Below are 71497 nucleotides of genomic sequence, written 5' to 3' on the forward strand. Positions count from 1 at the left end.
GTGTGTGTGTGTGTGTGTGTGTGTGTGTGTGTGTGTGTGTGTGTGTGTGTGTGTGTGTGTGTATGTGTATGATTGTATGTATGCATGTAGTGTGTTGCGTAAGCATTCATGCTTGTTATTGGGGTGCCCTGACCTCCTGCCTGCTTGCTGGCTCTTTGGGAGTTGGGGTGGTAGCACCAGCTTGTGGAGGCAGGCAGAGAGGGAGTGTGGGAGAATAAGCAGTAATATAGTAGGAAGAGGAGGGGATCAGTTGCCAGGCACCTCTGGGCTGAGTGAGCTAAACAGAACCATGTGACATACCCTGCAGGCTGCCACCTGGGAATTGCAGGTCACAGACCCAGATCCCTGCTGCTCTACCCAACTTCAAAGAAGGTGCTGCCTTTCCCTGGGGGTTCTGCAGGAACCTTCCATGTCACTGGTCTCTGGGATCTTGGCTTCATTTTGATTTGGGAATTTCTGTGCAAGGAAAGGTGGCTTTGAGCCAGGGAATTAGGGATTGTTTTTGTTGAATCTAAGCTGAGCAGGGGCAGAGGTTGGGTCTGGAATGTACAAGAGTGGCCAGGGCATCCACCTGTCCAGATGAAGGAGACTGTCTCTGAAGTATCCAGTTTTTGTTCCAGGGTGATGGTGAAGAAGACTGGTGTGGAGATTAGGGTGCCCTTTCACTTTTACAGAACAGCTATTGCCCACGATGGCTCAATTTCCCGTCTTCATGGGTTCATGAGAACACTTGCAGGTTCCGTTTCTTATTATTTCAGTGAAAAGGAAGGATTGATTTGGTCAAGCCAGTTTGGGGGATCTGGACCAAAGAAAGCCAGAGAAGCCTTTCTCTCAGGACTTAGAAGAACCTTTAGTGTACTCATGACTCTTTAAGAGAGAGGGAGTTAGAAAATTTGTTTTTGCAACATTTTTGTTCTACTCTGTGTTTCTCTCTCTTTAGAAGCATCTCACAAGATGTAAGTTTTTAGGGACCTGCTTTTAGGAAATTCAGTTATTTTCACAAATATTTATTGAGCATCTACTGTGGACCAGTGATTGCTTTAGACACCTGGGAGACATCAGTGATGAGTTTGGACCAAGATCCCTGAGAAGCTAATATGCTAGCAGAAATGATGAACTGATTTTTATGGAACATCTATTGGGTGTCAACTATCCTTTGACCCTGATGTGGATAGGCCTTTTTATTCATTTAATTATTTATTTATTTGTGGTACTGGGGTTTGAATTCAAAGTAGTAGTGCATTTGCTAGGCAGGCACTCTGCCACTTGACCATGCCACTAGTCTTATATCCTCCCTCCCTCCCTCCCTCCCTCCCTCCCTCCCTCCCTCCCTCCCTCCCTCCCTCCCTCCCTCCCTCCCTCCCTCCCTCCCTCCCTCCCTCCCTTCCTTCCCCTTCCTCTCTGCCTCCCTCTTTAAATGCTGGTACTGGAGCTTGAGCTTAGGGCTTGCCTGAATGCTGTCCCTTAGCTTTTTTGCTGCTACTCTATCACCTGAGCCACACCTTTGCTTCCAGCTTTCTGGTAGTTAATTGGAGATAAGAGGCTCATAGACTTCCCTGCCCAGGGTTGGCTTCTAAGTATGATCCTTTGATCTTAGCCTCTTGCGTAGCAATGAGTATAGATGTGAGCCATGGATGCCTAGCAACCATTTTAAAGATCACGTAGCTGAGGCTGTAAAGAGTACAGTATGTATCCACTTTGGCTGAGTTGTCCTTTTTGGACAATGCCCTCAGGTTGCAAGAAAAGCTGGCTAGATAAGAACTACCCAGAGGAGGAGACATTGGGGTCAGCGGTGGGGATGCTACAGCTTTGCTCAGCCCCTGTGTTCTTTATGAAGGTGTAAGTGGAGACATTTCCCTGACTCAAGCAGGGAAAGATGTGTTTCTCCAGACCTGCTGGTTTGTTCTTATGTGGTGAGCACCATGAGTCTTGTGGCAGATTGTGTTTCTTCTTGGCTTTGGGGACTGGGCACCTGAGAGCTAGATTTGTGGCCCATCTTGACACTCTACAGGAAGAGACCATATGGTGTGCATTTCTAGGTGCTAATCTTACCCCTGGCTTTACTACTTCCCCTACCCTAATTTTCTCTTGGCTTGGTTTCCTTGACTGCTTATTTTATCCCTTTGTGTTGTTTGGATTTTTCTAAGCCACCATAAACACTTGGTGGAGTACAACTGAGTATAACTAAGATTGAGAAATAATCGTAAGATGACATGTGTGAGATTCCTGCAGTTGGTTTGCCGGGGAGCCAGGTTGCAAGCCCAGCTCTCAGGTTCTGGGCTCCACCCTCTTTCCACCACATTCAGTACTTTTTTTGGATTAGGATCCCGCCAGGTTCCGTTGCCTCAGGAGCCAGTTCTGTTTGGCTTTTGCAGCCCTCGTTTTTTTTTTCTGGGTTCCAGAGGAAGCTGGTCTGGCTGGCTTGGAGTTCTCCAGCGGTTTGAATGAATCTGAATGTCACACACCTGGCTTGAGAAAGGTTCTGGGCTGTGGCTTCCTACTTGGTGAGGGCTGCTCAGCCTTGGCCAGGAGAAAAATGGTTTCTCTAATTACTGCTTGCAGGGGACCAGTTTCCAAGGAGCGAGCAGACAAGATGAGCATTGTATGCTGTTCACAGCCACTTCCCCCTCCCTATCCTCGTGGCGGCCATGGTAGAAAAGGGGAAGAGCAGGTGGGATTAGTGAAGAGAACCTGCAGTGGTCCTGTGACTTCTACCAGGTGATGGGTGAGCCTATACCCCAACATCAAGTCTGTGCATCTAGGCAGCCTCTGTGAGAGCCCAGGGAGGCACCTGTGGAAGAAGAGGTGGCAGGGGAGTGGGCAAAGCTTAGCGTTTGGAAGTTGGCGAACACGGGGCTTGGGTCTTGGCCACAACCATGTGACTATGGGGGTAAAGTCACGTTTTTGAGCCTCAGTAGCCTCCTGCCCTGCCAGCATGCCAGGATGGTCGTGAGGGTGAAGTACTGGTGTGTCCTGCTGTGCCTGCCTTGTGCGTGAGGATAATGATGCCATTGTCATGGTAAACATTTCAGGAATATTGGCTTGTGTTTTCAGACAGTACAAACAGGAAGGAGAGAAAAATAACAGATGGTCTCTTCTCATCTTTATATACATTAATGAATGCACAAAACAAGCAGATGTGTAGAGACTGTGTATTATTTTCTCCTTCTTTGTAGAGACAGAGGCTTGAGAAAGGTTAAGTTATTAACTCAAGGTCATAGAGATGTTTTGTAGTAGAGTCAAGTCTTGATTCCAGGAAGCTGCTGACCCTACCCTGCTCTCACCGCCTGTTGTCCTTACCTGTGTGCGTCATGCTGCGGACACAGAAAGCACCGTTGCAGAGCTGCCCAGGGCCTGCCAGCCACCGGCTGCCTGGTGGGCAGATTAACAAGGGACTACTGTCCCACTGGTGCGACATACTGGTTTCATGTGTCACAAAGTATTTTACGAAGTTGCCGGCAGTGACAGTAGGCTTAGTCCATCCAGGGATGAGGCGGTCAGAAAGCAGAATGGTGAACCACCATGGTTAACTCCTGAGATTTTAAAAGTGCTTTCTAAACACTAAAGCACTTTGGAAATCTAAAATTTGTCTTTTACTGCTAAGAACCAAAAAAAAGGAAAGAATGAAACTTGGTGGATCTGCCTGGCAGATTACATGGGAGTGTGAAGGTGATTGTTTTCTCATTATAAGAACAGTTTGGCTTATTTATGTAAAACAATGAAGCAAAACAGAGAAAAGCATACAATTTGTTTATGTAAAACGGGGAAAAGCATACAATTGAACATAAAAATCATCCATAATCCTACTAAGTAGTGATACCATTTAATGTATGAAAAAATACCCTTTGAATTTTCCTCTGGCTGTGTAGCCCAAGCTGGTTTGGAACTCTTGCCTCAGCAAGTATTGGGATTCCAGGCCTGTGCTACTATGCTTATGCTGGATTCTTTGTTGTTGTTGGTCATGGGGCTTGATCTCAGGGCCTGGGTGCTGCCCTTGAGTTCTTTTTGCTCAATGCTAGCGCTCCATCACTTTGAGCCACAGCTCCACTTCTGGTTTCTGGTGGTTAATTGGAGATAAGAGTCTCACAGACTTTCTTACCTGGGCTGGCTTTGAACTGTAATCCTCAGATCTCAGCCTCCTGAATAGCTAGGATTATAGGGGTGAGACCTCAGCACCCACCTTCCCTTTAGTCTTTTTCTTTTTTTTAAACCATTCCTAGGGCTTGAACTCAGGGCCTAGGTACTGTCTCTGAGCTTCTTTTGCTCAAGGGTAGCACTATACCACTAAAGCCACAGCACCATTTCTGGCTTTTTCTGTTTATGTGAAGAGTTGAACCCTGAGCTTCATACATGCTAGGTAAACACTCTACCACTAAGCCACATTCCCAGGCTCCCCCCCCCTCCCGCCACTCCTGCCCCCGTTTTTTTTTTATGCAAGGGAGGGGTTTTTAACCCTTTACATTCTGGAACCTGTTTAAAATTTTTCTTTATTTCAACTAATTTGTTAAGAGTTCATTTTGCTGTGTCTTGGCATAGTGACAGATACAAGTCATATGCCCAGGGATGTTGCTGGTAAAGCTGGGAAAACTTGCAGGCTCTACTGGGGCTGGACCAACAACAACATCATGAAGTCCCTGGGACAAGAGGTTGGGGTTTCCAAAGTCTGAGATGGGATGGATCTTTCCCCTTACTACGTACAAGCAATAGTAATACTTAAAAAAAAGACATTATCATGAAAGCAGCTGAATAGAAATATAAACGCAGTGCTCTTGGAGGGTAGAAACCTGGGTGAGAAACAGGTTAAGCGAGAACACAATCCATTGTGAGTGCCGGTGGGGGATGGGCACCAAAGCAAATCCCTTATTCTGGACCTGGCAGAATGTGCCTGGCTCCTGGCTAGCTTGGGGAGCTTTGGATTGGAAGGAGTTGATAGCTCCATTTTCCTCCTGCTTCTTTCTTTCTCGGGTAGAAATGGACCACAGTCTTCATGTTTGTGGCCACTGGCAGCTTCACCAGGAGGAGGATTTGATATTTGGGAGGGTAGAGCGGAGGCCTGCATTCCTTTGCTCTGCTTCTCCATGCTGGCCTAGAGTGGGTAGGGAGGAGTGTGCGTGTGTGTGTGTGTGTGTGTGTGTGTGTGTGTGTGTGTCTGTGTGTGTGTGTGGTGAGTGGCTAGTCTGAGATCAGTGGAGTAAGGTCATGGGTTCTTCTGGGCTGCTGGGAGTTTAATGGCTACTTCCCAAACTCTGGTCTCTCATTCTGCCTTTAGGACACTGTTTAGGTACCCAGAGGTGGAGAGGGCCGGGAGGATAATAGAGCAATAAGAGAAAGATTCTCTGTGGAAGTAAATGTTCTACCTGCCTGATTCTCTCTCTCTCTCAATCACTCTCATGAGCCAGGGACAAGCTTGTCCTGGCCTGAGACTTCCTTTCTCTGGGCCTGAGAGAAGTTAATTGTGCGAGAGTGAAGTGACAGGCCTCAGGAAAAGGCCCTCTAGTCGCTGTTATTTCTGCTCAGCAAACGCACTTGCCCAAGTTAAGAAAGTAAAATACAGTGACCCAGGTTAAGGGGTAAAACAATGTTGTGATGGATGCCTTGTTGGGAACATTTAGAGGTTTTTTTTCCCTTTCTCCTATGGTATTGAATCATATCAGGTTTTCCCTCCTAGTTGTTTCTGAGTACTTTGAGGGAAGTTCATTTGCTTTTAGAATCACCATGGTAGCAAGCCCTGTCATACTGCCGACATTGGAGATTAAAGCTGCTCTGTAGAATTAGCGCCCATAGTGTGTACATACTGATAGGCTTGGGTGGGACTTGGGCGTGCGGCTGAGCACAGAAGAGGAACCATAAATTTTGCAGGAAAGATTTGTTTTGGTACCTTGTTATATTTGCTTTGTGTTACATATTGTTTAAAAGTAGATCTTTTTCTTTTTTTTTTTGTGGTCACAGGAAAAGGAACTGTGTATTTGAGATAAGGAGTAAAATAAAGTGAAACAGTTGGGTTTTGTCATGTGGCTATCAGAGTGGCATTAGTCCTGAGCTCACCCTGTTTCTGTACTGTTCCAATATTTATACAAAAATGAGAAAATACAAAGTATGGGCCTGTCCTGGTTAGATTTGACTTGATACTGGTGTTCTTTTTTTCCCCCTTTGTTTCACACAAAGTTTGGTGAAATTTCAGGAGATTTTAGCCAGTGACGGTCCAAAGACAATAAATACTGAATTGTGGAGAGGTCTCCACCCCTGGTTCTTACTTAGTGACTGTTAAGTGGTAGCCAAATGTCAGAGCCCGTTATGCAAATGTGGGACAGGACAGATTTGAGTCAGTGACTTCGGTTTATGGGTGAAAAGCCATGGATTTTGGTGGTGGGCATTGGTGTGGGGAATAGGGATGGATGTTCTTTGTTCCTTGCTAGTCTGGAGATGCTCTTGCCCCTGCATCACCTCACTTAGGGTTGGCCCTTTTTCCTTCTTAAGCCATTTGGAGTTTTCTGGACTTTGAGAACCCTAGTGCATCTCAACAGGATCTGGAAAGTCTTTAACGGATCTGGAAAGTCTTTAACGGCCTGGTTGAGTCTGGATTCAGAGCAAACACCTGGGCTGCATTCCATCATGGTTCAGTTCCTGAGGTGGGAGCAGCTGAGTGGTCAGGCACTGGTTTTAGAACACTCTGAAGAGGCTGAGATCTGAGGATTGTGGCTCGAAGCTAGCTTGCTCAGTAAAGTCCACGAGACCTTTGAATGTTCAATTAACTATCAAAAAACTGGAAATGGACCTGTGGCTCAAATGGGATAGTGCTTAGGTCCTGAGTTAAACACTAGTACCCTTCCCCCAAAACAAAACAATACAAAAACTCCCCCAAATAAAAACAAACTCTGAAACCAAAGTTCAGGTCAGCCCCAGTTGCCAGCTTCTAGCTCAGAGTTTCTTGAATTACCATTGACTCAGTCTGTGCCAGTGCTGGGCACTCCTTCCTGGAGTCGACTTTCACATGAGCAAAGAACAGCCTGTGGGCAAGTGAATTAAATGCCAAAAAAGCAGGAGATTGGATCACTCACCTAGGATCATCTGACTTATTTTGAGGAGCCAGTGCCAGAATTGAGTAGAGAAAGATCTTCAGAAATAGACAGACCCTCAAAGGGGAAAGAGGGGGAGGCTGGCCCTAGCCTAGGGCTGTTAGCAAGTGTCAAGGATCTGCTCCTGGGTTCTTTCTAGTAGCTGTCATGGAAGTTTGATGTTTGGGGCATTGGGAGTGACAATCAGGGTCATACCAGAAACATTAGGTATTTCCAAAGGACAGCTGCATTGGGACTGAGTTGCAAAATGTAGACCATGTGTAGATGCACGTGCATTGTGTTTCCATACCCCAGGCGTGCAATACCCAAAGGGGAAAGCAGACCAAAGGCTTTCCTGTGGGTCTTTACCTTCAGCCTCTCACTGCAGTCTCCTGTGGCTTGATTTTCGTTTTGATAGACTGTTTTGTTTTTCTAGGGAAACTCCCAGTATATTTCATTTATTGAGTGGTTAATGACACAGCATGCTCTTTTCTGCCTAAAGGCAGCAAACAATTCCTTTTGTGAAATGGCTCAAAAACTTTAGGTATAGATCTAGGCTGCCTGGATTTAAACACTTGCTCTCCTACCCGCTCTGGGTGACACGAACAGAGCTACTTCATCTTGCTGTGCTGCAGTTTCCTACTCTGTACAGTGGGGAGAATAATAGGATGCATGTCTTAAGATTGTTGTGGAAACTAGACATGAAGATCTTGAGTAGAAGACTGATGGCGAGTTGTGCACACAGCCAGGTTTTTAAAAAATTACTATTATTTTGTGTGTGGTATATGGTATGTATGCGTGTGATGGCACTGGAGCTTTAACTAAGAGCCTGGGTGCTGTCCCTGCTTTTTGTTCAAGGCTAGCCCTCTACCATTTGAACTACAGATCTACTTCTAGCTTTTTGGTGCTTAATTGGAGTTTGGAGTCTCATGGACTTTCCTGCCTGGGCTGGTTTGGAACCTTGATCCCCAGATCTCAGCCTCCTGAGTAGCTAGGAATACAGACGTGAGCCACTGGTGGCTCTATCTATCTATCTATCTATCTATCTATCTATCTATCTATCTATCTATGCCAGTCCTGGGGCTTGGACTCAGGCTGAGCACTGTCCCTGGCTTGTTTTTGCTCAAGGCTAGCACTCTGCCACTTTGAGCCACAGCGCCACTTCTGGCCATTTTCTATATATGTGGTGCTGAGGAATTGAACCCAGGGCTTCATGCATACAGGGCGAACACTCTTGCCACTAGGCCATATTCCCAGCCCGCCACTGGTGGTTTTTTTTTTTTTTTTTTTTGGCCAGTCCTGGGCCTTGGACTCAGGGCCTGAGCACTGTCCCTGGCTTCTTCCCGCTCAAGGCTAGCACTCTGCCACTTGAGCCACAGCGCCGCTTCTGGCCGTTTTCTGTATATGTGGTGCTGGGGAATCGAACCTAGGGCCTCGTGTATCCGAGGCAGGCACTCTTGCCACTAGGCTATATCCCCAGCCGCCACTGGTGGTTTTATACATGTTGGTTATGGAAGACAATTGTGTGGGGTGGGGGAAAGGCACTGGGCAGGTGAAACTAGAATCTTGCTGTGGCTAGTTGCTTTTCTTGAGTTCTGATTTCATGCTTGTGAAATGAAGATGCATGATCTGAACAGTACTTTTCTTAGATTCAAAGTAAGGAGCAGAGGTAGAAGACAGCCCCAAGATCAAGTGACAGTGTTTGAGACCTCTGTGCCTACTTTGGCCAGAATAGTTTGTATGTATTTCATTTATGGATTTTGCTTGGAGAGAGTGCTTGCATGTGTGTGCACATGTATGTGTGTGTGAGATGATAAAGCAGAGTGTGGATGGGACTGGATGAGATGACTGAAGACTTCCCAGATGTATGAGGAAGAGGAGCAGTCAAGGGGAGTTTCCTGGTGACAGGCCTGAGAAAAGGGATTTGAAGACTTAGGTCATACAGTGAGGGACTCAGCTTAATGTAGGACGGGAGAGAGTAGTGAGGAAATGCTGGTAGTGATTTGTGTGAATGATAAGAACTGAGCCCTTATTAGAGAAAGATGAAGGTGTGTGTCAAAAGGTATTAGATTCCTCATTTGGATAAAGTGATAAATCTTTGGAGGAGAAATTAAGAGTAAGAAACCATGGAGGCAAATGAGCGTGGAAACCCATTTGTGGCAGGTTCTCTCCACTTGAACAGAACAGCGGGTGCCTGTGCCAGATCTTGGTGGAGAGAGTGCCTGCCAGTAGTTAATTCTCTGCTTCCTCCTCTGGCTTTTCTTTCCCTCTCTTTTCCATTCTGATAATCGCTAGGAATTTCCCTGATACTGATGCCCATTCATTCATTTGCATTATCACTCTGACATGAGGATCTGACTTGCCAAGTAGGAAAACCATTCACAGGCTAAAATCTACAGCTTTTTGAGTCAGACTTTTCCCTGGGTTTTAGAACTTTACCCTTATTAAAGTGGAATTTAAAGTCTCTTACCCCTTTTTTTTTTCCAACTGTAGTTTTATAACCCACACATAGTTTCTTTTTTTAGTTACAAGAACTGATTATTTGTACTCTTTTAGGCCACCTCTCCTATCCAAAAGTCCTTATTTAAACCCTAGCGCTAGCAGTTCATCCTGCAGGCCCCCCCATCTGCTCTGCTGTGGTCATAGCCTACGATTAGAGGCTTCATCCATCTTTTTATCTCTAGGGTTCATTGTTTTGCTCACTGCTTGCTCACTGAAGACAGATAGCTCACTTACACTCCTTTTTACCCTTACCAAGCTTTCCTCTCTCTGTGACCACACTGATTCAGTCAGTCCTCGGATCTATCACAAATGGCTGGTATTGTTTGTGTATTGTCTAGCTACCTTGTTCTGAAACCCTGTGCCTGTTGCCTTATTTACTAGCTGAAGAGTGTTGAGCATTTGGCCATGCCGTGTGTGTGGATTGCTAAGTTTCACGCTTGAGCTGTGCTGTCATTTCCTGTATTCTCTGTCACATCTAAGCCAGAACTGCCTGTGGTTTTCCCAGGTACAGTGGACTTGGCAAAGGCAGGAATCCTGTCTCCATTTTTTGAGGCCTGCTTGGAAGGCCTAACACACAGCAGGTAACAGGCTGAGCTGAGTGCTCAGAGTCCTGTGGTATGAGAAGGGGAAAGTAAGGTTGTATTAAGTGACTTTTAGGCTTGTTGCCCAGTTCCCTGGAGGGACCTTCGGATTTCTTTCAGCAGTGCCATCTGGCATGGCCTCAAGGGTGTATACAGGAAGAAATATGGTGCTGGGATGTTGGTGGGCCGTGGGATCTGAGTGAGGGTTATAGCTCCTAGAACTGGAAGGATCAGTATTCCTAATGGACTCATAAATCTAAGCTAACTGCAGCAGTTTTTTTTTTTTTTTTTGCAAACTCTGAGGCCTTTCAAAATGTGGTTGATATCTTTATTTTCTTGGTTGGTCCTGGGGTTTGAACTCAGAGCTTGAGCACTGTCCCTGAGTTTTTGTGCTCAAGACTAGCAATCTACCACTTGAGCCACAGCTTCTCTTCTGGCTTTTTTTTCCTTCTTTTTTTTTTTTTTTTTTTTTTTTGGTGTTGGTTAATTGGAGATTACAGTCTCAGGGACTTTCCTGCCTAGGCTAGCTTTAAATTGTGATCCTTTGATTTCAGCCTCCTAAGTAGCTAGGACTTACAGGCACCTGGGCTAAGGTTGATATCTTTTTTTTTTTTTTTTTTTTTTTTTGCCATTCCTGGTCCTTGAATTCAGGGTCTGAGCACTGTCTCTGGCTTCTTTTTGCTCAAGGCTAGCACTCTGCCACTTGAGCCACAGCACCACTTCTGGCCATTTTCTATATATGTGGTGCTGAGGAATCGAATCCAGGGCTTTATGTATATGAGGCAAGCACTCTTGCCACTGGGCCATATTCCCAGCCCAGGTTGATATCTTTTGAAAGATGATAATTGGCTAGTAGACATTTATTCTTAGTCTTGGAGATGAAAAAGACTAACTGGAGATTGTGTTTGCAGTCAGTTTATATTATTTTGTATGCCACTTTATTTATGAAACTGGAAAATCTTAAGTCTTTAATGCAACATGACCACATTAAAAACCGAAACCCAACAATAACCAGTTCAACTACAAAATCATCCCTCTGGCTTCTGAGCAAGGGATGGCCCTAGGAGTATAGAGAACACACACACACACACACACACACACACACACACACACACACACACACGGTCAGATTATCTGGGTGTGAGTCACATCCAGATGGTCAGATACCCTTGCTACAGTGATGGTGGCATGACACGGCTTTGAGGGGGCATTGATGACAAAGGCCCAGTTGCCCACTAGAATGCCTTGTCTGCTTTCCCTTCCTTATGCCTCCAGGGGTTCCCTCTGCTCCTTACACAAGTCTGAATTTTCCTGCCTGGCATACTAGGCCTTCTGTGCTGTGTACTCAGGATGCAGTATGAGAACTGCCTTGGTTTCACTGTGTGGATTTGACCTACAGCTCCAGTGTTTTCTCCCCCTAAATTCCTGCAGACACCCCAGGCTGCAGATGCTCAGACTGGTGGGTGTCTGAGACACAACCACAGTCTCTTTCCTCCTGGGTTTTAGTCATACGGTCCCATTTTCTGGGAATAGGCACCCCTCAGCTTATGGAAATCCTTCTCGCTGTGCCTTCGAAAGGTTCTGCACAGACACATTGTCCCCAAAGTTGAACGCCTCCTCACTCAGTAAATTTGGAGTCAGTCATGCCTTCCTGTCAGCTTCCATAGAATTGTCCCTGTATCTGCAGCACAGTCCTGCACTCAGTGCTTCCTAGGTCTGTGGTCTTCATGGGTGATGAGGTCACCACAGAAGGTACACACGTCAGAACTCAGCACTTTGTGTGTGTGTGCCTTGAGGTTTGTCTCAGGTAACAGTAATCAAGGTTTCCTGAGTTAGACCCTTCATGTTGGGGTGTGGAGAACTGACTCTCAAGGGAGAGCTTTAGGGTACTGGTGGCTCACACCTGTAATCCAAGCTCCCCAGGAGGCTGAGATCTAAAAATTCCAAGCCAACCCAGGCAGGAAAGTCTGAAACTCTCATCTCCAGTTAACCACCAAAAAGCTGGAAGTGGAGGTGTAGCTGAAATGGGAGAGCACCAGCCTTGAGTGAAAAAACTAAAGGACAGTGCCCATCCTTCAGTTCAAGCCCCAATACAGCTTACAGAGGAAGGATAAAAAGGAGTAGTAAGGTCTGCTATGTACATAGCAAAAAGACCAAGAGGGAGAACTAATACTTCCTTAGCCTATGACAGTGTCCAGTACTTCATTTTTTCCTACTGCATTGAGCCTCCTGTGTGTCTGACCTGAGTACTAGTTGTTTAGATCTGCCCTGCAAGAAATTGAAGTTAGAGGTAGAATCAGACATACCTAAGTCCACCCTTGTCCCAGGTAGAGAGTTCCCCCATGTCTGTCTCTTGTTCACCATGACAGGTGTTCTGTGGTTCCCGGAGGTGGTTAGAGTGTAGGCACAGCCTAGGGTTGTGTGCAGGTAGAGGCCCACCCACTAGGAGAGGGTGAAGTTGTCATGAGAACCTTGAGTCTGGAGTATGGAGAACAGGATTCTAGTGACACATCTGTTTCTCCCCTCTGGTGACTGTGGGTGAGACTGTTAGCTCAAGGGTTTATTTCCTCACAGTGTTCCTGGTTTCAGTGATTGTTGAGTCCTTTTGTGTCCTGATACCAGTGACTTTGGGTCAAGGGTCACTATTGTCAGCCTGTAAACCCACCTGCTACTCCCTATTTCCTACCATGAGGGATGCATTGATCATTGGGTTAAATTGTAAGGGTTACAGTGGGATGATTTTTGGAGCAAAGACTTTTTTTGGGGGGGGGGGTGCAGGTACCAGTCATGGGGCTTGAACTCAGGGCTTGAGTGCTGTCTCTGAGCTTTTTTTGCGCAATGCTTGTTCTACAACTTGAATCATAGCTCCACTCCTGGATTTTTGGTGGTTAAATGGTGCAGCTTTTTCTGAGTAGTTTATTGGAGATAAGAGTCTCACAGAATTTCCTGCCCTTGCTGGCTTCTAACTCCAATCCTCACAGTCTCCTCCTCCTGAATAGCTAAGATTATAGGCACAAACCACTGGCCTACCCAGTGTTTTTTTTGTTTTGTTGTATTTTAAATGAATGACAGTATGATGGGGAGACAACAGGAAGATGACAGTGTGAACAAGGCATGGAAATCACAGGGCCACAGACTTTCCTGCCAGGGCTAGCTTTGAACCATGATCCTGAAATCTCAGCTGCCTGAGTTGCTAGGATTATAGGTGTGCACCACCTGGCAGGTACACTTTTTTTTTTAAGGATTTTTTGAGAATTTGAAACAGAGATCCATGATGGTGATGTCAGCTGAGCCAACACAACACAGTCGGGCAAATTGTTGAAACATGGGCTTTGTGTTTCAGTTGGAAGGAACAGGATACTATTTCCCTCCTGACACTTTCCAGAGAGTTTTGCCCATTGGGTCTTCAGTGGATCTTCTTTATTTTTCTCCTTTTCTTTCTTTCATTTATTTTTCTGTTTATGTGGTACTGAGGAATCAAACCAGGGCTTCATGCATGCTAGGCAAGCAATGTACCACTAAGCTACATTTCTAGGCCCGTGGATCTATTTTAGTAAGAGAGCAAACATTGGAGATACCATTTCAGTGTTTTTCAGATTTGTTTGAGGTCTTGTGTTTTGATGTCTGAAGGTTGGACAGCCTACAAATGAGGGTTGTACATATGGTTATGAGAGAAGTCCCTTGAGCAGTAAAAAGCCAAAGGTACTGTTTCTTTGTTGACCAGTAGCACTTGTGATTGGTCATCGTGTAGCTGGGGTTGAGACATAGAGGCAGAGATGGAAGAGTCATCACAAAAGGCTTGTGGCTCAGGAGAGGCGTGTGAAATGGACTTATCTGGGAAGGAGAAAGGAACTCATATATCCCCAAAGTTGGCATATTGTTGCCTGTCTCCAATTTATAGAGAATAGGTGCTCAGTCTTGGTTGCTGCTCTTCTTCCTTCTTTCTTTCTTCTTTCAATTCCCCCTCCCCGCTTCTGCTTCATTTTTGATGTCAGTCCTGGGCCTTGAGCTCAGGGCTTGGGTACTGCTCCTGAGCTTTTTTGCTCAAGGCTTACAAGAGTCTTGTGGCCTTTCTATCTAGTCTGGCTTTGAACCACAATCCTCAAATCTCAGTTTCCTAAGTAGCTAGGGTGATAAGCCAGTGGCACCCAGCATGGTTTGCTTTTTTGGGGGGTGGGGAACTACCTCCCCAAACAAACAAACAAAAACAAAAATGGGCTGAAGAATGGTGAAGGTCCTGGTGTGGCCCTGTGACTTCCATGCGACTTCCATGCCTTGTTCACACTGTCATCTTCCTGTTGTCTCCCCATCATACTGTCATTCATTTAAAATACAACAAAACAAAAAACACTGGGTAAGCCAGTGGTTTGTGCCTATAATCTTAGCTATTCAGGAGGAGGAGACTGTGAGGATTGGAGTTAGAAGCCAGCAAGGGCAGGAAATTCTGTGAGACTCTTATCTCCAATAAACTACTCAGAAAAAGCTGCAAGTGGCTCTGTGACTTAAGTGGTAGAGTGCCGGCCTTCAACCAAAGAAGCTCAGCAATACCACCCAGCACCCTGACTTCAAGCCTCAGGACCAGCAAAAACAAACAAACTAGAAAGCTGAACTTTTAATGCGAAATATCTTGTTAAAGGAGGCTTAGATTTTTTTTTAAACACATTTTATGAACAGTGGGATTGTAAGATGAGGTGGCTTATGCTTAATGCTTGTAATTCTAGCTATTCAGGAGGCTGAGATCTGAGATCGCAGTTCAAAGTCAGCCCCTGGCAGAAAAGTCCAAGAGATTCTTACCTCCAGTAACTAACAGGAAGTAGAGATGTGGTTCAAGTCGTAGAGCACTAGCCTTGAGTGAAGAAAGCTCAGGAATAGGGCCCAGGCCCTGAGTTCAAGCCCCAGGCTGAGTACAAAATAAATGAGCATCTTTTGGGGGGAACCAGATGTATCTGCAAGCCTCATTCAACTATAGGCCCCCAATTCTTGTTTCTTAGTTCAGGTTGGTAGTGAAGGAGGTTAAAGCTAGAAGTCAGGACCCTGCAGTTGGACAGTGGTTTGAATTAAATTATGGGTGTATGATTTCAAACCTCTTTCTGGGAGTATGTGCTGTAGGCACAGGTTGTCCCTGGGCTTGTGTGGTAGCTTTGAGCACAGCGTTGGCAGTGGCCAGGCCTTTTGCAGAAAGTGGCAGATTCGCTCTGTGTGTGTGTGTGTGTGTGTGTGTGTGTGTGTGTGTGTGTGTGTGTGTGTATGTATATGTGTGTGTGTGTGTGTGTGTGTGTGTGTGTGTGTGTGTGTGTACTGTGTTGTGGGGGAGGTAGACAGGGTCCTGCTTGCCAGTCTCCCTGAACATCCCACTCTGCCTGGAACATGTGGTTCATCTCCTTGTACAGCTAGGTTCACTGTGATCTACTGACAACCTCATTGTAGAAGTATGTTGTATTGTATATTGGTTCAGATATTTTTCTGAGCCAGGGAAAACAATGATTAAAATATTTTATAATTGTTATCAGTTATTTTTTATTTTTAGTGCTGGCACTGGTGCTTGAACTCAGGGCCTTATGTTCTTGCTTTTCTGCATGAGGTTGGTGCTCTACCACTTGTGCCACAGCTGCATTTTGGCTTTTTTTGTGTGTGCATGTGTCGGTTTTAGGGCTTAACCTCAGAGCCTGGGCACAGTCCCTGAGCTCTTTTGCTGAAGGCTAACACTCTACCACTTGGAGCCACAGTTTCACTTCCAGCTTTTGAGTGCTTTTATAGGAGATAAGAGTCTCACAGGGACTTTTCTGCCCAGGCTGGCTTCAAACTGCGGTCCTCAGATCTCAGCCTCCTGAGTAGCTAGGATTACGTGAGTCATTGGTACCTGGTTGTTTTCAAGGAAGAAAAAAAGTTAAACGAAAAACAAATGCACAATCTATAGTTTTATAAAGTTCAGATTATACAGAAAGAAGGGAAAAGGGGGAAAATTTCTCTTTCTTCTCCTGTAACAAGAAGGATGTCTTCTAGTTATATGATCCCAGATGAATCCTTGAATTTCTTCAAACCCAAGTTTTCCTGTATATTAAGGGTCTCATTAAAAAACCCAACCGATATTATAGTTATTTTTTTCTTTAATATAATTAAGTGACTTGATAAGATATTCCCCATATCCTAGGAACACTTAAGAAGTACTCTTTGGACCTTCTCTTCCTGCTTTTTTCAGTATCTGTAGGATTTCTTCAGTGATTTCCTGTGTGACTGCCACAGAAGTACTGAGGTTCGATATGGGGGCTTTGGGGAACTGAAGGCTGTTGCGGGCCAGCAGCATGTGTGTGGTGTGTGTAGGTTTTGAGCTGCGTCACAGAATAAACAGTAAAAAGAAATCTTGCTCTGCTCCTTTCCCTTCCATGTGGGAGCTTAAAAATGCTTTCTACTCCCTCCCACCAGATTCATGAAGGCCCTGCCTGGGCCTCCCAGTAAGACCAGGAGACATTTTTCTTTTAATTAGAAAAGGACATAGAATCTTGGTTATACATTCTTTGGAGCTAGTGATAGAAATGATAGTATGCAAAATTCTGGACATTCATATGTAAAGCAGATTAATTTGTAGGAATGTAGAATTTTTATTGGGACAGATGTTTTGCTTTTTATGAAGTTGGCTAGAAGTAAGGCAGGGTTGTGCTGGTGTTTCGCTTTTGCTGTGTGTTTGTGTTAGGAAGGATTAGCTTTAGCTGTGCCTCGCAAGATATCCAATATCAACAGTCATTTAGCAGACATTTAAGTGATTCAAAGTTTTATGTTTCTCTCACATACCAATAATCTGGAGGCAGTAGTTCAGGACCATTAAGAGGCCTGCTCCTTCCAATATTGTACTTGTGGCTTCTGTCATCTCTCAGCCTTAGCTGGTGTCCACAACTCCAGCTCTCTCATCTGAGCTATGTGTGGGCAGAAGGAGGAAGGCACAGGTCAGAAAGGAGGCTGCCCTGCTGTGCCAGCTCTTCCTCCAGCTTTGCCCTAAGGCCCACAGAACCTTCGGCTTGTGCCTCACTGGTCCTAACATAGTCATGTGTACACCCCTAGCTGCAAGGGAGCCTGGGAAATGTAGCCATTAGTCCTGGGTGAAATGTATAAAATTAAAAGCAAGGGTCTTTCTACTAAAGGAGGAAGAAGAGAGTGGAGATGGTGAATATTGGCAGCAAAGCTATGTTTGCAAAGTGCTAGAATAGGTTGTAGAAATCTGTAAAACAAAATTTTTGGGTGGTACCAAGGTTTGGACTCAGGGCTTCAAGATTATTAGGCAACTACTCTACCACTGAAACCATGTCTCTAGCCCTTTTGGATTTTGGCTTTTTTTTGGTTGTGGGGCTTGAACTCAGGGCCTGGGTGCTATCCCTAAGCTCTTTTGCTCAAGGGTAACTACCTGTATTACTTTGAGCCACAAAGCCACTTCTGGTTTTCTGGTGGTTCATTGAAGAATCTCACTGACTTTCCTGCCTGGGCTGGCTTTGAACCCTGATCCTCAGATCTCAGCCTCCTGAATAGGTAGGATTATAGGTGAGAGCCACCAGTGCCTGATGCCCTTTTGCTTTAGTTTATTTTTCCGATAGTCTTTAACTCTGCCTAGGACTATGTTCCTCCTAACACCAGCTCCTGAGTAGCTTAGATTCCAGATGTGTGCCACTATGTCCAGTTTGTTCTTGTTTATCTTTTGGCAGTACTGTGTTTGAACTCAGGGTCTTGCAGGGTATTGTGCTTGCTAGATGAATGTTCTACTGCTGAGCCACACCTTCAGCCCTGTTTTTTTTTTTCTGGTTATTACTACTACTACTACTACTACTACTAATTTTTGGTTGGTTGTGGGGATTGAACTCAGGGCCTGGGCACTGTCCCTGAGCCTCTTTGTACTCAAGGCTAGCGCTTTACCACTTCTGGTTTTTTAGTGATTAATTGCAGACAAGAGGCTTCGGACTGCCATCCTCAAATCCCAGAGGCATAAGCCACCCATGCCTGGCTTTTCTGGTTATTTCAAGGTGGAGTCTCCCTGCCTGCCTGGCAACATACATGGGCTGTGATCTACCTATTTTAGGGTTCCTCTAGTTGCTGGGATGACAGGCTCATGCTATAGTTCCTAGCTTCTGTTGAGATAGAGTCTTGTGGATTTTTCTGCTCAGGCTACCCTCTAGGGATGGGCCACCACACTGTACCCAAATTTGTAAATTGACATCCCAGAACCATTCTTCAGTTCCCCTGGGGGTGGGTTTGGGGACATTGTGTCTTTTGCCTACAAATAACTCAACGTTGTACATTTCAAGGGTTATTTGGCTTTTGTACAGTTCGCTTAACTCACGCTACATTAGCACGGTGTTAGAGGCAGTGTCCTTGTCATGCCAGTACAGTGATGTGGGTGTGAGCAGAGACCAGATTGATATCCAGTGTCCATCAGGGCTCAGTTAGTGACTGCTGCTGTACTGTGTCCAGCTGCTAGGATCAGCCCAGACAGCGGAGGTGACTCCGCCTCTCAGTGTCTGTTACAGCTTCCATCAATTTAGTTCCTTTTCTTTTTGCACTCCTGGGCATGGAACCCAGAGCTTGATGCTCTCTTGGCAAGTGCTGTACTTCTAAGCTACGTTCCTGGCCCTTGTCTTTGCACTCCTCTTCTCTGGACTTTGATGTATCATTGTCTGGGTACCTGAATGTCTGTAGATGTCCCTCAGCTGGGCAACAAACACTCTTCCCCCTTACATTTATTTATTTATTCATTCATTCAGGGTACTGGTACTAGGGCTTGGATTCAGAGCTTGAGCTCTTCTCGGGTTTTCTTGCTTATAGCTGGTGCTCTACCACATGAGCCCTGTCTCTAGCCCAGCATTTTACTGGCTAGTTGAAGATAGAATCTCCAGTTCTGCCTGAACTGGCTTCAAACTACAGTCCTCAGATATCAGGCCTTTCGAATAGCTAGGATTACTGGTGTAAGTCACTGGTACCTGACAATAAAAAGCACTTCTTAAAGCCTGAATCTTTTAAAGTTAGGCTTTGGGTATAATTTTGCTTTTTGACCCTCTCTTTGTCTGCTTTGGCCTCAAAGTAATTAACCCGTGAGATGATTTATTCATCACACACAATTTATTCCCCCAGTCACTGCTTATGTGACATAACCAAAGCAGACCAAGAACCCCCTCAAATAGAGCTTACCTTTGATGAGGGAAGTTGATAGATGGATGGATGGATGGATGGACAGACAACAACCAGGAGAGTTCAGAACCAGGAGAGACTTTGAAAAGTTACTAGAGTAAAGGGATATAGCATGGAATGGGTAGAGTGAGTACCATTTTACACGTGTGGTCAAGGAGATCCTCTGTGCAGGGGTGTAAGAGGCAGCAGGTGCAAAGACCCCGAGGCAAGTGACTTGTGTGTGGAAGATCAAGGAGCAGCCTTCTGGGGGACTGAATGAGTCTGAGGGTGATGTTGAATGATTAAACTTGAGATGCCGATTGGACACTTCCATGAAATCATCGAGCAGCCTGTAGGAATGAGGAGCCTGGCGTTTTAGGGAAGACATTGAGGCTGGAACTACAGATTTGAGAAGCATCGGCTGGCAACAGGAGGAACTCACTATGCAGGTTTAGGCAGGTGGCACTGCCAGGTAGTGTCTGGCCTTAGGGTTCTGCTCATTCACCTTGCTGGCCTCAGCTCTGAACCTGGCTGGAGTGACCGTAGGCGAGTCACTGAGCTCTTCCACTTGGGGCAATGGGATGGAATAACTACCTAGGTGAGGAAATCCCTTGGAATGCGGGGACAAGGAGCAGTGTTGAGAAGTTATTGGGCAAGTGCTGTCTGTGCTCAAAATCAGGCCCTGATAGGGGCAGCGGGCAGTACCGCTGTTGGCTGCCCCTCAAAGATCCTGCAGCTTTTGAAGAAGGAATAGAGGGAATGGTTGCATCTGCAGCGAGGAAGAGACAAGACATCTAGAACTACACACCTGCAGGTCTTCGGGTGATGACAGGCATATGACAGTGTCTAAGCTGTGAGAGCACGGAGTGTTTAGTGGATGTTTTGTCTGCTTGCTGGAAGGCTTCCCTTCAACGCATAGCTGGGTGTGTGAGGAGCGGGGATGTGTGAAGACTTCTAGTCTGAACCCCACAGGGCTAATGCTGCTAACAGTTGCACAAAAGAAAGTTACCTGCACATGTGGCCCAAATTTCCCTTTTCTGTTCTCCAGCTTGCCCTGTTTTGCTGTGCACGTCAGCTCTGGCCTCCTCAGCAGCCATCCTCTTAGGATGGCCTGGGAAGAGGACAGGCTCAGTCCAGAAGAAATTGGCTGCCCAGGCATAGACTTGAGCTAGAAAAAGAACAAATGCTAATTAATTCAGCATTTCCCATTAACTGAGGCCCCACCTCCCTCCTTCTCTCTCCCTGGCCCCCAACCTTCTGTCTTAAGGGAGGACTTAAGGTTTTCTTGAGAATTTAGGCCTTGAGCTCATGTTACAGAATTCTATATTTCCTTGGATTTCCATAAGAGATTAATAAACAATGGCTATGAAAGTGTAGGTATCAGTAACTGTTGATCTGATTGCATTGAGGGATTGTTCCGTTCCCTAGACCCCTTCCTGATCCATCTAATTTTAATGTATATAGCAAATCACCGCAATAGTTCCTAGCTCACATGCTTGTGCATGTGTGAGCACGTACACACACCACGCACGTGCTCACATACATACACCCCCTCCTGTACAAATGCTTTGTGTATTTTTTAGAAGACATATTTTCATTACCTCTAAGTAGTTTTACAATGCATCTTGAGTAATGCCACACCTTGCATTGTTCTCCTCCATCTTTTCCAACCCTAACCCATAACCTCAGGTGCTTTGTATGTTTGAAGCCATTTAATTCTCATCATAGCCATAGGAGGTAGAAACTATTGTTTTGCCTGTTTGGCAGATTGAGGAAACAGGTACAAAATGGTTAAATAAGCTTACCCACTTAGTAAGTGTCAGAGCTAGGGTGTGGACTGGGTGAGCCCGGCTTTGGGGTCTCTTCTCCTCAGCAGTCAGCTCCAAGGCCTATCTGTGTCCCCACAGCTCTTTATGTAGGAACAAGGACAACAGCCACCCAAATAACCTGCTGTGTATGGTGGCAGTGTTGCATTTCAAATGCACAAGGAGGAATTCCCTGTTAGATATTTGGAGCCCATTTTCACAGAGCCGCTCAAGAGTAGAGATGGAATTCAAACTTGCATCTGGCTGGCTTCTGACTCCTGCTGTTTCTTCCACACAGTGGCCATCTTGCACAGTTCTCCTGGTGGCTCCTGGTACCTACTACCTCTTTTTTAGGTCAACTTGTGGCCCCCAGTGCCTAGTTGAGCCACAATGGGATAGCTGAGTCCACACTTCTCAGCCTGTTGTGAACCACCCAGGGAGACCGGCAAAGCCAGAGCTTGGCTGCAAAAGCTCTTAATCTACCTAAGCCCTTCTACATCCCTTGCTGGGTTTTAAGCCTGAAGTTTCCCTAAAGCATCACAGATGTCTTCTCCCTGCAAAGAGAGATCAGGCAGAGGTTACCCATGTTAATGTGCCAGTTTCTGGTTAGCACCAGGGCCTAGGGAGCCCTGGGCATAGGTGGGGACCCTTTGTGCTCTCCTGTAAAGGAAATTATGGCTTTCTGTTTTTATTCATTCTCTTTCTTCCTTCTTCTTCTTATTTTTTTTTTTTAAAGTTTATGGGAAAAGGGAGACTTGCATCTCAATCGAGCCTTTGTGGCATCCATTACAGAGAGTCTCAGAAAATGTTCTATGTAAATGACTATGTGCCCTGATTAGAGCTTCAATAGGCACCATTGTGTCATATCGCTATTATTGGCGATTGCAGGATACTAAATGATATTCTCATCAGGCTGAAGAACTTTCAGTGTTAGCAGTGAAACTTGGGGTTAATTATACTGCTCTGAATTAGAGCATAGAATTAAGCTGTGGGGAGAGCAAGGCCACTGTGCCCTACCTCCCTCCTCCCATCTCTTCAGGGTGGTTGCTGGGGGTGTAAATCAGAATATTTTTTAACCCGTCTTCTAAATTTGTACTGCTGGCATTTTGCTCTCCACGAGTTACTACTCCTTTTGGTGCTGAGGGAACACAGGGCCAATTTATGGGGACAATTGGAGAGGGGGGGAGATACAGTCTGCTTAATAGTGCATTCTTCTCTGTCAATAGTGGAGTAAAAAATAGCACGAGATTGAAGTCTTAGGGGAGGGCCGGCCTCTCCAGAGAGCCCTCTTTAATTTAGCTCTTGTCTCTTCTGCCTTTGAATTATCGGCTCCTCTGATCCGGACTCACCTCTTTGAAGAAGTGACACACTGACCTACATCTCGGCTGGAAAGATAGTAGAGGCTATCTTGTCTTGGTGTTTCCCCGTACAACGTGCAAGGAAGCCTGTCCCGAAAGTCAAGACGCAACTTCTGGGGTTTCATGCCCTTGCCTTCTTTGTTTCTTTGAATTGCAGAGTTTTGCACTTTTTGAGTCATTCCTGATCATAAATGTATTGTATTCCTACCTTTTCTTTTAGGCATGTAAATTTTATGTTACTCTATTAGGCCAAAAACTATATACGTGTATGTATGTGTATGTGTGCACGCATGCCTGTGTGTTTTCCCTTTAATATTATTTAAGTTCTGAATATTATTGTTATTAAAGAAAACCTTTCAGTTATTACTTTTTTTAGTGTTAGACTTAGCATGTCTTTATATTTAGCTAATTCACCATTTAGGTGAAATACTTTCCCTCTTTTTTTTTTTTTTCCTTTTTAAAATTAACTCAGGACTTCCTGCTTGTCTGGCTTGCGCTTACTCAGAGTCTCCTCTATTTGAACCAGGCATCCAGCCTCTCTTTTTGTTGGTTATCTTGGGGATAGAGTCAAACTGTGATCCTTTTAGATCTCAGCCTCCTGAATAGCTAGGGTTATAGGCATGAATCACTGGTGTCTGGCTCTTATTCTTATACTACAGTAAGTCTCATTGTTTTAGCCATTAGCCTAGGAAAGATTCCTAGCAATGAGTTTGCTAAAGAGAAAGTTGGGATTCTAACTCTTCATATCCAGTTGTTTTGATTGATACTCTCCTGTCTTACATATAGGAATTCCAAAAACACTTTAGGGAAACCGGGTTATATACATGAACTAATTCATGTACAGAAAGTCTAGAGTGAGTTGTTCTAAGATAATATTATCAAATATAAAAATTATTTTACAATTATAGCATAAATATGTTCATTACTAAATAGAACAACAATAATCTTTCCCCTCCTCCTCTTCCTCATTTTTTAAGGTATCAGGATTTGAACTCAGGGTTTGCATCTACTAGGCAAGTGCTCCACCCCTTGGCACTACATCTGTTCTTTTCATTTGACAGTGGCTCACCATTGTCAGCGGCAGCGCTGTGTAAATAAGCCAGCTGAGCCCCACACCTAACACGGACATGGGTTATTCTATATAGCACTCGCAGGCATCACATGTTGATGGTTATCATGTTGTTACAGCAAAGGATGTTTAAAAGCAAAATAATGGTTTGAAGACTGTGTCAGACCCAACACCTACAGTTTCTTTATTTGTCGGTTGTGGGGCTTGAACTGGGGGCTTGGGCTCTGTCCCTGAGCTCTTTTGCTCAAGGCTAGGGCTCTCCTACTTGGAACCACAGTTTTTTTTTGGTCAGTGTCTGTATTTTCTGTGATGAGCCTAGAGCAAAGGTGTGGAATCAGGAGTTTCCCAAAGCAGGGGTTGGCTCAGACGAACTGCAGTCTGGAAGCCCATGGGGTTCTACAGAAGCCAGTCCCTCTCTCTGAGCACTGGTACATGTCACCGCCATAAGCAGCGAGCACATGGGAAGTTGCAGGGCGAAGAGCGACAGTCTATACTCATGGGCTATTCAGTCCTCTGTGGCATGCCTTGTCCCTGCTGTTGCTTTCTCACTTTCTGCTCTGGCCTCTGTGAGCCTGTCCCCTCCACTGGGCCTCCCCTCCCCTCCCCTCCCCTCCCCTTACCTCTGTGTAGCTTACTTTGACCCATTTCTCATCGCTCAGTACAGATCATCTTTCTTTGCTTTATTCCTCATACATCTTCTGTACGGTTTGGCCTCTTGGCCTCCTTTGCCCTCCCAGCTGCTCTCTGTAGCTGCTCTGTGGAGCTCTTTTCTGTCTGGTATGGCATGTCTTTATTGACTGGATTCATCTCCTTGAAGACAGAGCTGGCCTTCTATGTTCCTGCAGTGGAGGCTGTCCACTGCCTTGCACGTAGCGAGTACTCGGTGAACACTGTGAGGCAGATGTTCCTGAGGCTGGTGGAGGCAGCCAGTGGAGGAGGTCCCACCGTGGTGTTGACAGGGAGGTGGTAGCTTTCATGTCATTAGATCACTGCAAGAGACACAGCATCTGCCTTTTCCTCTTTGAGGACATCTTTGCTTCTGATTTCTTTGCATCGATTGGGGGATGGTTTCATGTGTAAAACCGATAATAGCCTTCACTTTCGTAATAGAACTTAGTATGTGTTTATGGCTTTATGCATGCTCTTTATTATAATGTCTTTAATCCTTATATCTCCCTGGTAAGCTAAGTTTTATTTTGCCAATGGCAAACCAGAGAGATTAGAAAGCTAGCTTAAAGTATGGTAAATGGGAGTGCTGAGAATTAAGCCTGGGTCTGTCTAACTCCAAACTCATTATGCCACAGCACTTCTGTCCAACATAACCCTGCCCACATGCATGCATGCCCATGTGTGCTGTGCGTGTGTGTGCGCCCATGTGTGCTGTGCGCACGAGTGTGGCCTATATTGACTTGTTTACTTGGCCCTGAATCTTTCCTTCTGCCTTCCTTTCTCCTTTCCTCTCCTGAGCAACAACCATTTTCGTTTCTATGCATGGTATTCATGGATTTAAATGTTTTTAATACACCTGTTTTATAGGTTTTCTTAATTTTGATTTTGAAACAATGAGAAACTTATTTATAAAGAATTCAAACTGCCAATTGTGCCAGTAACAGTTAAGTTTTCCCTCTAGTCTCTGACTTTTTCTTTTCCTTTCTTTTTTTTTGTACTGGAGATTACACTCTTGCTAACCTTCTGCCCTTTGAGCCACACTCCTGGTTCTTTTGCTTTTAGTTTGTCTTTCAGGTAGAGTCTTGTGTGTTGGCCTGGGCCAGCCATGGATGGTGATTATCTTACCCTTTGCCTCCCAAGTAGCTGTGACCATAAGCCCATGCTACCACATACAATTTGTTTTTTGAGAAAGGGTCTCATGAACTTTGCCTGGGCTAGCCTTGAATTTCAATTCAGTCTCTTCTTCTGGAGTAGTTGGGATTACAGCCACAAGCCACCATGTCTAGCCCTCTCACGTGTGTGTGTGTGTGTGTGTGTGTGTGTGTGTGTGTGTGTGTGTATGTATGTGTGTGTATAGACAAACTACTACTACAGGTAGATGTTACTTCTTAGCAGAGTTGTCACCATTTCTAGGCTTTTTCTAACCCACAAAGCATGAGGAACTCCATCATGATGCTGTGCATGTGTGTGTGCGCACATGCACTGGAGCCTGGTAAATTGCAAACAACCCTTTGTGGGGAGGAAAAGAACCCCCCCCCCCAGAATCAAAATTTGGATCCTCTCCTATGCATAGAGCTTTGCCGTGATGCCGTATGCTTTGTTTGCAGCCTCCACAAATTTATTTCTCATTTCACTACCATCACAATGCCAGGGATGTTTCCAAAATGCTGCACATCCCACCCTTGAACAGCCTGCTTGGCCTCTGCGGCCCTCAGGGTAAAGACCATGCTGCTGCTCAGCCTTCTTTTTAGTTTCTCCTTTTAGGTTCCTCTGCAGATGCCCCAGCCCTGGTGGGCCCCATGTTCCTGCATGTGTATGCTTCCCTCCTTTCCAAGCCTTTTTTCACCTGCCCACTCAGTTACTTCTGTCAGCACCCCTGGGAAGTCCTACTAATCACATCCATCCAACCTGGGTCTGTCTTGGTGCATCATTCAGCCCAGTGGGTGGTGTCTTCTCTTATTCCCTTGCCGCTAGACCATTCATCTTCTGAGGGTGGGCATGGTGTGGTCTTCATTTCTGTACTTTCCAACCCAGTGCTGGGCACACAGTAGGAGCTCAGGATTGCGCTGAGTGTTCCACGAAGGATTGGTATGAACACACAGAGAGATACTTGGAAAGGATTGGTGTAAAAACACAGGGAGGTACTCCGAAACGGAGCATTTCTTGTTCTTTGACCATTCCTCATAGTGTGAATTGATATGTATTATATAGTTTAGTACTGATCCTCTTATAGTATTCCTAGATACATGCTAGCATTGCTAACCTTATCACAAAGATGAAGAACCCAGGGCTTTCTTTGTATCTTAGGTGAAAGTCTTTTTGAAAGTCTTGGACATCCAGGGAAATACTGTGACAATATGTTTTTTTGGGGGGTGGGGGAGTGAGACAGGGAAGGAAGGAGAGGGGTGAGAAGAGGGGAGAGATTTTCTTTTTCAAATAGTTTGCATTTATGTAAAGGCCAAGTTGGACTTGCATATTGAAACCACAAAGATACTATCTCTTTCTCTTTATCACTTGAGAATGCGATATCCTTATTAGACTGAGTTCACCTGATGTGAGGAACCCAGGGTTGCTGAGGAGGGTGGCGATGGTGGTTGTGGCAATGGGAGTTATGTTATAAGGGGTCTCTTCAGTGTTTTCTTGGTCATATGAATTTTATTTGCCCAGTAGGACATGGCTGAAGTTCTGAATAGTCAAAGAAAACGTCTCTTAGGTTTTTCTCATGAATAGAATGCTCTGTGTCCTGAATTGTTCCTCTGCTGGGGCCAGCACATGGTGTGTTCTCCTCATGTTTGAACCAGTAGGCTTTTCGTTTTGGGGCAATCTAGGTAAAGTTATCCAGTTGCCTTGTGTGACAAGGAGATCTCTCTCTCTCTCTCTCTCTCCCCCCCCTTCTGTCTCTGACAGTGAGAAGACATTTTGAATGATAAGATCAATATTAGCAAGTTTATTAGGGATTGATGTGCCAATTATCAGGAATACCTTTCCTCTTCTAGTTTCCCAGACAAAACAACATTATATTCTGGAGCTAGAGGGGCATTCAGTGCTTGAGGATAGTAATTGAGAACACTGAGATATTAAGGATAAAAATATGGCACTGGGCTCTTGTGCTTTATCTTTTTGACTCTGTATGTGTGTGTGTTTGTGTGTCTGTCTGTCTGTGCGTGTGTGTGTGTGTATGAGAGACAGTTGTGCTTTAACTTTTTGACTCTGTGTGTGTGTGTGTGTGTGTGTGTGTGTGAGAGAGAGAGAGAGAGCCAGAGACAGAGACAGAGACAGAGAGACAGAGAAAAAGATACTAGGAAGTTGTTGCCCAGAGTAGAACAGGCTTTATAACATGAAAGATCCAAGGAGACATCATAAGGTAACCCTGTTTTCCAGCCCCAGAATTAGGCTTGCAGTTGATGAAAGGTTTTCTTATGAGTTGTGAGTTTTGTTAGCATGAAACGTGTCATAGAAGTATAAAATTGCTGTTGGTGGGTTGCCTTGGGAGAAAGAACACACTCCTGCAGAGTGGGCATTGCCCCTCAGCGGCCTGGACCTGGGAGGCCCACAGCAGTGGCCTTCACAGCCCTTGATCAGCTTGCTTTTACACAGAACTTTCTCTTTCAGCTCCATATTTATAAATGAGGTCACATTTAGTCAGATCTTTTTCTTTTCCAAAAGAACAGGACCACACCCCTCTGACCGGAAAGACCCTGGAGAGGCCTAGAGAGACCAAGCCCTCATGGCTAGAGGGAGGAGGAGCTAAGACTCCACCAGTCCAGACAGAAGCAGCATTTTTTTAAAATGTCTTTTCAAAACATTCAGTGTTTAGTTAACTAAAACAGGTGCCATCTGTAGGGGACAGTGGGCGGTCCAATTAAAATAGGGAAGGAAATGGGTGAGTAATCCTTTTTCCTCCTTAAGTAATTTTCCTCCCCTGGCCCCTCCCATCAAGAGGGATATTTAAGATTGGCTAGGCCCAGCTGGGCACTGGTGGCTCATTCCTGTAATCCTAGTGACTCAAGAAGCTCAGACATGAGGGTTGTGGTTCTGAAGTTGGGATGGGTGGAAAAGTACATGAGATCTTATCTCTTATGAACCACCAAACAAACAAACACCAAAACTATCACCACTGCCAGAAAACCTGGAAGTAGTGCCCTGAGTTCAAGCCCTTAAAAAAAAAAAAAAAGACAGGCTAGGTACAATAAAGTGGATTGTGAGATAGATATGCAGGGAGTTCTTTGGGAGACATGCTCATAATTGGCTGCTCAGACTGCTAACTGTGGGCTGGGATCCCCTGGTAACTGTCCTGTGGGTGGCGGAAGCGGTGACTTAGGGAGCTTGAGCATTGTGTCAGTATCTCGCCAATGTTTTTCAAGTCTACACAGAATGGCTAGCAGGAAGAGGACAACCTTTGACATCTTGGGAAGGGCCATCTGTATAGCTCTATTCTCTCCCTCCGAAGGATGCTGTCATCCTTTACCATTGCTTTGACACTAGAAAGTTTCAGAGTGTCAGGCTGTCAGGTCCTCAGCGCTCCTCTCTAGTGTGATTCTAACTATCAGAGGAACTAGGAGTGAGAAATGTCTCTCACAAGGCTCTAGGCACTCTGGCCTAAGCCTTCACAATTATTTCCTGGGTTGGTGAGGTCCACCCTTGCTTTTCCACTCAGTTTTGTTTGGAGGTTTGTATGTTGGAGTTCTGCTTGGGTGGGCTGGAACTATGCGTCTTCACTTAGTTGGACATAGGGTTGACTGCCTCAGTGGGTCCCATCTGGGGATAGGGAGGGAAGGGTTCTGCGCTGGAAGGCCACAATTCTGTTGGGTAGATTCACAGCTGTTCTGAGGTCATGCCGAGTGATTGGCAAGGGCCTCGGGGGCGTTGGGTCATCAAAGTCCATGCTGGAGCTAGGGTGGTTACATGTGATTCTTGGCTTTACTGTAATCCATCTCCAGCATTGACTGGCTCTTAAGGATGTTGGACAGAGGAATAGCTCATTTGTATAATGCTTTTTGCATGTATCACCTGGGTTTTGGATTTCACAAGAATCTAGTAAGGTGAGTAGGTCAGCTAGGGTGCTTTTCTTTCTCATTTTCTACCAGAGATAATTGAGACTTGTGTAAAATCACAAGGTAACTGAGTTACTCTTCTAGGTCTGGTGTTTCTTTCTCAGCTCTGTCAAAACCAGGCCAAGTCAGGCCTTTAGTGACAAAGCTATGGGGATGGGGAGGAGGGCTGGACTTGAACAGAATAGAAGCTCTCTTGGCTTGGCATTCATCTTATGTTCATCTTGGCTTGGCATTCATCTTATGTTCATTCTGATAACACGAGAGAATATCTTAGGTGCTGGGGGAATGATCTCACTTACTTTCCCTGCGCCTTTCAGAAATTCCTCCTCCTCTATGTGTGATGTCCTCCCCTCTCCTCCCAGAGTCATATCCCTTTCCTATGAATGGCCTCAGCTCTAACTAAATAGCACCGTGGCGAAGTAGGCACTTATACGATGGAGCCGTGCCTCCGGCTGAACAACCACCTGGGGTGTCTGTCCACTTCTTTTCCTGCATGTATGATGGAACTGGAGATTGCCTTTTGGGAGATAGTCTTTTGACTTAGTGATTTAGGTCTGGGTTTTGAACTTGCTCCTGGTACTGATAGACCACTTTCAATCTAGAAAGGAGGCCTCAGAAATTCCCCCTGCCCCCACCCATCCTGAAACTTAAACTCCCGCCCCGTCCCTGAGTTCTTTTGTGCAAGGCTAGCACTCTACCACTTTGAGCCACAGTGCCACTTCCAGTTTTCTGGTGGTTTATTGGAGATAAAGAGTCTCACTGACTTTCCTGCCCAGGCTGGCTTTGAACTGTGATCCTCAGATCTCAGCCTCCTGAGTAGCTAGGATTACAGGCATGAGCCACTGGTGCCTGGTTCTCAACCCTTTTTATTTTGCCACTCAAGACAAACAGATTCCAGATTCCAGAACAGAACGAGGTATGAACCTGTCTCACCAGCACAGCACTACCTCTTCTCAGGTCCCAGCAGGTGGCTGGCTTGCACTGTGAACATTGAATATGAAGTGACCAGACTCATGCTTTGAGATTTCCTACTCTGATTCCTGCCACATGGAGCTAGGTGGGAGAACATCTCTCATGTGTCTCCTTGTCCACATGAAACCTTGGAACTATCTGCACAAGACTTGCAGCTTCTAGAGTTTCTTTAAGGGTTGATTTGCTCCTCTTCCCTGGGCTTCCCTTTTTTCTCCCCTCTGTGTGGTTGGTGTTAAGCCTTTCCTGGCTCCCTTGGCAGCAGTGGTGGGAGGGGAACAGCTGGAGCACTGGAGTGGGGCCTGTTGTGCTTTGCAGAGGCAGAGCTTGGCCTCTGGGATGCTGGTGTGGTGAAGGAGATGCTTGGTGATGGTCTGTCCTGTTGCTGGCCTTCTGGTCTAACTCAAAAAGCTCCTGTTGGAGGGGTGAGGTGTGGGCACTGGGCCTGACTTGGGTTGCACATATGTTCCTGTGAGCGGAGGAGAAAATGAAAATGCTCCTGGGTGATGCCATGTGGTGTGCAACTATTTCTGAGTTTCCTTCTCTTGGTGATTTTATTTGAGCACCTTACGGAGCAGCAGGTAGAGGCCATGGGCTGGCCCATCTTGTCCATTAGTTTTGTTTAACTTTCACACTAGAGCAATTAGGGTAATATCTTTGTCTTGTAGATGAGGAAGTAGAGAGTTAGACATCTTCACTTCAAGCGTCACTTTCGTTTATTCATTTCACAGGTGCTATCCCTGAGCTTTTTTGCTGAAGGCTAGTGTTCTTCCACTTGAGCTACACTCCCACTTCTATCTTTTTGGTAGTTCATCGGAGATAAGAGTCTCAAGGACTTTCCTGACTAGGCTGGCTTTGAATCCCGGTCCTAAAATCTCAGCCTTCTAAGTGGCTAGGATTTACAGGCGTGAGTACCCGGCATTATCCCACAGTTTTTGAGCACGGAGCTCTGACCTCAATTTGACCTTGATGGACAAGACAGAGTTGGGGATGAGGGCTTCTAAGGAAAGATTCTGTGGTGCTGTTTTTGGCAGGATAGCAATCAGAGAGTGTGGCTGGGGAGAGGGTTGGGACTTGAGTGCCGTTTATCAAATGCTTTCTATTGTACCACATTGTACACTTTACTTGTGCCCTATCCCTGATGCGTATGGGGAGCACTGTTCATATAAATGGAAACGGAGGCTCAGATAGGCAGGGTCATGTCTCCCACGGGCCATGCTAAATGACCTAGGAATGGAAGATTGCAATTGAGTTCTATCCTGCTTTATCTGTAACGTGTTTATCTAATAAATAATGTATTTATCTAAGAACAATTAAAAAAAACAGTTTGTAGAGGAATAACAACTTGTTAACATTTTGTTTGTTTGTTTTTTTGCCAGTCCTGGGGCTTGGGACTCAGGGCCTGATTACTGTCCCTGGCTTCTTTTTGCTCAAGGCTAGTAATACTTTACCACTTGAGCCACAGCACTATTTCTGGCTTTTTCTAAATATGTGGTGCTGAGGAATTGAACCCAGGGCTTCATGTTTACGAGGCGAGTACTTTACCACTAGGCCATATTCCCAGCCCCAACCTGTTAACATTTTGGCAAACTCTGAGACACATTTTGAATGCGGTTCAAAGTTGCTGGCGAGCCAAAACCTGGAACGTCCTGTCAGATGTTATAACTCAGACTCTTGAGGAGTATGGGTTATCTGTGATCTGAAGGCCAAAGCCTTCAGATTTAACCACCATATGACACTCATCCCAGTTGGGGTTAAATTAAAAAAAATACATTTCTTGTATTTGTTGCTAATATTAACATGTATTTGGTGCTGATACTGGGTCTTGAAGTGGGTGCTGTCCCTTAGTTTTTTAAATTTTTTATTTTTATCAAGGCTGGTATTTTCCCACTTGAACCACATCTGGCTTTTTTTGGTGCTTAATTGGAGATAAGAGTCTCTAAGATTTGTCTGCCTGGGCTGGTTTTGAATGGCAGTTCTCAGATCTCAGCCTCCTCAGTAGTTATGATTACAGGTGTGAGCCACTGGCACCCGGCTAACCTATATTAATTCTTAGGCCTCGCTTGAACTTTTAGAAAACAGAAGTCTGGAAATTCCGCTCCTCACACGTGAGTCTGAGTATGACATGGGATGGGGAGGGTGACGCAGCCTGGCAGACGCTGCTGCGGTCGGTTCTTTGGAAACAGAATTTCCACGGCAAGTGTGTTGTTCACTCCTGTGAGGCTTTGTGGGCTTTATTGGGTTGGATTGGTTATTACCAGCTCAGTAGGGTTCTGGTTGTTGATGACTTTCCTGGAGGATGCTTTGTACTTGGTGAGCATTTTGGGGGACCTGCTTGAGGCCTCTGAATGCTGCATTCTCAGCTGTGAGTGTCCACAGTACCTGGCAGCTTGTTGAAGGGGGTTGTGGTTTCATTTATATCTCTTTCCTTTGAGGTCTTCAGAAGAGCCTCAGATAGCTCTTTGCATTGTTATTGTTTATTCTTTTCCTAGCAACTACTGACCTGATGGTGGCCTGCTACCTCAACCCTTACTCCCCTCCACTGTTTTTATTTTATTTTTTGTTTCTTGCCAGTCCTGGGGCTTGAACTCAGGGCCTGAGCACTGTCCCTGGCTTCTTTTTGCTCAAGGCTAGCACTCTACCACTTGAGCCACAGCGCCACTTCTGGCTTTTTCTATATATGTGGTGCTGAGGAATTGAACCCAGGGCTTCATGTATATGAGGCGAGCACTTTACCACTAGGCCATACTCCCAGCCCTCCCCTCCACTATTGCTTGGGAATTCATGGCCCCATCCAGTGGATCTTTGGGGATATAAGCAGCCCCAAGAAACACTGTTCAGTCACTGCTGTCTATTCTACCTCTGATCTCAGTTTCCTCAGCGTCTCTGCCTTGGTACTAGAAAGGCTCTTCTCTTCGCCCAAGGCCTCCTCATTCCTCAGGCAACCATTCCCTAGACATGGCTGTCTATGACTGTAGTCACTGCATGGATTTTACTGTTTTCACAAGAATCCCCAGAGGCATGTATTTTTTTATTGGTTCTCTTTTGCAGTGAAAGAAACCAAGGCTTGGATAATCATTGCCTGAACAGTGGTGGAGGGCTCTGCCTCACCCCAGAGCGCACTGCTTGGAGTCAACCTTCACTTAAGAGTTCTGAGGCGACAGTTTTGTTTCAAAGCTCTCTCAATGTTCCTCTTACTAGCTTTCAAGCTACAGTAAGACTTCTCTACCTGGTACCTCTGACATTTGGAGCCTGGTAGTGCTTTGTTGTGGGGCTGTTTGATGCATTGTGGGGCATTGAGCAGCCTCCTTGCAGAACGCCCATAAGATGCCATTAGCCTTTCTCCCTGCCCCGCCCAGTTATGGCAACCAAATTGTCAGATACTCCCTGGGAAGGGCAAACTCTTATCTAATTGAGAACCACTGGATCACGGTGATCATTTCAAGCCCTATGCTGGGATTTTGGTGAGTGGGGACAGGTGTAGGTAGAAGGGTCAGCCTGGGGACTGTCTAGAAAACCTGGAGCATCCATGTCTCCGTGGGAAGGACAGCTTGACCCTGGACCTGATACATGAGGATGACCTTTCATAATGATGCGCTCTGCAGCAGGCTTCTCAGAGGGGCTACATCAGGGTATTTTCTTTCTACTCTGGAAACTCAGAGGAGAGAAAGTCAGCTTAGGTCTGTTGATGTTTTGTGGGTTAAAGCACTCAGGTGATAGATAGAAGAGTTTTCTTGGCATCTTCTGGGAGAGCACAGTGAGCAGGACTTTCCCGAGCTTTCCTCATCTCCTGGGGAGCCTGCTCTTCTGCTTCCATAGCTTCTCCAGTCAGTGGTTGAGAACATGTGTTTTGTGGCGTGTGTACCAAGCACAGTTGAGTTTGTTTTTACACATGGCTGATAAACCTGCCACGTTTTGTCAGATGTGATTTTTTTTTCTTAAAAAAAAATTAGAGCAGTCTTTAGGTTCACAGCAAAATAAAGAAGAAAGTATGGAGATTTCCTGTGTCTTCTTTGTGCTCACATCAGCACAGCTCAGTTCCCCCACCTTTCATACCTCCTCCCCCAGTGGTTAACAAATCTACGAATCTACGTTCGCACAGTTGTCACCCAAGGCTTCGGCTTTTCCTTGAGGGCTTGCTCTCGAGTGTTGCATTCTGTAGATTTGGGCAGTGGCGTGCTGTTGTAATTCCTTTTCTTCAGTGCAGTGTATGGCATCTGTTTGGTCACAATGCCTCTGGATCTAGCTGCACGGGAAGCTTTTGAGCATGTTATTTGAAAAATTAGAGAATGTGATTTGATGAGATGCCTTTTGCTGAGGAAATCTAACATGAAAACTTCAAGTGAAACAGTAAAGAGTAGACAACTTTAACAAATTTTGATGATAAATGTATTTCTTGGCTTCTCTAAAACAGAGCTGTCTGTTGGTATGTCGCTTCATACATACTTTTCCTAGAACCCATGTCTGGGTTGAGGTGTAATGTGCCCCTTCTGTACTGTAGCAAGCAGCTTTGTTGGGGTTTGTTCTATGGGTCTTAAGCACATCTCATAAGAGTGTGGCTGGTTTTCAGGAAATGCTCCATTGTGAATCTTGGCAATTACGTAATGAACAGAGTTTTGTAAAAATGCCTGCTGGACATACCTGTCTTCTTATCAATATGATATCTCTTCCTCAAGGGAGACAGCCAATTAGCTGATGACATCTTTTTATTCCATAGTATCTTCTTTTTATTCTCAGGGCTTAACATTATACAGGCACTAGTAATAGCATTCAGTGCCCTTACTATGATTAGAAGTGTTATTAACTCAGGGAAGTTAAGTACCTTACACAGGTCACCAGCAGGTAGGTTGTAGAACTAGTTAGAGCCTGCACTTATCCATGAAGCTTTTCTGCTTCTAGGGGGTGGGGACCCCCTAGATTGAGACCTGGGAAATGAAGGAAGTTATAGTAGAGAAATAAAAATCCCTTAGTCTTTTACCTAGACATCAAGTTGTTAACATTTTGCTATGTTTCAATACAGCTTTATGTCCCAGAATATGTTACAGACTGGTCATATTGTATGTTATTATTTTTTGTGTCTTGTCTGCTTTATTCATTGTCTCTTTGTAAGTGCTTCATCCTGGTAATTAGCTCATTTTATTTATTTGCTGATACAGAGATATGAACTCTCAGCTCCTCTTCCTCTTGCTCAGCTGTTTTTGCTCAAGGATGATGCTCTACCACTTAAGCAATAATTCCACTTCCACCTTTTTGCTGGTTAGTTAACACGTAAATGTGGAAAAACCTGTTCCTGGCTTTTCAGGTCATTGTGAGGTGGGTCTCAACTGGATGATCAGAATCATTATGGGCAGGTGCTGGTGGCTCATGCCTATAATCTTAGCTACTCAGGAGGCTGAGATCTGAGAATCGTGGCTCAAAGCCAGCCCAGCCCAGAAGGTCCATGAGACTCTTATCTCCAATTAGCCACCAGAAAACTGAATTGGAGCAGTGGCTCAAAATGGTAGAGTGCTAGCCTTGAGCAGAAAAGCTCAGGGACAGTGCTCATGCCCTGAGTTCAAGCCCTACAACTGAAAAGAAAAAAAAAAGAATCATTATGGTCCCAACGCTCATGGTGGGCAAGCTGGTGAACTGAGGGCAATGCCTGACTAGTCTTGATTGCTCTCCACAGGAACCATGTGAAGGAGACACCTGGATCGATTCCCATATTACAGAGGAGGAGTCATGTGCTCAGGGTGAGGGCTAGGTTCAAGGGTTAGCTAGTGTCCATGTGCTTATCTGTCAGTCTGTGCTTGTTTATTCTGCCACCTGTGGCTGGGCTTTGCCCTTGAGTCTCCTGTGTGGTTCTCAGCTGGAAGTGAGTTGTCATAGCTTGGGACAGAGAATTCTAGGGATGCTATTGGCCTCTAATGTGTTAAGGCTAGAGGTGCTGATAAGAAAGCCTACAGTGCCTGGGACGCCCTCTTAGAAACAGCTGCTCTAGTCCAAATGTTGGTGTAGAGATGGAGAAAACTGCTAGCAGGAGCAACCCTGAAGAAAACATGTGCTTTATAAGAGCTGGAAGCAAGTGTGCTCCCGGAGCAAGACCTCTTTCTAGTTTTATTGCCTTGGACCAAGTCTATGAGGTTTTTTTTGAAGCTGATGATTAAACAAGTGACACTTCTCTGGCATCTTGAGCATGGGTTTTAGTGCATCCTTGTGTCCTGTGCCTTTGAGCAAGTTTCCTTTTAATGTTGCTAAGCCTCAGTTTTCTCATCTGGGAAAAATAGATCAATAATAGTCACACTTAAATGTGATAGTGGGAATGAATGGGACATAGTGACCACTCAGTGCCATGTAAGCAAGCATGAAGGGGGTCCCCATGTTGCAGCTTCCTGTGGGCAGACCTCCAAACCCCATACTGGGATTTGAACTCTGGGCCTCATACTTGTGACTGCTTGAGCTACACTCCCAGCCTAGGGCAGGCTTTTTGTCTTGGCCTTTGCTCTTTTTCTCTGTGAAGGAGAAGTCACTGTTTCTGTTGCATGAAGATGAGAGAAGGGATGTTTCAGCCAGGCACCTGTCTACCTTCTTTGTCCACATCATCTGATTTAAGCTGACCCTGTGTCTCAGGTGAAGAAGCAGGCTCGGAAAGCTCAGGAGATTTATCCAGTCAGTTAGAGGCATATCATCTGTTGGCTCTGGTATCATTTCATCCTGCCACGTGTTCACTCTCCTCTCTGCGGTCTTACACTTTGCTCATGTACACCAGGCCTATCGTAATGTCACTCCCGATAATGCCCTTTGGTGAAGTGAAGGTTGAATGTGAGTTATGAGTCAGAGTGGTTTTGATTCCAACCTACCACTGAGTCTGTTTGATGGTCAGAACAAGTTAATAGCTCTTCTGAGCATGAGTTCCCTCATTGATTAAAATAGGTCCAGGACCGTGTCTCCCAGGGTGTTTTAGAGGACTAAATGAGGGAGCTATGTAAAGCCCTAGTGTAGTTCTTGACATGTGTCAGGGGCTTAACAGATGTTCCCCTACCCTCAGGTGTTTAGGGCTTGCCATGCATTTGAGGAATAACAGACTGCATTCTGCCTGACAGTTGCCTACTAGCATGGAACTTATTTTTTTTTGGTCAGTCATGGGGCTTGGACTCAGGGCCTGTGTTCTGTCCCTGAGCTTTTTTGCTCAAGCTACTGCTTTGAGCCCCTCCCAGTTTTCTGGTGGTTATTTGGAGATAAAAAGTCTCATGGCCTATCCTGCCTGGGCTGGCTTTAAACTGAGATCCTCAGATCTCGGTCTCCTGAGTAATGAGGATTATAAGTATGAGCCACTGCTGCCCAGCTAGTATGGAAATATTCATGCAAAGGTAATTCTTGGTGTTTGAGGCACCAGGCCTCCTGCCAGATCCTTGGGGTTAACATAGTATTATCACTTCTTGCTCTTCTTTCTTGATCTCTATTCCCCTCTGCCTCCATTCCCATCAGTGCAGGAGTGTTTTTCATGAATTCTGGTCTGGAGAAGCTTGAGGGCAGGTTTGGTGACTGACATGTGAGGAACAATACCACCTCCTACTTGAAGTCCTCAGAAGGTCTGCCTGCTTTCTTGCCTCGCCTTGCCTTCCCTCCCCTCCCCTCCCCTCCCTTCCCCTCCCCTCCCCACCCCCTTCCCCTTTCTCTTCCCCTTCCCCTTCCCCTTCCCCTTTCCTTCCCTTCCCTTCCTTCTCTCTGTTTGAACTCGGCTTTGTTCTTGCTTGGCTTGTTTGCACATGTCTAGTACTCTACCATTGCTTTCCCTCCCACCCTCCACTGGTTCCTAGGGCTTGAATTCTGAATTCTGGGCCTGGGTGTTGTCCTTGAGTTTCTTTTGCTCAAGGGGAGCGCTCCACCACTTGAGCCACAGTGCCACTTCCAGCTTTTTTGAGTAGTTTATTGGCGATAAGAGACTCATGGAGTTTCCTGCCTGGACTGGCTTCAAACCACAGTCCTCAGATCTCAGCCTCCCGAATATCTAGGATTACAGGCATGAGCCACCAGTATGCCCAGCTTTTTTTTTTTTTTTTTTAACTTATTAATTTGAGATGGATCTCATGGGCTTTTCTAAGCTGGCTTTGAATCACATTCCTCTAGTTTTCAGCCCCTTGAGTAGCTATGATTACAGGTGTGACCCACTAGTACCTGGCTCTGGCTCTGTACTTTAAGGTGGGCCAGCTTCCAAGGCAGCTGCCATTCCTCACACGGGCTGGAGGGAAGGGTGGGAGGTGCCAGCTCATCTGAAGGCCTCAGGATCAGATGATGAAGATGGGGCCCTGAGGTGTGTTCTGATCCAGAAAAAGCCCTGGTGCCAGCTTCTCTCCTGGTGGCTGTCACTGATTTCAGGCTCTTGCAGGGCGCTGCTAGCTTGCTTGCCCCGATGGTGCAGGGATAATTAGTAGCATGAAAGACTCAATGGATTTCAGTCCACAGCACTGTGATCCTTTTCCAGGCGTTGGGAGAGAATGTTTTTCCAGCTTAGTTGCTGGCATTGCATAGTTCAGTCTACAATGTATTCCTCCTAGAGGAGCTGGAGCTGTGACTTTTGCTCATTGGGATGTGTTCTGGGGAGGAAGTGGATTTTTAGGTTGTGGTAGGGATAGGATGTGGTCTGGGGTGATTAGTGGTATACACTGTGGAAAAAGTTAACCAGGATTGTGTATTCTTTTTTTTTTTTCTTCCTTTTGTAGTTTTGGACTAAGGTGCCTCAGAAGGAGCTTTTGTGTATCAGGGAGGTCCCCTTAATCCTGCAAACATTTTGTAACATTTGAAGAGAAGTTAGAAGCACACATCTTATTTTATATAGCACATCAGTGATTTGTAAGATGGACCCTGACTTTGACACTTGCTGGCTGTGGGAGCCTCAGCTGGCACACTAAACCTCACCCTCTCAGCTCCAGATTCCTGTATGTAAAACTAGGACAAAACACACCGACTGTTAGGAGTTTCAGTAAGTTATTGCACGGAAAGCACTTAGTGTACAGCTTTTGCTACCGAGTAATTTAGCCCCTGGTAGCTTTTATCCTCATTATTAGAGGCAGCCTTGTATGATAATAGAAGTGATGATAATGATGATGATGATGATGAGGATGAGGATGATGATGCTTGTTGAGTGTTATAATGTATCAGCCAAGTACTTTGTATCAATTAACTCACAATGACCCAAAGAAGTAAATGCTGTCCTAATCGCTGCTTTACAGATGATAAAATGCAGGCACTGTGAAGGTAAGTAGCTTGCCCTAGGTCACTCAGTTCTTAAGCATAAAAAGATCGTGTGCTTTTAGGCCTGGTTGGCATGCATGTATGTTATCTCCTTGAGGTATGTGTGGCCTACTTCAAAGGGCATAAGTGTCTGAATTGCCCTCTGTGAAACAGGGCTTATGATAAAGACCTTCCTCTAGTCACCACCCTTGAAGTTGAGTGTGGTGGGGGTGAGAAGTTGTTTTCTGATTAACCAACTAAAGGGCTTGTTATAAGGTTCCAATTAGCTGTAAAAGGTAAAAGCTGTTATTTTTAGTGCCCTGAGGTACATATTGTTGGGGTTTAAACAGCACATCTGTCCCCCCCCCCCCCCAGATTTCTGAACTGCTTAAGAGAGAGGCACAGTGGTGAAGAATGTAGAGATGAAAATGTCATCATTATTACTGATAGAGGCTGGTGGAGGAAGTGGCTTAGGTGTGGGCAACCTCAGCTTCCTGATGACTTGAGATTCAGTAGATACATCTACCAGTCACAAGCGGCCCTGGGCGCCCCTTCCTCACCACTTCCAGTAGCATCCCTCTCCCCTCCCCATCTCCTGGCTACTTTGTTACCCAGTATACCAAGAGATTCTAGTATCTGATGTTGCCCCTTTCTAAAGTACGAGGTGGTCCTGTGCCCCTAGAACAGAGAAGGAGCACCCCTCTCTCTTTCTCTCTCCCTCTTTCTTTCTCTTCTCTCTACTCTCTCCTTCTTTCCTTCTCTCTTTCTCACGCTCTCCCTCCCTTTCTCCCTCTCCTCCTTTTCCACTCCCCCTTCTTCCCTTTTTCCCTCCCATACTCCCTCTTTTCCCTCCCTCACAGGACGCTGGTTTCCTCAATAATATGCTTGAGTGGTGGGGTGATGGTGGTGGGGTGGTGGTGGTTGGGGCAGCAGTGGCAGTGTCCCCTGTAAACTTCTGGGAAGAGGAGCAGACGCATGTGTAAGAGAGGTCACTCTTCCCGAAGGAAGCAGCATGTGGGGTGGCACACTGAAGCCAGGAGTGTTGAGGGAGAAACCCTTCTTTTTGGGGAACTGGAAGTAGAGAAGAGGTATGGAGAACACATCACTATTAAAGAATTGCTCTTGTTCTCTCCAAACAAACAGAACACCACCTCTCCCACTGGTCCTCCTCAGTTTCCCCATCGTTCATGGCTACTCCATCCTCCCTAAAAACTTTTGACTCCTCCTTCCCTCCTCTTGCCAACCCTGCACCCAGTCATTCTGCCAGTGTGGACTTTACCTTCAGAGCAGATCCAGAACTTGACCACTTCCCATGCCTTTTGGTCCAGTTCAGTGTTGTGTCCAGTATGGGTTATCATGGGGTCTCCTCATTGTTCTCTCTATTTTCTTTTTAAACCAGTGGTCCTCTTGCATATGTTCCCACATGGTGGCCAGAATGATTATTTCTAAAAATTGAAGTTGTATCATGCTCTTCCTTTGCATAGAACTCTGCAGCAAAGTCCCCATTCCTACCCAGGGAAAAGGCAAAGGCCTTACAAAGCCCTGATGTATTTCCTGCCAGCACCTGGCCCCTTTGTCTCCTATTTTCTGCTCCCTGTGCAGGGCCCTGCTGGCTCTGCTACTTTCCTACAAAACCCCAGGTTTACCTTGGCTTCTGGGTTTTTCATGGGCTGCTCTTTCTGCTCAGAACTCCCCTGTGTACTTGAGGATTTACAATTTTTTTTGTTTGACTTAATGGTTTTTAAAGATGGTATAATGTGATACCCATGTAGTAGAAACTGTACTTGAATTGTGAATTTTTAGCAGGATGTGTAATGGCTGGTCAGTGGCAGCGGTTCAGTTTCTAGTCGGCCACAGGAGGTGTCTAGTGCTGCATTAGAAATTAAGCATTGTGTTGGACGATTTCCCCCAACTGTAGGCTAATGTCAGTGTTCTGAGTGTGTTCCGGGAAGGTCAGGTTAAGCTGTGTGGTGTGGAGGGGTAGGTGTGTTCGCTTAGGATACTTCTGACAAGAAATTTATGTAGCTAGAACTCTGTCCTCACGATGTCCTTCCTCACTACTTCCAGTAGCATCCCCCTCCACTCCCCATCTCCTGGCTACTTTGTTACCCAGTATACCAAGAGATTCTAGTATCTGATGTTGCCCCTTTCTAAAGTACGAGGTGGTCCTGTGCACCTGGGACAGAAAAGGTGCACCTCTTTCTCCTTCTCTCTTCTCTCTCCCTTTCTTTCTTTTCTCTTTCCTCTCTCCTTTCCTTCTCTCTTTTTCATGCTCTCCCTCCCTTTCTCCCTGTCCTCCTTTTCCTCTTCCCCTCCCTCCCTTCTTCCTTCCCGAACTCCCTCCTTTCCCTCCCTCACAGGATGCTGGTTTCCAGTGATATGCTTACTTACATAAGCACTCAGTATTTTGGGTACTGGGCCAGGTGCGTACTTCTTCCAGTCCCCGAACAGGTAGCTATTATTACTTGTTGGCTACTTTCATTTTACAGGTGAGGCATAGAAAAGGGTAATTCATTGAACTCCTCAAGGTCACATGCCTAGGTGAGTCTGTGTTCATAACTCACATGCCTATGGACTCGCACCCTCTTCTCAAGAAGAGTCCTGTTTAACTTGGGCTCTCGGGGAGTTTCAAGCATGGCTAATGGTGTGTTCCACCTCAAGGAAGTTTGGGGGTCCAGCTTTAGGAAAGGGATGTTTTAAGTGAAGGCTCCCCTGGCAGGAATGGTCACCTCCAAATCAGGTTCCTTTTCAAGTAATTATAGCATGTCAGGCTTTCAGAAGTGAAGTAGGTCTGTGAAATAGGTTTTTGTTGTTAGTAAAATTTAAATGATGAGGTCCTCTGGTTCCTGAAAGTTCAGAAAGTGAATTAATGAATAATGAGACTGTTGAAAGTAGTTTTATCTTTTGAAAGAAGCTAAAGAAGTTGACCTGTTCAAAACTAAGAAGGTAGCTCTATGAAAACCCTCTTTTTCCTTTTAGGTGTGTATACTGTACATAACAGAGATGAGCCTCTGAGATGCCATTTTTCCACAGAGAAGTTGTCTTTAAAAAAAAAATCCAAACTCATGTTGCTACACAAACAACAGAGTAGTAAGCCAGAACATTTGAAGAGTGTTTGCTTTACTCACCCACAAACTTGGAAGGATGCAGGATTGAAGAAGTTGGAAGTCAGTGAGGTAATGCCAGGTTTCTCTAAGGGCTTCTGTTAATTTTAGTAAATCCGGATGAATCTCCTAGTCTGTTAAATGTTTTTGGTAGAGCAAACCTCTTAATACATTTGTTAGAAAAAATGCTATTAAAAAAAAAGTGGGCACATGTGGAATCCTGTGACCTCTTAATGGAGAATAAAACTATACTGTGTTTCTCTTCCTCATCTCGGTGCTTCTAAAATAATACAGCCAAGGGTTTTGGAGTCCTGGCTGCCTCCTGCCTCCTTGGGGAGCCTCAGCCAGGCAGAAGCTGCTCATTGCCCAGGCTGGCACCACAGACTCCTCCAACATCCATCCTCTCTTGGAGTTGCTGCCATGAGCTGCCTGGATTTTGCTTGGCCTGTTACACTGTGGTGGTCGCCTTGGGTTTCCTACCCTGTTTCTCATGTCTGCATCTCTTTGCTGACACAAGCCAGCTTCTCAGTTGCACTTATAAGGTAGCTGTGTGAGCCTGTCTTGGCAAATGATTGTCAAATTGTCAACCTGTCTACAGGGAATGGATTCAGGCATGACGGGAGTGTGGCTACTGGGCTTGGAGATGCTGCTACCCCTGTGAAGGGTGATTGTGTCATGTGTCACGTCCACTTCCTCCTCTTCGTTAACTTTGAGTTCTCACAGGGTAATGATTTCCTTTGGATAGATAAGGGAACTGAACCTGAAGCAGGGGAGTAGACTGATGTTGGACCACAAGAGAGTAAATGGCACAGCTGGAGGCCCAGCACCAGAACTTGCATGCACTCTCACCAAGATGTATGCTCCCTTTGGAAGGATGTGAGCTTGAAGGAGACCTCAGTGACTGTACATGTCCTGGGTGGGCTGGAATACTAACTGCTTGAGAAAAATGATCCCTGAAATGGTTACCAAGGGCTGAGTGCTTTACTCAGTTGATGGATGTACTCCTTGTGGTGAAGTACCTTAGCTTTTTTTTTGGTCTTGGTCTTCTTATCTGTGAAATAGCGATAATAATGACATCAAATCATAGTTGTCTTAGGAACTAACTGTGTGGCACATATTCAGTTCTCTGTTGTTGTACAGTTGTCGTCAACAACCCTGGTAGGAATTCACTGAGGAAGAGGTAGCATTGATCAGTAGACTGATTTGTCCTTTGATAACTTTGCTTCTGAAATATTTTCTCCTTTATTTCTACACTTTTTTTTTTTTGCCAGTCCTGGGGCTCAAGGCTAGCACTCTTTCTTTTTTTTTTTGGCCAGTCCTGGGCCTTGGACTCAGGGCCTGAGCACTTCTTCCCGCTCAAGGCTAGCACTCTGCCACTTGAGCCACAGCGCCACTTCTGGCCGTTTTCTGTATATGTGGTGCTGGGGAATCGAACCCAGGGCCTCGTGTATCTGAGGCAGGCACTCTTGCCACTAGGCCATATCCCCAGCCCAAGGCTAGCACTCTTAACACTTGAGCCACTGTTCCACTTTTGGCTTTTTCTGTTTATGTGGTACTGAAGAATGGAACCCAGAACTTCATACATGTGAGCTCTCTAACACTAAGCCACATTTCCAGCTATCATTTTTCCCAATTAATCACCTCCTCCCTGCCGACTGCCAATAAAGTACACCGCAGGTAGAGCTGTTCTTTCCAGCCTGGGGTTGAGATCTATGCCTATCTGCACCTGACTAGATTCAGGGCAGAGCATCTGGCATTCATTTCAGATTCCTGAGCTGTGCAGAAACAGGGCCAGGCAAGAGCAGATTTATTAGTACAAATGAGAGTGTGGGAGTATGTTCATTTATTTGTTTAAAAAGGAAAAAAAGAACCAAGTTGGGTGCTGGTGGTTCACACCTATAATTCTAGCTACTCCCGGGGGAGGTGGGGTGGGGTGGGGTGGGGTAGGGAGGGCTGAGATCTGGCGGATCATGATTTAAGGCCAGCCCAGGCAGAAAAGTCCAAGAGACTCCATCACCAGAACAACCATTAAAGAGCTGGGCTGGAGGTGTGGCTCACATGGTAAAAAGCCCAAGTAAGTAAGCAAGCTGAATGAAAAAGCACAAGGCCCCGATTTCAAATCCCAGTATTGGGGGAAAAATTTGACTTTCTAGCCCACTGCTCTAAAATAGTGACTGACACAGAGTTAGGTGCTCAGTAAATATTGCTGAAAAAGACTGTGGAAATGGGCCTCCCTTGCTCAGTTCTCAGGGAGGATATTTTGCTTTCACATGTGAGGTAGCTTCCTGCCCTGTAGAACCTCCCACCTCTTCCAGTGGAGGGCAGTGCACATTTTCAAGCTACTTTTGCTCTGACCGATACATTTGGCTGCCTAACAAAAAGCCAGGGAAGAAAATGAAGATTTTTAGAATGGTCCAAAATGCTTGCCATTCCTCTTGCTTTGCGCAATCATGACTTAGTTATTTGGAGTTCACGCAAAGGTCAGAACTCTATCTGCAGGGAAGGAGGTTTCCCCCCTTGCTTTATTCGGGGAGAACTGTTTATTTTACCCGAAGGCTTCTGTTTTTCTCCCGAGTGTAAATCTGGCATCATTTGTTGGAGAAAAAGTTCTCAGCTTATGTGTGTTTTTTGAAGAAGAGCTCATGTTTTGGCTTTAGTTTTGATTCATAGTGGCATATATATATATATGCATATATATACACACATATACACATATATATGCATGCATGCATATATATGTAATTTTTTTTCTTGCTGTTGGTTGATTTTCCTATTCCATGAAAGGCTGACTGTTAAGTGGGTGTTTACTGTTCAGCTTAGTTTTGGAGGTAACTTGAAAATCATTTTCTTAGGCCTTGTCATTGTGCTTCCAGCTTGTCTGTTGGTCTATTTTTAGTTTGTATGTGGAGCAGAGTCTCTCAAAGTACATGACCTCTTTTTTTCTCCCCATCCCTCCACTCTAATCAATCCTGTTTTTGATGACTGGAGCCCTCTTTCTCTTCATGCGCCATTTCTTGGCGTGCAGGGAGGTAGTGAAAGCCAGGCTGGCTGGTGGCTCCTTGTCCTGGGACCGGAGGTCTCTTCCCTTAATGGCTGGGTAGTTCAGGAGGTGGGAAGAGTACAGGAGGGGCTGAATGATCCACAAAAACTGGGCAGCAACTCAGCCGTAGTGGAATCAACTTCTGTTTCTGCCCAGCAGACCACTGGGCATTGCCTGCCTGGCCAGGTAGAGGTTGCCTGAGACCTCTGTGTTCCTCCAGTATCCCTTCCAGTATGTTATGCTCCGTTCTACATTCTTCCTGTATCTGCTCCCCTCCTTGGGGTACCTATCAGTTTTCCTTCCCTTACATAGATTTGCATTTATTTCTTTTCCTGAAAGAACATAAAGTAAAACAGATTTTTTTCCTGTTTGTAATTGTGTATCTTCTATTGGATTAACAATTATTATTTTTGGGGCTGGGGATATGGCCTAGTGGCAAGAGAGCTTGTCTCGTATACATGAGGCCCTGGGTTCGATTCCCCAGCACCACATATACAGAAAACGGCCAGAAGTGGCGCTGTGGCTCACGTGGCAGAGTGCTAGCCTTGAGCAAAAGGAAGCCAGGGACAGTGCTCAGGCCCTGAGTCCAAGGCCCAGGACTGGCCAAAAAAAAAAAAAAATTATTATTTTTGTCCACTGGGGCTTGAACTCAGGGCCTGGGCACCATCTTTTAGCTTTTTTACCTCAAGGTTGGTGCTCTGTCAGTTGAGCCACGGCACCACTATTAGCTTTTTGGTGTTTAATTGGAGATAAGAGTCTCATGAACTTTCCTGTCCAGGGGTGGCTTTGAACTGTAATCCTCAGACCTCAGCCTCCTGTGTGTATCTGGGATTACAGACATGCTATTAGTGCCCAGCTAAAATTTATCTTTCCCTTCCCCTCACTCTTCTCCCCTCCTCTTCCCCTCTTTTTTGTGCCTGAATTCAGGGCTGAGTACTATCCCTGAGCTTTTGTGCTCAAGGCTAGAGCTTTACCACTTTGAGCCACAGCACCATTTCCAGCGTTTTGGTTAATTGGAGATAAGAGTCTCATAGACTTTCTTGCCTGAGCTTCTGCGTAGCTAAGATTACAGGTGTGAGCTACTGACACCTGGCTTAAAAACATTTCTTAAAAAAAGAAAAGAAATGATAATGCACTGTAAGAAATGTAATGTTAGACACTGATACTGAGATGGACCATGTTGTTTATAGGAAGGCTCTTTTATAGACTTTATGCTTGCAACACTTAAACTATTTTGTACATTTTAAGTATCTTGACACAATCCCATGAATGACCCCCACATTGTCCTGTGAATGATAGGAGGGAGGTTCCGGGGTTAAGTCTGCTTCTAGGAACAGGTGCAAGGGAGGAGTCTGGACTTGAACCCAGATTTATTTTCTCTGTTGTAAGTCACCTCCTGGGGAACTAGTGCCAGGCTGGTTTTATGGGAATTCTCCAGCCTGGTTGTTGACAGATGGTTGTGAGCACCATTAATTGTGAGTTACAATTAAATGCTAAATGAAACACAATTCAATGACATTGGTGGGCACCTTCTAGGGCCACAGTGAAAAGGGGAATTGGTTTCATGCAAAGACAGAGAATAATGCAAATCTTTAGTTTCAGTTTAGAAAATTTGAAACTTGTAGTGGTAGGGAGCAGGGAAGCAAAAAAAAAAAGAAGGAAGTAGAGGAAGTCTCTTTTGCTGCTCTTCCTTTTTTCTCTCCTCTGGAGAGAGGAGAGAAGGGATTAGGAGGCTTCCTGGAAAGGAGTTCTTTCCTGTGATAAAACTCACCCATTCCCACCCCCAGAGCGATTACAGAGCCTGCTGAAGACACTATTCTGCAAACAATGGGGGGAAGGAAAGGAAAGCAATGCGTTTGCCAATGGTGCAGATGACTTCCTCAATGCAAGCCTGGGGGCCTCTGACTTTGAAAATCCCCACCTGGAGGTTCCTGAGGAGGCCCTGGTGGGACTTGCTTTCACTTTCCACATACGATTAGCCAGGAAAGAAAGTTTTAGATTGTAGTGAAGGGCCCTAAAGTCTGTGAATTCACAGGAAAGAGAAGAACCTTCTAGGAAGGCCACTATCTTTTTCTAGGTTGGAGTGGGCAGGCAACAGCAATTATCCAAAGCCACAGAAGCAAACCACAGGCAGAAGAAATCTGAACAAGCAGTAAGAATAGACATTCTCTCAAAGAGTGTGGCATTCCTGTTTTCCTCCCGGGAGAGCCTTTTCATTCACCTTTTAAAGACTGGTTCTACGAATGTGCAGTCAGTCATCCTAGTTTCCTATATAGATAAGTAGGAAATTAGGAGGCATAGGAGAGGCCTGCAGAACTAGAAATGGATATAGCTAGGGTGGACATGGGACCAGAGGAACTGAAAAAGGAGAAATGAGCCCTCAAAGGCCTCAGTGGCCCCAGGGAACCTCTGCTGAATTTCTAATAGTGTAGAAGGCCCTGTCCCAACTGGCCTGGAAAATAGTATTGTAGCTCTGTATGAGCAGTCTGCTTGTACTGAGTGGTCATCCTCACAAGATCAGAGTAATACGTTATTAAGCGCAGGGCACCCAGTGTAAGAAGGTCTCCAGCATTTATCTATTATTTGTTTTGAGGAGCAGCCCAGCTGAGATACAGATGTTAGCAATGTCTAGATTAATTGTATTGACTGAATGAGTGGCATCAAGAACAACAAATTTATTTATTTATTTTTCCATTAGTTGTACTAAGGGGTTTCACATCAACAAGCCAGATTATGAGAACAGTGTCAACCCTCCCATCCTTCTCCCCCATATTTATTTTTAATTAGCTGGTACATATTAGTAGGTGAAAAGCAATGTTCTCTGTCCCAAGGGAGTTTGAGTTTCAGTAGTGGACTAGATCCTGCTCCTGCTAACCCTCACCTGGTTGTGTTTGAGATGAAGCTCAAGATAGTTCTGTTCTCTGAGGTACTTTTGGAAATTGAAAAGATGTGGACCCTGCTTTGTATACATTGTAATGTCCTGATAGCTGCTACTCTTCTTGTTTTAGTCTTGGTCTCATCCCAGCTGTGCCCTGTTTCTGGATCCCCGATCAGCTTTGGAGAGGAAGTGATCTTTGAACCCAGTCATGGGATCACCTTAGCTGATGAAAAGTGGTGGCTCAGCTGAGAATAAGACATATACCTACTTTCAACATGGCCATTCAGATTGTAATAAAAAAGTACATTGAGAATAGATTTGCTTGTGTGGAATGCCTTATTTCCTGGTGGCGTTTGAATACTATTATCAGGTATAAGACATTCTATTATGTCGCTTGACTATATAATATTTACTTTGATTTTGGAGCAAGGTCACCCTTAATGATCCTAAATTGGTATTCACAGAAACATCTAGTGCACTGGAATGGCATCTCACTTGTAGTAGATTTTCTGAAGAAAGGACAGTGGTAGAAATGAGGTTTAGTTAAAATCACAAGTGGAAAAAAAAAATCATTCCTTGAGTCATTTCAAAGTACAGTATACAAAGTGGCATTTACCACATTGGGGAATACACATCATCTCTTACTCAGGTGCTCCTTTAGGGTTAAGAAAGGGACCAAAGTTGGGTGCCAGTGGCTCACGCCTGTCATCCTAGCTACTCAGGAGGCTGAGATCTGAGGATTGTGGTTCAAAGCTAGCCTGGACAGGAAAGTCCATGAGACTCTTTATCTCTAGTTAGTCACCAGAAAACCAGAAGTGGTGTTGTGGTTCAAAGTGGTAGAGTGCTAGCTTTGAGCAGAAGAGGTCAGGGACAGCACCTATACCCTGAGCTCAGGGCCCAGGACCAACAAAACAAAACAAAACAAAACAAAACAAAACAAAAGGACCATGCACTTCAGCCTAGAATAAAATACTGTGTTCAAAGTCTATGTGGAATGAAAAATCCTTACTCAAACAGCAGTAGGTTCCCACAAAGATGGTGACACTAGCACAAGGGAATTAGAGCTGTACTTTGTCTAGATTATAGATTTAGGCCACTTTTCTCAGGCTCACTCAGTTCAGTGTGTGTGTGGACTAGCCAGCACTATGAAAATCATGTTTCTCTCACATCTCTCCCCTCGGCAGGTATATTTAATTCACCTCTGTAATTAATATGCTTATATTAATTCACCCTCACCCTCACCATGGCTGGCTGACAGTCTGATTTTAAATATAATTATGCCATTGCTGAGAGTTTTTGTTTTATAGGTTAATTTGTGTGGAAAATTTCTTTTTTCCTTCCTTTCTTCCCTTCCTTCCTTCCCTTCCTTCCTTCCCTTCCTTCCTTCCCTTCCTTCCTTCCCTTCCTTCCTCCCTCCCTCCCTCCCTCCCTCCCTCCCTCCCTCCCTCCCTCCCTCCCTCCCTCCCTCCCTCCTTCCCTCCCTCCCTCCCTCCCTCCCTTCCTTCCTTCCTTCCTTCCTTCCTTCCTTCCTTCCTTCCTTCCTTCCTTCCAGTTCTAGGGCTGAACTCAGGGCCTGGGCACTGTCCCTGGCTTCTTTGCTCAAGGCTAGCACTCTACCACTTGAGCCACAGTGCCACTTCTGGCTTTTTTCTTTATATGCGGTGCCGAGGGATTGAATCCAGGGCTTCATGTATGCTAGGCAAGTACTCTACCACTAGGCCATATTCCCAGCCCTTTGTGGAAAAATTTTTAAATGAGGTTATTGAAGCACATACTTCATTATCTATCCCATGACAATTTTATCAACAGCAGCATATCATTCATTTTATTGTCGGGAATGGGTAGAATTATTTTGGATTCTTCAATTAAAGGTGAAGTTGACATCGGGCAGTTTAGTATCATTTGATAGGACCTAGCTGGTCTGAATGTCACATGATTGTGCTAATTGCTGCTGAAGTGTATTATTGCCTGTTTTCTAACAGGGTAGAGGGATTTGGTTTTCCTGGGATCTCATAATCACTAGCTCATTAGAACTGGCACAATAGTTACAAGAGTTAGATACCATCTGTTTCACCCACCTTCCAGTTCAGGGAACCTTCTACAAGGTTCTCAACTGAAGTAATAACTTTTAAGTAATGGTGACTACTGATTGAACTCTTCCTGTCAGTGTGAAAAAGCCCCAGTAGAGGTTGGCTGTACTACTAGGACTTCCAGGGTCCATTGGCTCAGTGCTTCGTACTGGGGTATATGTTCATCCATCTTGGATTTGTGTTGCATCACATTCATTTGTGGGTGAGAAAACACACAGAGAAAGGCAGGAGTTTTTAATACAGAATTGACTAACTCAAAGGCTAATGATCTGTTTATCTTGACATTCTCTGATCTGTATTTCTAAATGTGTTGGACATATCACTGCTAATGTGCAAGGGAGTTTTCGATGATTAACTAAAGAATATTTAAAATAATCATGTATTTCAATATGTGTCTAGACCCCCCCCCCCAAAAAAAAAAAGACAAAGAACAACCCCAAACAAACAGTACATCTCTTGATTTCTTGGGTAGTATTACTCTGGGTGAAACTCAGTGTAGTAAAAATAAATATATAGGTCAAATTTTATTAGCAATATTAACTAGATAATGTGGTTTGTGTGGATGGTTTGTGGCTATGGTAAAATGATGGCAGTGGTCCTTTAGTATCTGAAGTAATTCTACTGGTGTGTTTGTACAGAGGTATATTTCACCGTTCTTCTGGCTCTACTGCTTTTTGGCTTTATCTTGTGCCCTCTGATTCCCTGTGGATCCCCAGAGCCACATGCACAGAGCCTATATACCTCTTTCTCTCATTCTTTCTGGTGTTCTGGGTTAACCTTCCCAGTGATCTCAGCCAGTGTCTTGGTCATTCCCACCCCAGTCTCAGCACAGGAGGCCAAGGAAGCCTCTCCCCTGCAGATGGACATCCCACCTGTGGGCACACTCTTCCTGGGGTTGCTGGAAATGCCGCTTCCACAATCATGGCGACCTCCTCCAGCAGGGGTTGCAAAGTAGCCCACCCCTCACACATTGTCCTCCCCCTGGGTTTTTTTTTTTTCTCACAGACCACATGCCTCAGTTTTTGCATCTGTGAAGAGGGAGAGATGGCGTGTGTGTGTGTGTGTGTGTGTGTGTGTGTGTGTGTGTGTGTAGTGTGAAGCACAGTGTTTACTGTGTATGGATTGTTGCTGGGATTGTTGCCCTCAAGACATACTCCCTGGGCTATCATCTCCTTGGTAGTGGCCTCTGCAGTATGAACTAATCAGTGGTAATTGAAGTTTTGCCAGTCTTTGGGTTTTGGCCTCAGAGTGAAAGGACCCCTTCCCAATTTCCTTTAACAGTTTTTCTTCTCTTTCAAATTAAAAAAAAAAAAAAAGGATGTTTAAAATCTTTTCACTTTCGAGTTCATTTTCTCCCTTCCCTTTCCCCCATCCATAATGATTAAAGTTATTATTAAAAATTGTATGTTTGTGAATAAAAGTAAACCCATGTGACTGAATATGTCTAGTTTTTTTTTTCCATTTTCAGTTTAGTCAGTTACTTTGCAAATCTCTTTTTTTGGTGAGGGGGGGGATTGACTGATCCTGGGGCTTAAACTCTGGGCCCTGGCACTGTCCCTGAGCTTTTGTGCTCAAGACTAGCGCTCTATCAGTTGAGCCAGGGCAGCTCCACTTCTGGCTTTTCCTGAAGATAGGAGTCTCAGGGACTTTTCTGCCTGGGCTGGCTTTTAACCTTGATCTTCAGTCTCCTGGGTTGTTAGGATTACAGGCATGAGCCACTGGTTACCAACTTACTTTGCATATCTAAAGGCTGCAAATCATTGTCCATTAAGTTACTACTGTTATTATTATTGTTATCATTATTATTGTTATTAGGATTTTTGGAAATCAGGTTCTTGCTGTATTTTTTCTGTTCTCTCACTGTGTGTTTGTTGGCCTCAGCCTTCCAAATATTGAAGTTACAGGCATGTACCACCATGTCTGCATGTGGAAAAATTGTACTTAAAATACCAAGCTCGGGCTGGGAATATGGCCTAGTGGTAGAGTGCTTGCCTCATATACAGGAAGCCCTGGGTTCGATTCTTCAGCACCACATATATAGAAAAATCCAGAAGTGGCACTGTGGCTCAAGTGGTAGAGTGAACAAAAAGAAGCCAGGGACCGTGCTCGCCCTGAGTTCACGCCCCAGGACTGGCAAAATAATAAAAATAAATACCAAGCTCATTTTAAGTCATTGAGGTAAAACCTTTTCAACTTTTACAACATTAAAAAAAAGCATTTAAGGGGCTGGGAATATGGCTTAGTGGTAGAGTGCTTGCCTCATATACATGAAGCCCTGGGTTCAATTCCTCAGCACCACATAAAAAAGCCAGAAGTGGTGCTGTGGCTCAAGTGGTAGAGTACACTACCCTTGAGCAAAAGAAGCCCAGGGACAGTGCTGAGGCCCTGAGTTCAAGCTCCACAACTTGGCGTGCGCGCACACACACACACACACAAAAGCATTTAAGGCACTTTAAATTTGAAGACCCTAAGGATTTTCATGGGTTCTAGCTCCAATTTTTGCAAGAATAATTATTTCAGTTGTCTTCAGTATTAGCATATTGGAACACTAGAGTGATGTTTTCATGGGTATACTAAAGTCTTTTACTTGGTAAGAAGGGACACATCTATCATGTTCAAATTTGTAATTACTCAGCCCAGTACCTGAGTTAAAACACCCTGTTTGGAGTATATAACAAGATGGCAAGTGCTATGAACTGCTATCATTGATGTAGTTGCTTATCATCTCTTCTCACCTGTTCTGTGAACATGGTCACATACAAAACCTTTCTGAGCCTTAGTCTAAAATTAAGTAGAGTCCTCCTCCTTGTAGCTGAATGGTGTGAAAAACCATGTTGCTGTAGTAAACACAATCATCATATCTATACAGTTTGGGGGAAAACATGAAGTTTATTGTCAACAGGATCATCATGGAGATTTTGGGCCTTAGGCCACTGAGCTTGGGATTCTCTAAAGTGCATTGTGCAAAATAGTTTTAAGGTATTTGTGTGAGTTATCGAGCAATGAAATAGTTGGAGAGACTGAGATTTCATGAAATAAGAGCAAGGAAGCGCCTCACCTTCTTTATGTTTTATGCAGGTTTTTCATATTAAGCAAGCACAGCAGAGGTGCTTTAAGGGAAACAGTGACAAGTGGTCTGTCCTTTGTAAATGGGGGAGCCAGGGAGAGTGTATTGAGACTCTACAATTAGCTGAGGACTATCACATCGCCAAGATGCTTTGTCTACAGCCAGCAGCTCTCCTGACTTCTGAACATCCCTCACTTGCTCGGAAGCCCTCTGGGGTTGCTGCTGCCTCATGCCACCTTCAACCTTGGCAATTCATATCCTCTACCCTGTCTCCTCTTGTAGTCCCCTCCAGCCCCTGCCCTACCCCCAGCCAAGTGTAGTTCAACTCACTGGTTATCATTTTTCTCCCTGAAGTTAGATGTTTGAGTTTTCCACATGGAATATTCTCTCTTCTTGGCTATATCTGTTGAAGTCCTGGTCATCTAGATTGCATTTCACTGGCCCACTTGTCCATGAAGTGGCCTACCAGCCAGCTATAATTTTATCTTATTGGGGAGACTATGGTTGGTTCATTTCAGATTCTACCAGCTTTCCTGAGGATTGATATAAGTGGGTCAGTTCTGTAAGGTCCACCCTCGAGAGGGCTCCATGCAGATGCCCCCCACCTGTTATAAGTTTGCACCCAGTACCTGAGTTACCTAAGTAACTGGCACACTTGGAGGCAGTTACTTCCCCCTTCTCTGAGGTCATATCCAATCCACCTGGCCATATCTCCTGCCTTTCCCTATATAATCCAGCTCAACACAGTCCCCACTCTCTTTCCTTTTCTCTCTTGCTCTCTCTTGCTCTTTTCCCTCTTTTTCCCTTCTTCCATCCCCTCTGCTCCCCACGCCTCCATCTTGTGTGGGCTGGCAGTTTGCTTCTCCCCCAATAAACTCCTTTCTGCTGGAACCATGTGGTATGTTTCCTTTCTGGCTAACCTTACAAGTTCTTGTTCTCAGAGCCTTATAAAATGGGGCAGAGGACCCCCTAACCTCTACAAAATAGTATAGCCACAGCACCTAACCAAGGGCTGATCTGTGCAGGTGCTGTATGTAAGCTTTGATGTCTGACTGCTTTGGTCTCACTAGTGATGGCTTTCACTGTTGCTGTTAGGTCAGAGTTTGTGTCTTTGACTTATTTTGTTTTAATAAATAAATATAGCTTTATGGAAGACACTGCCCTTGTTTCTACAGAAGTGCCTGGCATACTTTATTCATAACAAATGTTTTGCTGATATCCATAATTAAGTTGGCCTGGAGTTACTCTGGGTAAGGGATGAAATCATAGTGCTCTTGGGTTCAAAAGGGCCTTCTTCCCCCTTTTCATTTTTGTGTTTTTGCCTTCCTCCTCATCTTTTAGCTTCCATTTTTTTAAAAACTTCCTTTAGCATTGAGAAAGCACTAGGCTCACTTCAAAGAACTGACTTCAAAGCCCCTTTGGCCCAGAAAGACTAGCCACTGAAGCCTATAGGAGTTGAAGTCAATGGAAGACCCTCTGGCGGTTGCATTTAAGAGTTTTTTTTTTTCTCCAAAGTCCTATTTTTATAATCCTTTTAAGGGAGGCAGGGAGGTGGGTTATAGAAACATCTGCTTCTTAGAAAGAAAGAAAATCAAATATAAACCAGTGCAGTTCTGAAAAAGAGTTTGATACCTTAAAAAAGTGAAAGCGATTTTGTAATTGGTAGGGGGAAAAACACGCCTTGCAAAATTACTTGTGCTATGACCTAGTTATAGAAGAGCTTAGGACAGAAATATAGTTTTACCATGTGTGCAGCGTTTTCCAAGATGGTGAACTGAGGTTTTATGTTATGTAGCAGAAAACAGAGCTGGGGATGAGCTTGCATACCCAGCTCTCTTTTGAGTTGTGGGTGTGTTGGCTAAAAGAGAAAGAAATTAAAGACCAGTGATCTCCTTCCGTGGACGATTTGATGCTCGTGTTTGCTGACTTTGTGAGAATCGGAGTGTGAGTGACTCTTTAAGGAGTGAGCAGTGGATTCCTCCCAGTGTTTATGGTCATCTTGAAGTATATTTAACTAAAGGCCGACTTTATGCCTTATCCCTGTGCCAGCCCCTTGCCCTCCGGCCTTGCCAAGCATGCTACACACCTCAGGATCTGACATCTTACCATCTCCCCCCTACCCCATCCTCTGCTCTGCCACTTGGCCTTGCACAAATCTTTTTTTCTTTCTTTCTTTCTTGGAATGTGTTCTCTTGACCTAATACTGACTGATAAACTTTTATTCACCCTTCATGTTCAAAGGTTAAGTCCTTTTTGGTGACTTTCCCTAGTTTTTCCCCAGTTGCTTTGTAAGTTGCAATAAATATTCATAAACTTGTGAACAAATATCAGTTATTTTATTCTACTGTAACTATCTATTTTCCTCTGTTACCCCTTGGTAGCTAAGCGAATGACATCAGCAAATTCTGTAGGGTTTGAGACTGAGTTGGGGTTGGGTGATCAGGGAAGGTTTTTTTTTAAGTAGGAGAGCTAACTTAAATTTATAAAGATGGTTTCAGTAGGTTTGCAAAATTGAAGAGACTGGGGCTGAGTGTGGTGGTGAAAGTTTGTAATTCCACCCTATGTAGGAGGCTATGTAGGTAGGAGGATTGGATTACCATCTGACTTCCAGCCCCCAGGCCAAAAAGCTTGGGGCCCTATCTGAAAAAAAATAACTAAAAAGCAAAAAGGGCTTGGGTTGTGGCTCAAGGTAGAGTGCTTGCTTAGCAAATGTGAGGCTTTGGGTTTAAGCTTTATCTCCCCTCCCTTACTCCCCCCCAGTGCTGGTCTCATGGTGAGAGCTAGGACTGCTGCTGGTGGGGTGGAATGAGTCTGGGGACAGGAGCAACGGCATTCTACAGAGAAGACAGGAGATGGAGGAGCAGCCCTCTGAGGCTGCCTTTGGTCTAGCTATAGCTTCTCAAGGATATGTTTGTGTGTGACCTAAGAGGGTTCAGGTCTTTGTTTTGGGTGTGTGTTGGCATTCAATTTCCCCAGCATTTGGAAAGGATTCTGTTCTCCCTTAGAACAGGCTTGTTTCTGGTGGGCGATCAGTGCCACCGCTGAGCTCTTCAGCCATAAAGAGAGACAAAGATATGAATGAAGCACAGGATGAAAAGCGAGGTCCCAGAGGGCTAGGGACACATTCTGAGGCCTGTCTTCAGTAAAGAAAAGGAATGCCTGTCATCCAACATTAAGGTGTTGAATGGGCACCTTCATTTAACTCTGTGAGTCACAAGGAAGTTGCCTGTTGGTGCATCTGGGGACTTAACTTCTTTTACTACCCTTAGGAAGATGGCATCTTACTCCTGGGAGATTTTAAGGTGTGTCTGATCTAAGCTTCTTGTTTTATAAGGCGAGACCCCTGAGACACATGCCCAAGACAGAAGTGTTTTCCAAATTGTGTTTGGACTTAATCTCAAGCCTTTGATTATCATTACTAGTAAGCAAATCTTAAGTTTTTAAGTACATACACGGGGCTAATCTTTACTGGGAATGAGCAGTTCTCCCTGTCTTACAGTTAAGAAAGGCTAATTTGAAATGGTAATTGTCACCTCGTCAGTCTAGTGTTCTGTTATTTTTTTTAACTTTCATTTTATTGTAAAGGTAATGTACAGAGGAGTTACAGTTACATAATAAGTAAGGTAATGAATACATTTGCAGATCCTGTGTTCTTAACCAATAGTTACCCTTGAAACAGGAGTGGCTTCCTTCATTCCTGTCCCTCCCCACTATGCAGTCCAATCTCATTTTCTGTTCATTCATCAAAGATGTACTGAGTATCTGTGACAAGTCAACAGGGTACTGGGTTAGGCGAGGACAGGCTGGACACCATCTTGGCTTTGGCCACAACAGAGGAAATGTTAAAGGCCAGCCAAGGTAGGGGATGACTGTGTTTGGTCTTAGCTATAAGGGTCTCTTTTCTGTCAAGTTGCTCCAACCTGTAGGCAGCGTCATTTCTCCTGCCAGTGAGTTCCATGGTGCCTCATGCTCTTTAGCAGTTTATACTGTGTTGTGTCTCATTTGGACCCAAAAGCAAAGAGTGTGTGCTATGTATCTTCCTATTTCTGCTTTGTACAGTGCATACTGGGGGCACTTAATAAGTGTTGGACCAGTGAATAAGTGAGTGAATGAATATAGATCCACACTGTTAATGATTCTCATACCTTACTCTAGAAAGAATCATGTGAGGAACTTGCTGGGGATTCACATTCTGGAGTCCTGCCCCCATGATTGACTTGCTAGGTTTGAGGTGAGACCCCAGACAGAATCTGAATATCCCTGCCCAGGTATTTCTGATGATGGGTGGCCACACTTGCAAGCAACTCTGGCACAGGTGCCAGGCCTTCTGGAATAAAGACAGGAACTGCACATTAAAAATAGCTCTTCATTCATTCGCCTGTGCGCAGTCGCCAAGTGCCCCTCCTGCCTGCGACAGGTCCGGATGTGGGTCAGTTCTCAGCCCAGGGAAAATGAACAGTGTCTTCTCCGTGGTGGTGCCCAGAACAGTCTGAGTCAGTGGAATGTGCTGGCCAGTCAGGCAGAAGGGAACTTCCACTTCTTTTTGAAAACTTCGGTGGGAACGATGCTGGCAAGGCGAATAGGGAAGAGAGGAAGCTCTATGTGGGGGCTTGGGGTTAGCCGATGTCATGGGGCTATATAGTTGAGTTGGGTGGCCGCCCGAGCCATTGCTATATCTGCCCCTTCCTCCTGAAATAGCAGCTTCCTGGCTTGCTTGTGTGTTGGTTGGTCGCCACAAATGCATGGCTGCTGTTCAGGGAGGCCTCTTGGGATGTTAAAAAAGAAAAACTTGGGTCTGGCTGAGGCCAGGGCTTCAGAGGAAGACCGAGGGGCTGTCTTCCTCCTCCATTTCCCCTTCCAATCCCCACACCACTGACTCATTATAAGATTTGGAGGGTGTGGCTTCTGGGCCTTGGGCTTGCTTTTCCATCTGTAAAATGGGTGGGGCAAAGGAGGCAGAGCAATAAAGCTTCTTTCTTTTCCTTGAAGGGATGTTTCAAGGCTCTGTATCTAGATAGGGCTGATGCTACTGATGAAGCCTCAGGAAGATTATATGCCAGAGTTAACTCTTTCAGGGCACATACACATGGTAAATGGAGTCTAGTGTTGTGTGCATGCTGGCTCCCTAGCATATCACTCTAGGGAGATCAAGTACTTGGTCTTTCCCATCTCTGTACCCCCAGTGGCCTAGAACTATGCCTGGCTCACAGGTAGGAGGCCTCCATACAGAGGCTCCAAATAGCACTTACTAAGCACCAGAGCCCACCTTTCTCCTTACTGACTTTGACTTGTTAGTGGGATAGGAAGGAGCAGGAACATTTTTTTTAAGGTTTTAAACTGTTACTATAAAGGTAATATTCCAGGGAGGTTACAGTTACATAAGTCAGTAAAGAGTACATTTCTTTTTGGATAACATCATCCCTTCCCTCCTTGCAAGATTTTCCCTTTCACCCCCTCCCCCCACAAGTTGTATAGTTCATTTCAACGTAGTATCCAGTGAGTGCCATTATCCACTCCTTATTCCTCCATTTCTAACCTCCCTTTATAGTCTCAAAGACAGATAAGTGAACCAACAGAGCACAGAAAAAAAAAAAAAAGGAAAAAAAAACCCTCTTGTTTCCATTTCCTGGAGTTGATTTCGATAAGTATTATTTGTATGATCGCACATAGTCATTGTGCCTCTGTGGAGCAGGAACTTTCTGAAGGAAGAAATTCTACTTGTATATATAATGTTTCATCCAGTCTCTCCTTTTCTTCTACTTTGACTTTTTTTTTTCCTCCCACAGTGCTAGGGATTAATCTCAGGTCCTCGCTCATGCTACACAAATGTTCTACCATTGAGCCTATATCTCTGCCTCCCTTTTGATTGGGTTTTGTTTTAAATTATTTATTTATTTCCCATTTTTCTTCTTTTCATGAAGGGAGTATCAGAGGTTAAGGAAATGATTTTATAAAAACAGTCTGTACAGAAAGGTACATTTCTTCTTAATCACTTCCCTGAGGCTCAGTTTCTTCATCTGTAAAACAGATGAATAACATCTACCTTTATCCACCCCTTTGGGAGGCTGGGCTCATACCAGCTGCTAAGTACATATACTTGTACAAATGCCCAGGCTGCAGAAGTGATAGTGTGTGAGCAGAAAGGGTGGCACTTAGCCTACCCGAGGTCTGGAAGCCTCTGAGAGAGATGAGGTCTGAGGTTTACCCTCGCTGGAGAACTGGAAAGGAATGCAGGTCCCCCTTCCCCACCCTCATGTCTGCAAATATTTTGGCATTAAAAAACAAAAAAACCCAACAACCCATATTTTATTGTGAAACCCTCAAATTAGCAAATCTCAGGCTGGCTGAAGTAGGCTTCCCAGGCAAACCACATCCTCTATGTGCAGTTGTCTGGCGGTAGGGTGCTTCATTTTTTCCGCTAGCACTTATCACTACCTGACTTGGAGTGTACTTCCTTTTCCCTGGGAATGTGAGCTGCGGAAAGCCAGGGACTTCGTGGTGTTTGCTGTGGGATTCTCAGTACCTGGGGCAGTTTGCTGGTACTTGTCCAGTCTCCAGTACATATTTGTGGTATGGATGAATGAATGAATACATATTCAGAGGTTGTAAAGTTATTTGACCTTCACTAGACTGGTGGTTCTCAAAGAGTGGTCTTGGTATATTTGGGGATGGGGGTATCTTGGGAATCTTCTGGGTGTCTACAAGCTCACAAAGTGTTTTTATTATAGTAAACGCTTCCTTGCTTTTTCCCTCTCGTCTTCTCCTGTGTGTAAAATTTAAGCAAACCAGTATTTTTCCAAGTAACCAATGCATGACAGAGCCAGGCAGAGTAAAAGAAGCCATTCAAACTCAGCAGATATGCTACAAACATACGTAATTTCATTTGTCAATTAAAAAAAAAAAGAACAAGCAACTAAAAAAAAAAAAACCCCGAGTGCAATGGATGCAAAGGCAAGTGGATTTTTCATATAACAGCATATGAAGAGCTAATGGGCACAGTCTTAGACTTCAAATAATAGTGACCATACACTTGTCGAGTTTTGATTCAGCATCAAGGAAAATACCTACACCTATTGAGAAAGCTTCGGGGATGTTCTATTTTTTGATCTGCATATTTCTGTGACTTCTAGATTTCTTTATAAACTTGACTCCAAAAGACCATATTATCACAGTGACTGCAGACGCAGATTAGAATCCGATAGTCCTTTAACTAAACAAGAGATGGACAAACATCTAAAATAACATGGCCATTCCCTAAAATGATGATTTGTTGGTAAGTGGTATTAGTTTAAACTAAAGCTCTTTGGAGTCCTGGAAAGCTTTATAAGCATAATGATGTGAGACCAGCACATTTAAGAAACCCTGGCCTAGAATGAGTCCAGGGATTGTGGAAGTGGCCTGTATAATCCTGTAGATCAAGCACCAGGATTTTCCCCCGGGTAGTTGAGGAATGTTCACTCATCATCCCATGTCAGCAGGTGTATGTCTGAATGCGTGAGTTAGTTCCATTTCTAGCATTATGGTTTTGGACAAGTTGCTCTTAATGCCCCTTGGTTGTCTTGTGTGTTGAAAATTGGTCTAGGTGGCATGGGAGTGGAGGGGTAGGAAAATATGTTGGCTTTCTTCAGTTCTCACTTTTATTTTAACTTTCGGAAACTTCTTTTTCTGTGAGGGCTCTTCATCCCTCTGAGAGAGAGAGGAGAGTTGGTGAGAGTGGAACTAGTGAGAGCAGGTTTTAAGAAAAATGGGTGGCTGAAGCTGAACAAAAGTTGTCTGTGAGCAGGAAGAATGGACATTGGGCCGAGGCGGATGAGTAAACTGAGGTTCTCTTTGAGATGCAGGGTAGTGGCTAGTGAAGGCTCACATAATCATCCTGGGCCCCGGACTATAGCCTGAAGCCTTGTTTCTCCACATTGTAGCCCAAGATGACAGCATTCACTTCACATGGAGTTCTTTTCTTAGGATTTATTGAGCAACCAATGCCATTGGCTTCAGGCCACTTGCCTTTCCCTGGACCAGTTAGTCTGCAAGAAGAAACTGCATCTCTCTCTCTCTCTCTCTCTCTCTCTCTCTCTCTCTCTCTCTCTCTCTCTCTCTGTATGTGTGTGTGTGTGTGTGTGTGTTTGCACGCTTCTGTAACTTCCTGCTGCTCTTAAAAACAGACCATGTATGCTTGTTGGCTTACTTTGGGCCATGGAATATGTTGAAATTTGCCCACCTTCCCCTATCTGAAAGTATTTCTTTATCATTGTGCCTTCAGGGTACCTGGATGCTTTTGATTAAAAATGGGGAAGGATTGAATTGGCAGAATGAAATGAGCCAATGCCAGCAATGCACTGAGCACCTCAGCCGACTCAGTAATAATAGTCATAAAGCAATACACTATTGTGGTAATTACTGTTGTTTTTTTTTCAAGCCATCTCAAGTAGTTTGTACAACTTACATGACATAGTTTACTCTGCAACTGAAATACACTGCGTATGCCAGGTACAGGACTTAGGGTGGTTAGAAATGCATGTAAGAATGCTCACAAACACTGCTGTGCAGCCCCATGGCCAGTCTGTGAGAAGAGAGGTGCACGGTTCATGTTCAAAAGAGAACAAAGGACAAAGCCCTGGGATTTCCATGTAGATAAATATTACTCAATTTGAAGGACAATTTTTTAATCGGAATGTGTCCTTGCTGTATTTGTATGGGATATGAGGAAGAATGATAATAAGTAGTACATGTGACCTCTGCGTTGACCCTTGACATTTTATGAATGTAATGTTTGAAATAGCTTTGGTTTGTGAAATCCAAAACTCTCATAGATAAAACCATCAAAGTTTGGAACTAGATGGAACCTTAGGAATTGGTCAAGGCATATTACCTTTATTTTATAAAAATCTAAGGGGGTGCCGGGTACCAGTGGCTCACACCTGTAATCCTAGCTACTCAAGAGGCTTACCTCTGAAGATCGTGGTTTGAAGTCAGTCTGTGAGATCTCCAGTAAACTTCCAAAAAGGCAACGTGGGGCTGTGGCTCAAGCAAAATAGCTCTGGGTTAGTTGTAGCTAAAATCTACACAAGTCAGTTAAGGATGCTGATTTCAAGTCAGTAACAACTGTGTTAAGATCTTTCCCATTTACAAGCTGATCTCTTGTCTGTTAAACTTGTATACTTAGTTGAAGGGGTCATGTTGATGATTTAATGAGGTGATTTGGATTCAGAGAAATTTTGGGCCCAGAGCCAAAGAGACTTTCTTAATCTCCCTCTGTTAATATGTAGGTCCTTGTGATAAGTTCATGATAGGCATCATCAAAACGGTTTTATATTTTGTACTGTCTTTGCATTTGCTACTGAAGATTTCAGGTAATTTCAGCTGTTACTTGTGTTTTCTTTTTTCTTCAATGCTTTCAAAGACTTAAAACCTTTCTCCCAGCCTCCCTGACCTAGTCCCAGGTTCAAGTCTTAGGAGGATGGGATAAGAAAGACTTTGCACAGAATCAGACACTATGTATGCAGCTTGTCACTCTTCGCTTTCTTGAGGTGACCTGCCTCCCTCTTGGGACCCTAGATGATTGACAGTGATAACATCCAGTTATATCATTTTGTCTTATTTAGGCTCTGAGTGGCAGCGTTTGATTAGAGAGATCACAGAGCAGCAAGCACACAGAAATTCCCGTGACACACTTGTCAGATTTCAGAAACCAAAGAACATCCTCTTGTAAGTCTTATAATAACTGACATAAATGGAATGGTGTGGCCTTGGCCTACATCATTCTGTACCATGCCCTCCTGGTGACAGCGTAGTGACTCCATCTGTTCACATATGAAAGAAATGTGGTGATTTGGCAACTGGCTCCAAATGCCCCTGGCTTGCTGCCATAGGATTATCTTCAGACCTGGGCACAGTGATGTGTGGAAAATGCACACCTTTGTTCTTGGTGCGGATTAGGCCTCCACAGGTGGTAAGACACCCAGCTCTGGGCAGGCCCTAGGTCCTTTATGTGTTATTTAGGTATGTACTGTTCAGAGTGGTTAAATTAGGAACCCAGGATGGGCTCATTTATGTATGAAGGTGTCCTTTTCCGTCTCCTCTCAGATGAAGGGGAGGAAATAGAGGTGGATTCTCTGTTAAGGTTTGTTGTTCTTGCTTCCAAGTGATCTTAGTAAAACCAATTTCCATCCTGGCCTGTCTTATTAAGAGAATGTATGTTGTATGGGCTTCAGCCAAGTCATCTGATGCCTTTGTGTTAGTAACTCTGTGACAAGTTTATCATCTATTATTTATTTATCCCTTCCCTTAATTTCATTGTTAATCTATTTGTTGATACTAGTCTGTGTATTGTGTGGCTTGGAAGCTACAGTTTTATTTCAACTGTTATTCACTCTCTCTCCTTTATTGTAAAGGGAAGCATGTCCTATGTCATCAACACAGTTGCCCCCTACCACCTGATGGAACCATGTTAGTGATTTAGCCTGTCTTTTCTGTCTTTTTTACTATTTCGAATTTTTTATTGTTATTATAAAGATGATATTCAGAGAGGTTACAGTTTCATAGTCTGGTAAAGAGTATATATATATATATATATATATATATATATATATATACACACACATTTTTTTTTGGACAGTGTCACCCCTTCCCTCACTCCCAGTTTTCCCCTCCCATCCCCACAGTCATATAGTTCATTTTCAACATAGTGTCTAATGAGTACCACTGCTATATTTGTTTACATTTGTCCCTCCATTTCTGTGCCATTTTTAGGATTGCAAACTCTCAAGTTCTCTTGCCTCAAGAGTCTTAGGTGTTGGATTACAGACATGTACCATAACTCTTGGCTCAGTTTGTGTGTGTGAGAGTCAGTACTGGTGCTTCAGCTCAGAGCCTTAAGCTCTTGCTTAGCTTTTTTGCTCAAGGATGGATCTCTACCACTTGAGCCACAGTTCTACTTCCAGATTTTTTGTTGTTCTGGCTGGCTTTGAACTGGAATTTTCAGATCTTAAGTCTCCTGAGTAACAAGAATTACAGGCATGAGTCTTTAGTGCTTGGTGTGTGTGTGTGCGCGTGCACGTGCGCGCACGCTGGACATGGGCTTGAACTCTGTGTGTGGGTGCTGTCTTTGAGCTTTTTTGATCAAGGCTAGTGCTCTATCATCACTTGAGCCACAGCTCTACTTCTAGTTTTTTGGATAGGTATTTGGAGATGAGTCTCATGAACTTTTCTACCCACCCAGAATGGCTTTGAACCATGATCCTCAGATCTCAGCCTCCTGAGTAGCTAGGATTATAGGTGTAAGTCTTTTTATTTTATTTTATTTTTTTTTGCCAGTCGTGGGGTTTGAGCTCAGGGCCTGAGCACTGTCCCTGGCTTCTTTTTGCTCAAGGCTAGCACTCTGCCACTTGAGCTACAACGCCACTTCGGCCTTTTCTGTTTATGTGGTGCTGAGGAATCAAACCCAGGGCTTCGTGCATGCTAGGCAAGCACTCTACCACAAAGCCACATTCCCAGCTCAACTTTTTTTTTTTAATTGGACGTGTTAAAAAATATAGTTGATGTATTCCTGTCCATATATAAATTCTCAAATGGAGTTGGTGCTTAGCACTTCATAGAAAATGACAACAGATGTCTGTGGCAAGTATGTAAGGTAGCAGAGTGGACCATGAGCAAACAGCCCTACACTAGGGCCTTGACCTAGGAGGTACCTTGCCTTTCCCATCTTCTGTAAAATCAGGTTAGTTACAGTTTACCCTGAAAATGTTGTAAGGATTTAATGAACTATCCCAGGCAGGTCCTTAGAGCTCTGCTCTCTGTGTCAGAACATATACATTTGTCAACAAAGCAGATGTTTGGTCCCTTCTCTCCACCCCTCTGGTCTTAGTGAATCAAGGATACTCTGTAATTTCCGGTCACTAGTATGGTCCAGTGTTTGGCATGGGAGCAGCCCCTGAGCACACACACACAGCACAGTGTCCAGCTTGTCTGGCAGTACACGTCTTCCCTGTCTCCTTGGTGCCACTCTTTCCCTCTCTTCCAAGTTTCATAGGAGGACAGAAGGGTGGTTTTTCCTTCCCAGACCCTTGCTTCGCTCTGACTAGGCGTTCTTAGAATTCCTGGCCTCTTACTAGGATGGGCTGGATATTCTTCATTTCTGCCTTTTCATTTTAAGTCATAAGGAGAGGGCTAGAGCTGAGCCCAGTGGCCCTTCCAGAAATGGGTCTGTGTACCAAGGTACCCTGTATGTCCACTCACTTTCCAAGCCAGGAGTAGGTACACACCTACTTTGCACACTGTTTTCCTGTGCACTGGAATGTGGCCCTTGTTCCGATCTACAGCTCGGCAATGTTCTGGCACGGTGAACAGGAGCACACCTTTTCTTTTCTTGAGACAAGTATGGGCTCTGTGTTGGTGTAGTTTTGGGGCCTCTGGCTTTCCTGTTCTTTGGGTTTCTTTCTGGAGGTATTGGTCACCTAGCCCTTCCTGCCTGGGCTTGTGGCCAGTGCTTTCCATATTTGAGTCATTTGGGCCAAGACCTTTTCCAGTGGGTGCAGTCTCCTCTTGGTTTCTAGCTCTTTAAAGAGCTCACCCAGCAGTTGCCCACTTTGGCAGGGAGATTCTGGAGGTGGTAGTGGGGGCTTCTCTAGCCCAGGGCTGGGTATCAGACTGCATTCCAAAGAGTTGAGATTAAGGCATTGACCCATTTGCCTGGAGGGGAGTGGGTCTTCAGTCTGCAAGGAGCGAAGCCTTTCTTGATCCTAGGCAGAGGGATGTGAGTGTAGGAACCAGTCAGGGAGGGAGGTAGGGTCCCTAAGAGAGTGTTAGCATCCCAGAACTGCTGTCTGGGTAGGGCTTTGAGTAATTCTCTTTCTCTGTATCTCCAGTTTATAGAACAGTACTAGTGGTATCCCTTGTCTCATAGAAACGGTTCTAGAGTTATTTAAGATGCTGGGTGGGAAGTTTCCTGGAATATAGGAAGAGCTTTATAAAAGTTTGAAATTGACCTAATGCCATTATTGTCACAAATTTGCGTTTTTTTTTTTTTTTGGCTTACTTCCTTGTGAGGAGTTAAGTCCAAATATGTGTGCATGTGTATTAAAAAGGTTAGGCATCCAAGCTGAAGATACTAACACAGGCCTGTAATCCCAGCATTCAGGAAGCTGAAGTTTGGAGGATCATGGTTTGAAGCCAATGTTGGCTACATAGAGAGCTCCATGCCATCCTGGGCTACCTACTGAAATTTTTGTCTTAAAAAAAGAAAAAAGGCTTCAAAATACAACTCTGGGAACCTTGGGGCAGGATAGATCTTGTTTAGTTAGCAGTGTTAGGTGGCAGCAGGAGAAACCACTGCTCTTATCATGACTCTCTTAAAGGCAAGTCTAGACTGGCTTCCTCTAAGGGAAAAACATGTAGTTGTTTATGTGACACCTTTTCTCTTTCTGCTTTGGGTGTGATTTCTTCAGGTGGTTTGAAAAATTTCTCAAGCTCATTTGCTTCCTTAGGATTGGTGTCAAGATCAGACTAAAGTGAACCAGCCAGTTCTCTAGAAAAAGCTTCCATGAGCCTCTGATCTTAACTCTCAGTTGTTATTTCAAGGGAGGACGCCTCCCAGCTGTAAGAGAACTAGAAGCTTGTTGTTTTTTTTAAGGGGTGGGCAGAGTGGGCAGAGTTTGCTAAGGATTGGGCTGGGCCCTGTCCCTTCCCTTTCTTGATTCATTTTTCCAGAAGCAAATGATTGACTGCTAACTGGACAAAGTGCTTGGTCCCAGTTGAGTTTCTTATGAAGTTTGTAGGTTGGAATCTTTTGCAAGGCAAATAGTTCTTTGTGGATTCCCCAAGGGTGCTGTTCTTTTAGAAAGGCAAGTGCTTCTAGCTACTCTGCTGGGATATCCAGGTAGCTGCTGACCTGATAAAGGGTAGCAGCTTGCTTCCCTAAAGCATCTTAATATAAGTGCTTTTGCAAAGAGGAAAAAATTGTGTCACATGTTAAGAGTATTTGATGTATGCAAAGGGCTGCTGGATACCATCTCACTGGATCTTTAGACAAGTCTGTGAAATTTGAAGGCAAACAGTGATAAAGCTCTTTCTTTTATAAGACAGAAGAATAGTAGTTACCTAAACAATGTGAAGTAGCTTGGCCCTAGTGGTGGAATAGTTAGATCCAGCATTAGAATGATCTCCAGAAAAACACAGGAATGCACACACACACACACACACACACACACACACACACACACGTTTTTTTTTTCCCCCCCTTAGATAAGCTCTGCTGAAGGACTGTGGCCTGGGATCCCAGCCACTTCCTGCTCTTGCATTGAGCCCTTTCCCTCCCTCCCTCCCTCCCTCCCTCCCTCCCTCCCTCCCTCCCTCCCTCCCTCCCTCCCTCCCTCCCTCTCTCCCTCCCTCCCTCCCTTCTTCCCTCCTTCCCTCCTTCCCTCCCCCCCCATCCAGGTTCTCTGCACCCCCCCCCCTCCATCCCCTGCACTGGAGAGCCTGTAGGTCTAGCCTGGTTATAAACCCCTGTCCCTTCCCTTTCTAGTGAAGAAAGTCTGTGAAAGATGCAAGCACTGGCCATTTGGAAAGAGCCTTGTAAATTCATTCTGCTTTGTCCTGAAGCCAAACCATTTGTGAGCTCATTAGTAACAAACTATGGGGATACTTCTGATGGCTGCTAACACCTCACTTTTCTGTTGCTGCCTTGTCAGTTGAGTGTTACTTTTTTAGAAGCAAATGATTGGTTGCTAACTGGATAAAGCACTTGGTTCCAGGGTATCCACAAATACTTTATAAAGATGTACATTGAATGATGGAGCATGGAGACTCAGGTGTTCTTCACTCATACACCTGGCCTGCAGATACTCTTGGGCACCTGCTTTGTGCTAGTCACTCAGAAGATAGTCAAGGAACTGATAAGATGCATTCCTGGCCAGGGGCTGGTGGCTCACGCCTACAGGCTACTCTGCTGGCTACTCTGCAGGTTACTCTGCTGGCTGCGATCTGAGGATGGTGGTTCTAAGCCTGAGAGGCAGGCTAGTCCCAGAGACTCTTATTTCTTACTGACTACTTTGAAAGCCAGAATTGGATCTGTGGATCAAGTGCTAGAGCCCCAGCCTTGAGCAAAAAGAGCTCAGGGACAGGGCCCAGGCCCAGAGTTCAAGGACCAGGACAGGGGTGAAAAAGACATATTCCTGAACTTGCATTGTCGCTGGGGAAATGAGAGAAACACCTGACAGATGCCACAGGCAAGTGGAAGGTGAGAACTGAGCACTGGCAAAGAAGGAAGAGGTCTGTTTTGATTCTGCCTTTATTTTTGAATGGGGTTTCAACTCCAGGCCCACTTGTTAGACAGGCCCTCCACCACTTAAGCCACACTTCCATCCCCCCCCCTTTTTTTTGCTTTAGTTATCATAGGGTGTTACATTTTTGTCAGGGCCAACTTCAGACTATTATCCTTCTACCCTCTACTGTGATCAGCCATCTATTTTCTGCCACCTGGCAGTGCTACCTCAGGCAAGTCACCTGACTTGATATTTCATCCGTGGAATCTGAGTAGCATGGAATCTGAGTAGCACCTGGCCTCTGTTCATATCCTGATAAATGTTAGCTGCTGTCATTGTCCTTATGATGATGAGGCTGGATTGAGTCAGTGGTTTAAACATTTACATTATAAAGTATTTGATAATCAGAAACAAGAGTTACATGTACATTAATAGCAAGCACACCTAGGAATCCATTGCCTAGTTATTTCATCTACCTGTGCTGCTCTGTAGCCTATCACACCTCCCTCCTTCTCCCAGATCACCACTGTCCTGATGTCTATCTGGACTCCACATTACTTTGTTCTTGTGCAGTATTTGTGCATATCTCTGGGCAGTGCCTTGGTTGTTTTTGCTTATTAATGTGAGATTTGATATGGTTCTCTGTGGTTTGCTTCCCCCCCCCATTCCGTATCAATCAGCTTTCTGATTCATCCATCCTGTTGTATTATAGCACTGTATTCATTTTCACCAGTGTGATCTATAATTGGTGTGAGATCTGCATTTAATGTTCCTGGACAACGGATGTTTGCCTCTTTGCTCATTTTTTAATTGGTTATTGCATATGATGCAGATGAAGGTTCCTTTACATGTTTCCTGGTACTGTGGTGTGTGTGTGTGTGTGTGTGTAGGGGAATGGTCATAGAACCTAAAACCTGTCTTAGCATACTTTTAGTATGTGATGCACTGTTTATTCACCATGCATTCTGATTAGCTCTTTAGATTTACTCATCCTACATAACTGAAATTTTGTGCCCTTTGACTTACATATCCCCATTCCTTGTATTCCCTCATCTTATTTTCAGATTCTACAATGTAGCCATATGCTGCATAACAACAGACTGCCTATATGACAACATATAATGGAAACTGCAAAATCCCCCTTTCCTCATGACATCATAATCATTGTAATGTTTCATATGACATCATAATCATTGTAATGTTTCATCGCAATGCATTCAGCATGTGTTTGTACCAATGCTGGTATAAAAGCTACCACATGCAAGCATAGGGGTTAAAAGCACAGCATTTATGTACAGTGTATACTGCTTGATCATGCTCATAAATTACTGGCTACTGGTGTATGTTTCTGCCATATTCTACTCTGTAACCATTATTATAGAGTCTACTTTTACTTGCTATGAAAGTTTACTGTGCAACACTGTGCCATGTTATACTGTCAGCAGCCTTAAATAAATCTTGTCTTTATTGTCACTCTTTTTTGGGGGGGGTTGGCTTTTAATTTTTTTCTATTGTTTTTATAAAGGTGTTGTACAGAGGAGTACAGTTACATAAGTCAGGTAATGAGGACATTTCTTTTTGGATAGTGGCTTCCCTGGCTCTTTCCCAGTTTTTTCCTCCTGTCCCCACCCACAGGTTGTATAGTTCTGTACAATTATAGAACTGTGCTATGTCTTTTGATGTGCTTTCAGTGGCAACATTGAGTGATCGACCTGTACCATCTACATTTGTTTAAAAATGTACATTCTTATGATATTTGTACAATGATGAAATTGCCTAGCTACTCAGTTCTCAGGATGTATCTCTATTGTTAAGTTAGGAATGACTGTAGGGATGAGATCATCATGTATTTGTTATTTTGTCTGGCTCATTTCACTAAGCATGATGCTTTCCATCTCTATCCATGTTGTTACAAAGAACAAGAACTCCTTTTTGAATGCCAAATCATATTTGTGATTGTGTGTTCATGTGTGTTTACCCCACTATTAAAAAAATTCATTTACCTATTGAGTTGCACTTAGGTTGTTTCTGTTTTTTGGCTATTGTGAATGGTGTTAAAGTGAATATAGGTGGGTTGCCTTTATTGAGTTAAAGAAGTTCCTTTCCAGTTAGAGTTTGCTAAGATTTTTTTTTTCTTGTCTAAGTGTTGAGTATTATAAGATACTTTTTTGGGCATCCTTGAGGTGAACTTTGTAGATTTTTTCTTCAATTTGATACTGTAATACATGGCTATTTTTCTTTTTTCTAAGTCATACTTGTTTTCCTAAGCCATATAACTTGTGTGTGATGCTGTTGTTTTTATGCATTGCTGAATTTATCTTCATTAAAACTTTGTTTGTAATTTCTGCACCTGTGGTCATGTAGATCATAAGCTTTCTTGTGTTTTATACTTACCTGTCTTGGTATAAAGATTACATTGGTTCTATAGAATGTGAAAATACTAATCCCTTAAAAAAAGTCTGTTAGGTGAGCTTATCTTAGAGCACATATGTGTGTGGTTTAAAAACTTTTGCAAGGAAACGTTTTATGATCTGTTACAGGAGTTCCATTGAATCTTTGCCTCAAAGGTTTTTAAAAAATTAAAAACCTTTGGCAACCCTTCATGCCCTTTTGTATTGCAAGCTTGTTTTTATGACATC

At 44.5% G+C, this 71497-nt stretch overlaps 2 long non-coding RNA genes across 2 annotated transcripts; both read right to left on the reverse strand.

The window, feature by feature from the left end:
• Positions 1–26373: 26373 nt before the first annotated feature.
• Positions 26374–34451, reverse strand: LOC125361303. The gene is made up of 3 exons (XR_007212935.1): positions 34439–34451; positions 27388–27394; positions 26374–26513 (listed from the first exon to the last, which is right to left on the reverse strand). It is a non-coding gene; the product is annotated as an uncharacterized LOC125361303 (long non-coding RNA).
• A 5336-nt stretch (positions 34452–39787) lies between these two features.
• On the reverse strand, positions 39788–41655 carry LOC125361304. The gene is made up of 2 exons (XR_007212936.1): positions 40281–41655; positions 39788–39973 (listed from the first exon to the last, which is right to left on the reverse strand). It is a non-coding gene; the product is annotated as an uncharacterized LOC125361304 (long non-coding RNA).
• Positions 41656–71497: the final 29842 nt, after the last annotated feature.

The sequence above is a fragment of the Perognathus longimembris genome, chromosome 13 (assembly GCF_023159225.1).
Source record: "Perognathus longimembris pacificus isolate PPM17 chromosome 13, ASM2315922v1, whole genome shotgun sequence".
Lineage (NCBI taxonomy): Eukaryota > Metazoa > Chordata > Mammalia > Rodentia > Heteromyidae > Perognathus > Perognathus longimembris.